This window comes from Myxine glutinosa, chromosome 6 (assembly GCF_964187855.1).
Source record: "Myxine glutinosa chromosome 6, kmMyxGlut1.1, whole genome shotgun sequence".
NCBI lineage: Eukaryota > Metazoa > Chordata > Myxini > Myxiniformes > Myxinidae > Myxine > Myxine glutinosa.
This window is the reverse complement of record NC_136266.1, coordinates 106,502,401-106,574,489: the sequence shown is the minus strand read 5'-3', so window position 1 is coordinate 106,574,489 and position 72,089 is coordinate 106,502,401. Positions and strand designations below refer to the sequence as shown.

The following is a 72,089-nucleotide window of genomic DNA, read 5'->3' as shown; positions in this document are numbered from 1 at the left end:
CATGCTTTGACACAACCCCCTTGGATACAACCCCGACACACACACACACACACACACACACACACACACCACACACACACCTCCCTCCTACCCCCACCCCCACACACACCCCCACACGCACACCCCTCACACACACACACACACACACACACACACCAACCCCCCTCCACACACACACACACACACCCCTACACACACACACACACACACATCCCCCCTACACACACACACACCAACCCCCCCCCCCTCCACACACACACACATCCCCCCCTACACACACACACACACATCCCCCCTACACACACACACAACACACACACACACACAACACCCCCACCCCCAACACACACACACACAAACACCCCCACACCCCTCCCCCCACACGCACACACATATCCACACAAACGCACATCCCCTTCCCCGCCAACCCCCCAAGACACATCCCCACACACACACCCCCGCACACACACAACACACACACCACACACACACACACACATTCCCCCCTACCACCCCCCCCCCCCACATACACACACACACAAACACATGCACACATTCCCCCACCCCCACCCCCACCACACACCACACCCCAACACACACACACTTCCCACCCACCCCTAACACACACCACACACACACACACACACCCACACACCCTCACCCCTCCCCCACATGCACACCCCTCCACACATACACACACACACACACACACACACACACACATACAATCCAACCCTCCCTCCTCCACACGCACACCCCAACCCCCCCCCCCCCCCCCCACATACACACATATGCACCCCCGCCCCACACACACACACCCTCCCTCCCCCACACACACACATATCTACCCGCCCCCCACACCCACACACACATCACATCCTCATATATATACACACACACACACACACACACACACACACACACACACACACACACACACACACACACACACACACACACACACACACATTCCCCCCTCCCCCCACACGCACACTCCTCCACACATACACACACACACACACACACACACACACACACACACACACCCCTCCACACATACACACACACACACACACACAAACCAACCCCCCCTCCTCCAGACGCACACCCCAAACCCCCCCCCCACATACACACATATGCACCCCCCCCCCCACACACACACACACACCCTCCCCCCCCACCACACACACACACACCCACACAAAACACACGCACATACCCCCCCCCCCCCCCACCCCTAACACACACACACACACACCCACACAAACACACGCACATACCCCCCCCCCCCACCCCTAACACACACACACACACACACACACCCTATCCCTAACACACACACACATACGCACACACCACCCCCCCCCCCCCACACACATAAACATCCCCCCCCCCCCCCCCCACACACACACACACACACCACATCCCCCACACCCCACACCCACACACACATCCCCACAATGTTAATCCATGCACTGATTGCAGAAAAAGCGATTTTAAAAAGAAAATTAACCTGAAATTGCAAAGAGACAGAATTATTTATTTTATCTGAGAAGCCAAACGAGGTTTCTTCCTCTTTAGTTTCTCACAACGTTGTGTGAAATGCGATCGAGTTAAAAAAAAAAAGTCAGAATTTGACCAAATCTGTTTCATTCGCTTGTTAATATACCTCAGCTATTGACAAATCTTCAGTTATAATTTTATTTGAGGTTCAAATGACCGCGGGAGATCGTGTGATCGTAATCACGTCTTGGAAGGACAAAGTGCTGCGTTTCTTCTTCTTTCAACAATAAAGACTTATAGCTTCGAGACGGTACATCCAATCATCTTGAAATTTTGCACACTTGTTCGGCTTGATGGGATCTACATTGCATTAAAAATTCAAGTCCATCAATGCAGTGATTCAAGAGTTACAAGCTTTAAAAAAAATTACCTTCCATTATTTTTTGCGGCCAAACCATGTGACTTATCAAAACGTCTCAAGTAAAATTGAAACATCCCCCCATGAGGAACATTTGTGTAAAGTTTCCACTGGATATCTTCACAAATTATGGAGGTGATACCATTTCTAGTTTGAGCTTAAAAACGTCATAACTCTGAAACCATGTGTTGGGTGACATCGTGCTTGGAGGCTTTTTTGTTCGTCATCGGTGTGCGAATATGCATGCCAAGTTTGGGCTTCGTCCGTTCAGCCGTTGCGGAGAAAAAGGAGTTTTTGTGTTTTTTCACGAAAAACAAGATGGCGGCCGAACCATGTGACGTATGACTTCGAAATTTTTTGCATTCTGAGTTTTTTTAACGAAGCATCTGGGAAAAAAATCTCATTTTTGGGGGAGAAAAAATTTTGTTTGACGAATTCTAACCGTCTCAACGTCAACGTTTTTATATACTCAATAAACATGTTTTTTGTTCCCATTGCAGAGTTCTTTAGAATGAGCCATTCCTCAAATTTTTCCATTGAGCGGTTTTGGAGATACAGAGGGGAAAAGTTGAATGTGTTTTACAAGATGGCGCCCATACCACGTGACCTATGACGTCATAATTAGCATTTAAAAATTCTCGGAGCCGAGACCCTTCTTGTGCAGAAACGTGTGTGCTTCATTAGATAGGGTGTATTACACTTGTATACATTAAAATAATACATATTTGACGATAAACCTTTTTCGTGCAAATCCAATCTCGTTTGCCCAAAATAAGCAGTTTTGACATAAAAGTGCACGTTTTTTTGGTGGCAAGTCACCTTTCGAGTGCAGAAACGTGTGTGCTTCATTAGATAGGGTGTATTATACTTGTATACATCAAAATAATACATTTTTGACAGGAAACTGTTTGCGCAAATCCAATCTTTAAGCCAAAAATAAGCAGTTTTGACATAAAAGTGCACGTTGCTTTGGTTGCAAGTCACCCTTCTAGTGCAGAAACGTGTGTGCTTCATTAGAGAGGGTGTATTACACTTGTATACATTAAAAGAATACATATTTGACGATAAACCTTTTTCGTGCAAATCCAATCTTGCACGCCAAAAATAAGCAGTTTTGACATAAAAGTGCACGTTTCTTTGGTTGCAAGTCACCCTTCTAGTGCAGAAACGTGTGTGCTTCATTAGACAGGGTGTATTTTTCTTGTATACATCAACATAATACATATTTGACAGGAAACTGTTTTTGCGCAAATCCAATCTCGTACGCCCAAAATAAGCAGTTTTGACATAAAAGTGCACGTTTCTTTGGTTGCAAGTCACCCTTCTAGTGCAGAAACGTGTGTGCTTCATTAGACAGGGTATATTGTACTTGTATACATCAAAATAATACATGAAGATTTGGTTCTTCAATCCCCGGAGGCGGAGGGGCAGGTGTCCCAAACTCACCTCACCCTGGCAAGGCCCGAGGGTCGTCCTGGCGCAAATTTGTGACGTGGTCATTAAGAACAAGATGTGGCCACGAGCCCTCCCTCGGATCGTCCATGCCGACTGGGTAAGACCCTACGCTGGCGAGCAGGCACCCTCATGGATCGCCTCGGCTTTAGAGGCCGAGGCAGGACCCAGTACCTCCAATGATGGGGGCTCATAGTGCAGAGGACTGGGGGGTGATAGTGTTGGGGAATGGTGTCCGGTGTAGAGGGATGGTAGATCTACCATCCCTCACATTTTTGGGGGCAAATGAGCAATAGATTATGGGGTGGCAGTGTAAACTAGCCGAGGGCGGGCTAGGATATTGTTAGGGATTTAGAGATGACAAAAGGGACGAGATTTAAGTTGTGACTTTTGTACAGGTAGAGGGGACGTAGAGAGATTAGAAGGATGATAATGACGAGGGAGTGCTTAGTGTAAGGGAAGACGGAAAGCACGAGTTTTAGAGGGAAGTAGTTAGTTAGATGATGCTGTGTGTGTGTAGTAGTGTGGAGAAATTGTGGGTGCGTCTCGGGCTTGAGCAAATGAGGAATTGAATGGGAACCACTGTGTGTGCATGGGCTTGAGCAAATGAGGCATTGGTCGGGGATGACCGGAGATGGTGTATGAGTGGTGTATTGAGTACGAATGGATTTGTGTTGTGTGAATTGACTTGCATGGGGTGCAAGTGGAGAACAGGTGTGTAAGCACAAGAAGTGTGCAAGAGGACTTGGTGTGTAGAATAAATGGTGTGGAATGAGTGGAGTGGAATGCATGTTGTGAAGGAGTGAATGGGGGAAGATGGACCCCTTCACGAATACCCGGGGAGGGTAGTTTAAAGTTAGGTAGAGAGTTTAGGTAAATTATTGGATATTGACACCTGTGGTGCAGGTAGTGGCAAGGTATTGCTTTGGAGGGTGCATGAGTCTGTGAAATGGCTGGGCGTGTGGGCTTTGTTGGTGCGTATGGTTATTGGGGCACTCCGCCACTGGTAGTCTGTCGGCCAGGTGAGGCCGCAGGTAGGCCGCAAGTAGGCTCTGGGAGCCAGTTAGATTCAGAGTAGTGTTCAGTGGGGCCCGAGGATCCAAGAGAAGGACCCGGGTAGCCCAATGCCAGAGAGGGCATCAGAGGGGTGAGAGAGCCATGAGGGGCCTTCCCCGATTTAGGGTAGTCGCAAGGAGCAAGGTAAGCTCGGGTGGCGACTTCAGTGGCGGGGGTGCGCAGGTAGTTGGACCTGCTAGTGGAGCCACACGACCCATCCCCGAAATTGTGCAAAGGCACAGTGTGAAAAATTGGGGAGTGAGACCCAAATTGGATGGCATCACAGGGTGGGTCAATGGGAATTGGTTTTTAGAACCACATAGTGTAATGATGGCCAACTGAATTGGCAGGGCAAGACCCCGGGTAGTGTAACTGAGTTAATGTTATTAGAGTATAGTTAGGATGAGGAAGTCTCTTCGCACCATCCACATCCACTCACCAAGGAGACGGAACTCCACACCAGGTTTTGTGAACGATTTGAGTGGGTGAGACACATCTCGACGTGATTTGACATTGTGTGTAATTCCATCTCTTCCTTCTTGGGAGGGATTGGAAGACGAATTTGGCTTGGACGGGGATATGGGAGACAAGACGTAGTGACGGATTTGTAAAGTGTAAATACAGGGAAGGGCAAGGGTAGTGTAGGCTGACATGGGGGGTTACGAACGGTTAGGGACGAGCTTGCTCTGCTCGCTCTCCCGCGTCCCTCATGTTGCATTGCCTCGTATTGATGTGTACCTTTGCGTCCTTTCCTCTGCTAACTGTGCTTTGTCTTTCCTCCCCACCCATGGACCCATTTTGGAGGGGAGTGTGCAGGAACTCTGAACTGTGCAGCTGCACCTGGCTACACTTGTGCGGCACCCCTGCTACCTTTTGCTGCACCAATACACCTTATGGACCACACGTTCTGTGGCCTGGCATCTTTGCTGAGCGGTCATTTGCTGCAAACGGTACCTTGCACCTGCGGACCACTGGTTTTAAGTAGCGTCGATGTCACGCAGTCGGACCACCTAAGATTGGCCCTGCTGGCAAATAAAAACGGACATGGTTTGTACATTGTATTCTGGTGTGTCAGGAAAGAAGACCTTTAAGTTTTTATTATGGCACACCGAAGGCGAAGCAGGAAGCAAGAAGATGCAGCCAAGCAGCAGCCAAGCAGCAAATGTGACATTTAATATGACATTTGAAATGGTGAACTGTGCATTTTTGTGAACTTTTTGTGTATTGGTGTATTGGTGCATTGGTGCATTGCTGTTTCTCCCCTTCAAAATTTCTTTCCACAAAAGAACAGGTCCTGGGTTATAGAGATGTAAATAATTAGTTTAGTGTTGTAAATAACATGCTCCCCACCAGCTTTATGTTTAGTTTGACAATCAATTCCGCAATTTGGTTAGCTGTGGGTGTGAGTCTGTTAGTTACACAACGCAGTAGGTGGGACATATCTAGTGTTGTAAAACTGTCACATACAGGGTGTTAGATTAAATGTAGAGGGAAACCACATCTAAGTGTCACACATAATTTTAAAACTAGTCCCAAACCTTTCTGAAAACCGGTCGTTCTCACCTGTGTGGGTTCGACTCGGGGACGAGTCTGGAAAGGGAGGGGGCAGTGCTATGGTTTTGAGATTTGCACATATTGATCATTAAAGGTTAAAGGGTTGCCCCCCCCCCCCCCATAGTTAATTCCACGAGCAACACGTATGCCCACTTGTAGTATTAGTTATGTCAAAGTATGTGTAAGTATAGGCCATTTCCCCTATTAATATCTGCGTTGTGTAAAGACATGAGATTAGGTCCCGTTCATTTTGTGTCCAATTCTACCTCTATGGGCGTAATTGATCCCGCGCCCCATTTGGCTGCCCGCTCAGTTTGTTACGCTTTGGTTACCCGCTCAGTTTGCTGCCCTTTGCTCGCTCACTAGTCGAGTAACATGAGGTAGGCCTGAAAAGGAGGAGCGTGGGGTCGGGGTGGGGGCGGCGATGAGATAGGAGCGTCAGAGGCGATGACGGTAAGAGCCACCAGCCAATCAGGGCTCGAGCGGCATGGCGTGAGAGGGCGTGGAGAGGCGTGTCTGGTGAATTCGAGAAGGTTCGCGGGGCGTGCCTATATAAGTGATTGCACAAAGCCCTTGAACAGGACTCGCATGCACACGGCAGTGGCGAGAGGACTCGCAGAGGAGAGAAAGGACTTGTTACAGAGAGGACTTGTCGGCAGGAGAACTTGACTTGCATCACTCGTTTGAGGCTTTGAACTGTATCTCGCAGTATAACGTATGCGCCAGAGGGGAGGAAGAAGAGGCGTTGGCGATAGGAGTACACGGCTGCAGCCAGACGCGCCAGTGGCGAATAGCGCCTACTTCAGCCACGCGAGTAGACGCAGATAAACCTGCCAGTGATTAACCGCCAGAGCCCACACCCTACCGTTCGCCCCGTAATAACCCTGTGCGTACAAGACAACACTCGGAGAGCTCCTGCCTTCTCCTCTTACCATCTGCACTGGACGAGCCGGAGACCGGACGGAGCTGCACGGGAGCCATCCCTGGACGCGCGGACCATCATCCTGCAGCGGCAAGCCCCGTGTGAGTGTGTGTGTGTGAGACGGGCCCGTTTGTCCTGGGTATTAAGTAAGACTGTTTAAGGCTGCACTGTGTCCCCTTTTTCTGGAATCATTGTATAGTGTAAATAAACCTGTTATTCCTTTTTCCAATTCGATCGCCTTTGTGATTTCGCCATTGAATAAGCGTGTCACGAATAAGACCGCGAGAATGGGGTTCACCATCTAAATGGAACGGATCGCGTGTACGCACTGCTCGGCGTCTCAACACGTGTGGTTCGTGCGGGGCTTATTTCCTCGTTTCAGGGCAGCGCGAGTAATTAGGTAATAGCGAATTCTAGTCCTAATACCCTATTTCGCGCCGTCCGTGAGGGACGTCATAGGTCCCGGGTCCCGCCAGGCCAGTCAAAGACAAGGGGACTAATCCCCCCCTTGGTAAGGGGAGAAGGCTGGTGGCAGATCCGCAACAGTATTGTTATGTCGGGGGGTAAAGGAATATCTAGAGCCCGGTAGATCTGTATAGGTAACATGCTTCGACTGTTGCGATTGGGAATCTAACCGTGTAATAAGTTCTGTGTTTTTTAGGCGGTTTGTCGGGTAAGTGTATACCTGTGAACATACAAGGATGTTCGTGTGTTAAATAGTTGGAGGGATTAAGATGAGACCCCTGTGTGTCAGACCTGGTAATCATTCCTTTGTCCCTTATGGCAACGCACTCATATAAACACTTAGATAGGCCCTTTGGTGCAACATTAAATAAATTCCCCTTCCCTTACAATGACCTTGGAAGAGGACGGGCAGGAAGCCAGATCAAGGCACCGCCGGATGGCCGCCGCGAGCCGCACAACCAGCTGGCCTGGCAACATCGCGTGAGACGAGCTGTAACCACGCCACAGGGAACGTGTGATTGGTTGGCGTGGAAGGCACGAGCCTGGAGCCAATCAGCGCAGAAGGCGCGAAGACACAACTGAGAAACGGGTGGTTGATTGGAGGCAGGAGCGGCGGTGACGTGGGGAGGTGCTAGAAGGTTCGGTGGACGGCGGGAAGCTACGAGGCTCTGGTTGGTAGCACGACAGAACTGACGTGACATGCAAAGTTACAAAAGGGCATGCTGATGTGCTTCCCTTTTGTCTCTGCTCTTCTTCGTGCTGGAAGCTTCACTCTGGGGGATTGTGTCGTGCTGACGGTTCGCGCTTGGATTGCGTCGTGCGGAAGCTTCGCTCTTGGTATTGAGTCGTGCTGGTCCTTCCCTTGTCATTGTTCGTCCTTGGCTCTTGGCTCTTCATCTTGGGAGGTCCTGGTGGTCGTTGGTTCACCATCTGCGTGGTGCTTGGAGCGGTCCTTCTCGGTGCTTTCGGAGCTTGGAGTGGTGCTGGAGCCTCGTGTGCGATCAACTCGGAGCTTGGAGCTGTGCGGGCCACGCGGGGCCTGGCGAAGCGTGCGAGCGAGGCGGACAGAGGGTTCCTTCGCGCCGGAGCTCGGAGCTGTGTTGGACGGCGGACACTGCACTACTGACAGTTAAGACGCACCACATTTCACACATACATGACGGACAGTTATTTTTGCAATTCATTCCCCTGTCTCGTATTTGGAAGTCGGTGTGTGGAATCCCGATTTAGGACATTTTATTACCGGCGCGTATTTCCCTGTCCCGTGATTCCTTGTAAATAAACCCTTGCATTATTTTCCCTTTCCATTCAAAATCGTGTGTCCGTTTTGAGTTAATTCCCCTGCAGGATCAGAGCTGCGGTTGGATCGCTATCGGTAAGTGCTTCCGCCTCTTCCTCTTCACTTCGCCCTCATTGATAGCAAAATTCGTATTTGGCCGTCGCCTCAGTTAAAGCCGTTCTGGTCATTCGCTAGCCCTGGTATTAACCGGAGGGTATTCGCACGACAACTGGTATTCAGGAGTGGGATAGAACCCTGTTATAAATTTGGTGTCAAGGAGTGTGGAGAATTTGTATGAAAAATTTTCGTAGTCTGAGGCGAAAATGTTGTATCGTCTATTGGGCTTGCACGACGCCAAAGGCGCATCAGTTAAATTGAAATTTTATACCTGTTGTAAAATCCGCGTGGGAAAGCGACCTCTTCTTTACGGATGGAAGAGGTGAGCGTTATGGAAGAAAGGATGGAAGATGCAGGGAGCATTGGGGGTGAGTCGGAGGTAGATGGGGTAGAGAGCAGAAGTGGAGCTACCCCCGCTGTAGAGATGGCCTCCATAGACAACCAGGCCATAATGCAATTGATGAAGCACATTAATGACAGCATTAAGGCTCAGAGTGAGCAGAGTGAGCGATTGAATAATAAAATGGACACGATGAGTGAGCGATTGGAAAATCAAATTGACCGAATGATTAACAAAATGGATGCCTGGACGAATGAAGAATTGGAGGAGGAACGAAGGAATGGTGCTGACGGGGCTCAGGCGCCGGGAATAGCAATTGAAATAGTTGGGGATGTTAGGGAAGGAAATTTGGAAGGGAATGGGGAAGGTAGAAATTTAATTGGAAAATGTTTGTTACATGCTGGCCTGGAGGTTTATCGGGGCCGGGTGGATGTCACGACACCTCAACAGGGAGATTAATTTGAATCCTTGCTGTACAGGTGCAGTGGTTCAAAGCAACAGGGGGTAGAGGTATTGGGGGTCCATGTGGCGGAACAGGCCCAGGTTTGTAATGATGGAGGCCTGTGGGGGCTGCAAATTATTGATGGGGATGATGTAAATGATGTGACACAGCGGCTGGGGACCTGGGACAGTGGGACAGTCCCATGGAGGACAAGGTTGACCAGTTCCAAAGGAGTTTCGGGGAGGAGGTGAGTCGGTCCGAGGAGGTGGTTGAAGTGACCGAAGGGACCCTCACCATGCACTGTGGTTTGGTGGCGGAGGCTCCGAAATTGCAGAACCAGTTGGGGGAGTGTGTTGGCTCTGGGCTGGATTTGGACCTTGGAGAATCGGGAGATAGAGCCTCTGAAGATTTGGTCCCCATAGGGAATTTGGAACAGCTGCAGGGAGGGGCAGAACAACCTGTAGTCGGGGTTGTTACCTGCAGCTGCTGTTTGGGACAGGAGATGAAAATTTTTAAAAGGAAAAAGAAATTTATATGGAAATGGGAATTTGATGTGGAGCAGCCATGGGGATTTTTGGTCCCTGGGCTGCAGAATTCGGACCAGGAGAGGTCATTGGGGATGGCCTTGGGCAAAAGTTGCCCCTTTCAAAATTTTGTTATGCCAGCCAGCTGGGGGGCTGTGCTGGCGAGATTTAAACGTGGGGTCCAGCCATGGGTGTCGTGGCATGACCTGGGCCCCACGGGGGGTCTGGTGGAGTGTGGCATCCCCTGTCCATCGGGGCGCCGCCTGAGCGTGTGGCTCAGTCAGCAGGGTCACCGGACCCTGGTGGGGGTTAAGACCTCTGGGGGGTCCGGGGTGGTTTCTCAAGCTGGGATGGCATTTATTGAGGACCACTAGGGGGAGGTGTTGTGGGTCGTGCTTTGGTGGTGGCACTGTGGACGGCCAACTTGGGCCTGATGTGGTGACCACCCGGGCATGCGGCCTGACACCCTCCTCCTGAGACTCTGGGACAGCCAGCATGTGGTGACCTGCCATGCTGTGTTGGTCTATGGACGCGGGTCGAACCGCATGGACAGGGATGGATTATAACCTACCGGACAACCATTGGAGCATCTGTGGAACGTGATGGTGTGAGAGTGACCTTCCACAGATGTTCTGTTATGATTTATGGACTCTCGGTTTGGGAAAAGAGCCATGGGGATGAGAATGGGAATTGGTAATGTGCCGAGCATATGGGCCATGCTCGGCTGGCATGTGTATGGCAAAGCATCTTTCTTTGGTGAGGTTAGTGAAATGTGAAAAATGTTTGGCATGGTTAATCTCAGGGTTATATGCAAATTTAAGGGTGGATTTTGAAATGTCATGGTGGATACTGACAGCAGTGTCACCATTATTGATCCAGGTGTGTTTAGACCAAAGTGTTGGAGGCTGGGATAAAATTGACAGGTTAGCAGGACACAACCTTCAACTGGTTGCGGGGGTGATTGCGCCAATATTTGGGATGCAGGGTTGTGGGGATGCAGTTGGGTAGTCTGGGGTTCAACGTGGTGCTCTGGGTGTCCGCAGGTGTGTGGACCATGTCCTCTGGGTTTGTCTCCTGGTGGAGCATGGCTGTTGACTGGACCTTGGTGTGGTCAAGTGTGGGTGGGCACTGGGGGCTGCAGTTCTGTGGACTGGGGGACGAGGGCAGCGTAGGTGACGTGAGGGGAATGCCACGCACTGCGACCGTCTCCCCCAGGGCCGAGGTTGTGGGTATGGTAGTGTTTTGGCAGCAGGTGCTCACCACATTGGCCAGCTGGGGCTGGTGCAGCCGTGTTCCTCGCAGGGGGGCCAAAGGATGGATGGTGGGTCGCACCCTTGTGGACACTCATGGGCCATGTTGGCGTTTTGACTGCTCACCTTGTCCCGATGACCCTTGCACTGTGGAGGTGCGGAGCTGTCGTAGCCACAGGTAGTTGTTTAGAACAGTTCACCGTTGGATGCGGATCCACATACCTGCCAGTATTGTGGGGACAAAAGTGAAATTTGGAAGAATTTGATTGGTCCAATGATAAATTTTGGGATTTTGAGGGAGGATGGCACTTTGGATCTGACCAACCGGAAATTACCTGCAAATCAAGGTAAAGGTAAGGCCTTGATGTTTACTGTCCCAGGCTTCAGGACTTGCTTATGTAAATTGAGGACAGGTAATTTGGAGTTGGGGGGCGGGTGAGAGTGATGACATGGCCGGTGAGGGGGATGGAATGTGTGCCACAGAGTCTTGTGGGTGGCGTTTGTTTATGTGTAGAGGTGATGTGTTTTTATGTGGTCGTGAGGTTGGAGATAATGTATGAGTGATTATTGTGTTTTGGAAATATGTGGTTAAATGTGAACTGGGGATTTCACATGAAGCAGGCCATGGCAACTCTTTTGAAACATCTTTTGTACCATCTATGGAAATGTGTTGAGAATTGAATGGCAGCGCGGGAGGAAACGTGTTTTGGGGATTTTGTGTGTGGGGAAGGTGTGTGTGTGTCCGCAGGTACAGATCAAGCTCTGAGGAGCGATGCCTACGCCTCCCTTCCCTCCCAACCCCCCCCCCCTCTCTGTGGCAATTACCCCTGGCAGCCAGTGGTGTCTGGAAATTGGAGCTCGTCGGTGGAGGGTCTGGTTGGGTGCCGTGGGGTAAGGCAGACTCCCGGGAACCCGTGTAGCTGCGCTGGAGCAGGAGGCAACGGAGCCTGGGGTGTGGAGACCCTCACCGGCGGGGTAACGGCGAAAAAGGCTGTTTGGCTGTCACGGGGCCAAGAGGTAAAGGGGGAGGGGGGGCAATGAACTTGTGAGTCAAGTGACTTGTTTTTGGGACTGCGGGCATCACAGCCTGAAGCGCCCCCACCATCTTACTTGTGCGGTACCTCCCCGCTGCCTAGTTGAGAGGAATGCACGCACTGTGATATGACATCCATGCCATGGTCCTGCAGGGGGGCGAAGTATGTGCTTGGTAATGATTTAAAGTGTTGTGATGACTTATGGAATGTGTATGAGTGGTTAAGGGTTGTGTTGAATGAATGAGGGCGAAATCCACCGAGCCATGGGACTCACCTGTAACACCAGGACAGGGCCCGTGGAAATTTAGGGGGGGTGCATTGGGATGGCCCCACAGGTAAGGTTGCATCTTGTGGCATCCACCGGGGGACACGGTCTGTAGACTGGGGTATGTACAAATGGTTATTAGAATTTTGAATTTTTGAAGTTTTGGTTAAGGTTAAGTTTTGTGGTTAAGGTAGATTTTGAGTGTTTGTTTGTTTGTTTCCTCCCACCACAAGAGCGACGAAATGAAATCATTGTGCATATTTGCATGATTGTTAAGGGGATTAGCATGTTAAGGAGAATAGGTAGGAAGTCCGGATCACTTCCCACAGCCCTCCTGATTTATTTCGTAGGTTAATTAAGTGTGAGACAATAAGTGTTAAGACTGGAATGGTAGCGCCTGCAGTGAACATAGCAGGAGCTATGGTTCCGGGGGGGGGTGGGGGGGGACTGTGTTATGTCGGGGGGTAAAGGAATATATTGTTACTGATCACGGTTTAGATGTTACTTTGCCGAGCGAAGGCTCCGCGACCGAACAGTTGTTCCCCGACTCACCCGATTCACCCAGAACTTTGGCCGTATCGCACCGCAGCTGCCCAATCTGGAAAACTCTAAAACGACGAAATGCAAAGAGGAAAAGGAATAAAACGAGAAGACGGACAGAAGAGTAATTGGATTTATTGTACACCCAAGCAAAAAGAAAGCAGTCATGTTTATTTACAACACATAAGACGCAGGTGACACAGTGCAAATACTAGCTTATACAGACTTAATTAACCCAGGGACAGAACAAACAAAACGAACTCACGTACACAAGAAGGGTGGAAAGGCAGGAGGTGGATGGCTGGAGGGAGAGGAAGGTCCAAGGGGGTCCTGCTGCACGATCGGCGCGTTTAGCAGCCGCCGTTCCTTCACGGCCTTGCTCAAAACCGCCGTACAGGCCCCAAGTGGCTGTTGGGTGTTGTTGCTGCTGTGGCCTCCGCTGCTTTCCCAGGACTTGTCTGACTCATCTGGTCCAAACCCTCAACTCTTTCTTGGTCCACTCACTCCTCACCACCGACTCCTCACCGCAACCAACGCAACCTCTGACCACCACCACCGACTCCTCACCACAACCAACGCAACCAACTGACCACCAACTGACCACCAACTGACCACCAACTGACCACCCAACGCTTCTTGCGCGCGCGCCTTTTTAGCGCCTCCAGCGATCAAGCCGCCGGCCTTCAGGACACGCCCATCGGTGTGCTCACCTCGGCCCTGGTTGGTCATGCGACCCTCTGGCTCCCCCCTTGATGACGACGGGCGGGCACGCCCCTCTTCCCCGACCCGAGCACTTGTTCAATGGTGGTTTTGGAGGGGAGGTAATTGGCAATCGAGGCTCGGCAATGACGAAAGGGGATGTGAAAGGAAATGGAGATTTTGGGGATGGGAATGAAAGGGGATCTATTCTCTTTCACTGGTGCAATGGAGTACTTCAATTAATGGGAGACACAGCCTTACTCTAAAACACAGAATAAGATATAACTATCAAACAGGGGTATTCTATTATTGGCTGACGTGTATGCTTGTGGACTAATTATGGGATGCCCTTTCACCTTTACACAGCTCCGGAGGCAGGGGGCGCAGAATAAACAATAATAATAATTTACACAATCAAAAAAAGATATACAGTCCTCATAGCCGCAACACTGCACCCTCCTCCTCTTAGGCACGTCCCGGGCCTACAACTTTTTTTATTTAGTGTGACACGTAGGTGTAGTTCCCTCTACTTTTAACCTGACCCTGAGTGCGACAGTTTTAAAACATAAATAAATGTGTCCCGCTGCTCCATTGCACCCTGCCTAACAGACTTACGCCCACAGTTAACCGAATTGCGGAATGGTCTTCAAACTACACACTGACGGTGGGGAGCATTATTTACAATGACGCTATTTTTATTTACAAGACTAACCCAGGACCTGTGATTGTTCTTTCTGGGGGGGGGGGGGAGACAGTCTGCTCTGCATCAATGCACCATGAACGCACCCAAAAACGCACCAATACACACCCAAGCACCAATCGGTGCAGTCACCATAGTTCATCAGTGTTCAATGCATGTTCAATAAAAATAAAATCAACAACCCCTAACCCTGCAGGTGATCTCTTGCTCTTCGGCTCCCTCTGCTGGTTATTATTATTTGTTCTTCCAGATGTTGTCATTCTTTCATTTTCTTACTGGCGGCCTATTTGAACTGAAAAATGCACCCAATGTGTCCTTTTTTTTTTGATTTTATTTATGGCCCACAGGGCCGACTAGTGTGGTTCACCTGTGGGGCATCGGTGCCCTGTGGCCAAGGTCCGCCAGCAAGATTTCGGGCCCTCATGGCCGGTTCCAGCAGAGGGGCCATGCCCCAACCCATGGGGTCCATAAGTGGTGCTCGGCCACAGACATGTGGTCCATAATGTGGTGCATCGATGCAGACAGCTGGTTCTGGGAATTCCGGGCGCACAATGGAGGACTCACGCACGCTCCCCTCGGCACCCAATGGCGCACAGGTCATGTGGGAGACAAAAGAGACAATTGAGCGAGGGGTAAGGTCACAAGGGTACACATCAATAAGGCAATGCAAGGCGAAATGCGTACGGAGGGCGAAGTGAGAAAGCTCGTCCCTACCGTACGTCACCCCCCTGTCACCTACACTACCCTTGCCCTTTTTTTTTTTTTTTTTTTTGTATACAAGATCGAGGCTCGTGAAAGAGCAAACATTAATCACACAGAAAGACAAACCGACACATAAAACATATAACATCGGGAGCGGTAGACAAGATGGGGGAAGGAGGGGGAAGGGGGAAGGACACAAACACAACATTTGAGAGCAGGGACCGAGAGACATGGAGACATCGAGAGATCTGAGAGAGGGCGAGGGCTTTGGGGGGGGGGGCATGGGAAGGGGGCGGTGGGAGAGGTATAAAACATATGGACACTGCCAGGACTTCCAGGAAAGAAGTTGGAATTTCAAACAAGGTGGATCTGGGGTGAATTAGCGGGGGTAGAAAAGATCAAGGTTTTGGATGGGGGTAGATAAGAGATGGTGGTGAACAGCTGTTTTAAAGACCTGGAGGGAGGAGTGGGATTGAAGGGAGTGAGGGAGTTTGTTCCAGAGGCGGGAGAAAAGAGGAATGAAAGAGTGAAGGTGAGCAGAGAGCCGAGATTTCGGCAGTTTAACCATCAGAGGGTTGCTGGCAGATCTTGTGCGACCTGTAGGAATATTTGGGGGACAGAGCACAGAGAGAGCTGGGGGTGCAAGGCCGGAGAGGAGTCGGTAGAAGACAGAAAGACCACCTACCTGCCTGCGGTGAGTGAGTGAAAGGCCCTCAGAGATAGCTTCATCGCGGGAGATTTCAATAATTCTGAAAGCTTTGGTTTCAACAGCGTGAAGCCGAGCTAGGTGTGAGGCAGGAGCACCGGCCCATAGGGGAGAACAGTATTCCATTGAGCTGCGGATGAAAGCCTTGAATGTGGTGAGGAGCTCAGGTGTGCCGAGGAAGGACTTCGCACGACGGAGGATGCCCAGTCGGCGACTGGCTTTGGAGGCCAGCTTGGAAATGTGGTTTTCCCAAGAAAGATCATGGCAGATAGTGAGACCCAAAATCTTGAGCGACAGAACTTCTTGGAGAGGATTGTTGAGAAAGTAGATGGGAGGGTTGTCCAGTCGATCTTTTCGGAGAGACATAGTAAGAGAGTGAGATTTGTCAGGATTGAAAGACATGTTCCACTTGTTTGACCAGTCTGTGATTTTGTCCAGGTCTTCAGAGAGTGAGGAGGCAGCAGACTGCCGATCTGAGGGAAGAGGAATGGAGCGGCAGAGAGTGGAGTCATCAGCAAAGAGATAGAGAGGATTTTCGAGAGAGTCAGAGAGATCATTGATGAAGACCAGAAAAAGCATGGGGCCCAGAACACTGCCTTGGGGAACTCCAGCCTGAACAGGAAGAGGAGATGAGAGAAACCCATTCAGGGCCACACGTTGACGACGACTAGAGAGGAAGTCCGCCAGCCATGCGTGGAGATTTCCATGGATACCAAAGGAGGAGAGTTTGGTGAGCAGAGCGGGGTGCCAGACCGTGTCGAAGGCACGTGATATGTCGAGGGAGACAGCTCTAATTTCCTGTTTGGCATTGAGGACCTCCATCCATTGTTGAGACAGCAGAAGCAGCATGTCCAGAGTAGAGTGACCTGGTCTGAAACCAAATTGATGATCAGAGATCAAGCCATTGGAGAAGAGGAAAGATTTCATATCCGAAGCAATGATGGATTCCATGACTTTGCTGATAATTGGGAGAAGGCTGATTGGTCTGTAGTTGCTAGGATCTGTTTTGCACCTTTTTTGTGCAAAGCGGTGATGTTGGCTGATTTCCAAGCAGATGGCAGTTGACCTTGAGCAAAAGAGAGGGTGAAGAGAACAGAGAGAGGGTGAGATAGAGCAGCAGAGCAGGATTTTAGGACCCGTGGGCTGATGCCGTCGGGTCCAGTTGCAGAATCAGAGTCGAGGGTTGACAGAAACTTTTCCACCTTGTCAGGAGGAAAGGACACGGAGTCCAGGAGCAGCAGGGTACGACTGGGTATGGTGGGTACAGAGAGGGATGGGTTTGGGACACAAGATTTAGAGGCAAACACAGAGTTGAGGCATTCAGCTTTTTCACGTGCGGAGTCAGCTGTGTAGCCGTTTGAGGTAAGGGAGGGGATGGAGGGGGAACAAACACCAGAAACGGATTTGACCAGACGCCACCAGGATTTGGAAGAGGGAGACAGATAAGAGAGTTCGGTCTTGAGAACGGAGAGATATTGTTTCCTGGCTCTCCTGAGGGTGGACACACACTTGTTTCGGGCTTTGTGAAAGGAAATGAGATTTCCTTCCGTTGGATTTGCTTTCCAGGAGACGAAGGCAAGTTGTTTCTGGGCAACAGCCTCACCACAAGATTCCGTGTACCATGGACGGGAGGAAGGGTATGACAACTGAAGACGAGATGGGATAAATCTGTGCATGAGAGAGAGCAATTTACTTTGGAAGAATTCCCAGGATGAGTTGATGTCAGAGGTGGTAGAGATGGGAGACCAGTCCAGATGATTGATGGCTGCTTGAAGACCGTGCCAGTTGGCCTGAGTGAAATGCCAGACTCGTCGACGCTGAGCAGGCTCCCTGAGGATGGTCAGAGAGATGTCCACTTTAACAAGGACATGATCAGATGATCCGATCGGAGCAGAAGAAGAGCAGCAGACATTTTCAGGGAAGTTAGTCATAACCAAGTCCAGAAGAGAAGATGTTCCGTTGACTGAGATCCGGGTCGGGAAATTGACAGATTGTGTCAGTCCCAGTGAGTCGCAGAAGTCCTTTGCTGAGGAGCCATGGCTGGTGAGAGAGGTACCCACACCCAGCCAACTGGCATGATGACAGTTGAAATCACCACATATGAGGAAGAGAGAGTTGGGATGAGTAGATAGAAGTTGGTCCATATCATCAGACAGCAAGATGTAGATGGAGTCATCACTGTTTGGTGGACGGTACAACACACATATGAACAAGAGGTGGGAGCGAAGGGGAAGCCGTAGCCAGAGGTATTCCTGGGGGTGAGGTGGAGAGAGTGCAGTGCAGGGCGAGTGAGGAAGAGAGTTTTTGATAAAGATAGCAACCCCGCCTCCAGGACGAGGCTCAGGTCTATCATACCGGAGGAGGGAGTAGCCCGGGAGAGATACTATGGAATCAGAGACATCATAAAGGAGGAAAGTTTCTGTTAAGCAGATCATGTCTGGTTTGACAGAAGCAACCTGTATGGAGAGATCAGTTAAGTTTGAACGAAGGCCCCGGATGTTTGAGGTCCATACCGTTAATGAAGAGGAAGGGGGAGCATCAGATACAGAACAGGGGGAGGAGGGGTAGGGTAAGATGTGGAAGAGGTGGAAGAGATAGGGAGAGCTGTTGAAGGTGTGTCAGAGATTTCAGAATAGCTCGGAGAAAGGGAAGGATGGGGCGGACAAAAGGTTTGATGGTGATTGGGTGAGCCACAATGAGGTGTTATTTGAGGAGGGGGAAGAGCGAGGCAGAAGGTTGGGGGAGATGGAGGTGAGAGTTTGAAGGGGGAAGAAGCGGGGAGGACGCTTTGAGGAGGGGGAGTGAGAGGGGGGAAATTGAGAAGCAATGAGGGTGGGGAGATTTGAAGGGGAGGGGTGAGGGGGGAGTTTGGGAGGGAAGGGACAAGGGGAGGGATTTGAAAGGGATGGGATATGGGGGAGTTTTGGAGGGGAGGGGTGAGGCAGGAGTCTAGGAGGGGAGGGGCGAGGGGGCATCTTGGCGGGGAGGGGTGAGGGGGTAGTTTAGGAGGGAGGGGGCAAGGGGGGAGATTTGAAAGGGATGGGTGATGGGGAAGATTTGGAGGGGAGGGGTGATGGGGAAGATTTGGAGGGGAGGAGTTATGGGGAAGATTTGGAGGGGAGGGGTGAGATTGGATTTTTGAAAGTGTACGATTTATGGGAAACGAACATTTATTGCAAAATGAGTTTCTTGTGACCTTCGAGTTAAAAATACGTTTAAGGACGCTGGATGGAGGATGGAGTGCAGGAGAGTTTAGGGAATGTAGAAAAAAGGCACTATAGGAGATGGATATTTTTTTTGGGATGAATTGATTTGGTGAGCAAGTCGAAAGCAGCCTTTTAAAGAAGAAGAAGAAAAAGGTGTTATAAAATATGACGGAATACATAACTTGAGGGGAAAGTGTAAACATTGAAGGTTAATGAGTGAAAACTATCTGGGGAAATGGGGGAGAAACACGTGGTCGAAGAACGAACGAACGAATAAGAATGAATAAACGAATGAGAACAGAGAAGGAAATGTTGTTGTTTGTTTGTTTGTTTTTTTGTTTTTTTTTTGTTTTTTTTGAGTTGAGATTTACACAAGGAAGTAGGCTATGGGTGAAAAGCCTGGGAATACAGAGAACGAAAGTTATTGGATCACAAACGACGGACCGCTGAGAGAAAAACAAAGCCTCAAGGTTGTACAGTGCACACTGTACAAGGCCTCAAGACACGACACGGCAAACAGACGATCAATTTATGAAAGATAAACACCGAGAAACAACCAAAGTTGCACACAATAATTTCACACACCGAAAGATAAATACAGTTTCGACAAAATACAATTGTGAACAGACTTAACTTCGAAAAACGTGGAGACCGTGTGGAGCTTCGAAAATCCCTCCCACCGTCTCCGAGATCTCGCGAGACCTCTCACGAGACCGCCCTTACCCCATATTTACAAAATCTACCCATTTACAAATTCGTCACTACTGTCACGTCTTCCCCATATTTCCTCTATAACAAATTCGTCACCACAATCCCTCTATCCAAAATTTGCCATCACCCAATTCGTCATCAATCCTCATAAGGAGGAAGAGATGGAACATCAAGCACAATGTCACACCCACGTCATGATGCGTCTCACAATCCAAAACATTTGCATAGTAAAAATAATTAAACATGGCATGGTGTGGAGTACCTGTCACCTCAGGTGAGTGGATGCAGATGGTGCGAGGAGACTTCATCCTAACTACTTTCTAAATGACATTAACACACTTTACACTACCCGGGGTCTTTCCCCGCCAATCCATTGGCCAACTTACACTATGGGTTCTAAAAACCAATTCCCATTGACCAAACTGTGGTGCTTCTCAATTTGGGGTCTCACTCCCCCGAAATCATCTCCCGGTGCCCTCGCACAATTTCTGGGCTGCGACGTGTAGCTCTCCCAGCAGGTCTACCCACCTGCACACCTCCACCACTGTAGTTGCCACCCGAGCTTACCTAGCTCCTCACCCTAACCTAACTAACTGGGGAAGACCCCTCCTGGTTCTGTCACCCCTTGGTGCCCTCTGGCACTGGGCTACCCGGGTCCGTCCTCCGGATCCTCGGGCCCCATCCACAACAACTACCGGCTCCCAGAGCCCACCTGCGGCCTCACCTGGCAGACATCCTCACAGTGGTGGAGTGCCCAAACCAACTACACACACTAACAGGCTACACGCCCAGCCATTTCCACAACACTAATGCACCCATCCAAACATCATTCTTCCACTCGCACCAAAGATGCCAATATCCAACCACAATTTACCTATACCATCTACCTAACACTTACACTACCCGCCCTGGGTATCCGTGATGGGGGTCCACTCTTCCCCCATTCACACCTTCGCACCATCCACTCCACTCCACAATTTCCACCATACTCACTCCACGACCATCCATTCCAATACTCCATACCATTTATTCCATACACCTGTCCTCCATTCACCTGTCGTTGCACACCTGTGCAATCATACCTGGTGCCACCTGCACCCTCCTTTCTTCCTGGACCATTTGGTCAACACAACACGCAATCACCACTACTCCCTCATACACTGCTCCACACACCTGTTCAGTTGCACACCTGTGCAATCACACCTGTTCAATCCTCAAACACACGGCATCATCTCAGCTAACTACTCCCCTCTGAAACTTGCGCTTCCCAGTCGTCCCTTTAAACTATTGCGCTCCCACGTCATTATCATCCACACTAAACTACCTGCGTCCCCACTACAGGTATCAGTCACTAACTAACCTTAACGTTACCTAATGTCAATCTCTTCTAGATCCCTACACACGATATCCTAACCCACCCGGGCTAGTTTTCACTGCCATCAACCCCATAAACCTAGTGCTCCTTTGCCCCCCCGTCTGTGAGGGATGGTGGATTTGCCATCCCACCACATCGGGGAGGTCCTACTATCAATTTCGCTCGTCCAAATCCAACAAATCAAAAATTCTGCCAATCATCTGCCAATCACCGTACCAATCATCAAATTTTGCCTTTTTCTAATTTTGGGTCCAAAACACTATCCTCATCACCCGTCTACTTATTAGATCCTCTCGGTGCGCCAATTCACGTCCACAACCCGGCTTCGTACAGCCGAGCAATGAACGCGGGTTGTTTTGTGCCAGCGGCTGGATACGTCCCGCATTCGGGGCAGGGACGGGGGCTTACCCGGGCCGAGATCCCACGCACCACCTTGGCGTGGAGCCATCCAATGTCCCGATCTCGACCTGCCGGCACGTCTCAACAAAAAGTGGTCGCCATGACGACCCTTCCTATCGAGCTGCCCGCTCCGCCTAGTGGAGCACGGACGCGGCCGTTCCAAGCGAGGCCCAGCGTGGATCGCGTACGGCGGTCCTTTCGAACCCGCCGTGGCTCGGATCCCCGCTGGTTCTCGCGGCACGCGAAGCCCGGCACGCACCGAGGGCCCGATTCGGCTTTAAGTCGCTCTAACCGCTAACCCGGTTACCGTCGATGCCTCACCTGGATGCTTACACGCATACGCTACCCCTTTCTTGCTACTACCTCCAGCTGTTCCCATGCTCCTCATACCTTTCCTTACACACCTCGGTACACTCATTCCGCTCACCGACTTGGTCACACACCTGACCACCGAACACCTTGGCACACATTCGTCGCTCGCACACCTCACCAACACACCTCTTCGCGCCCCCTCCTCGGTCACCTCCTCTGTGACCATCACAGGTGTGCTTTCACTCGCACACCCACCCACGTGCCTCACGACCAACTCAAGTGTGCATTCCCACACACGCTCTACCATTCCAGGTGTACATCCTCGCTCACCTGTCACAACCAACTCACGCTCTGTGTCACTCTCACTACTCTCACCTCCATTCTTGACAGCACACTCACCCTTACTCTCGACAGCACACTCTTTCCTCATGCACCCGTCCGTTACACACCTTTCTCGCGCACACTCTCCCGTGACATCCTCTGTAACACTCACCACAGGCGTACACTTTCTCGTTACATCCTCTGTAACACTCACCACAGGCGTGCATTCCCCCTTACTCTTGACAGCGCACTCTTTCCCCATGCACCTGTCCGTTACACACCTTTCTCGCGCATCCTCTTGCGCACACTCTTTCGTTACTTCCTCCGTAACACTTACCACACCGCGCTTCCATGTGCTCCCTCGCACACGCGCTATGACCGATTCACTCTCGACAGCACACTCACTGGTCGGCGCGCACTTTTTCCTCACACACCCCATGGTCGGACATTCTCACACACCTCTTTTTTCGCACACCAGACCTGTCGCACACTTCACCAACGGCCTTTCACGAACACCCGGATCCAAACCAATCCCCAAGCCGACTGAAGCTTTCCTCACATCATATACATTGCCGAATATTTCGCCACTTACCTTGGCACCTCGTCTCCGCACCTCTTTTGCCACCTGCAAACTTTTTATTTGGTTAGTGAGCATCACATCATGAGTTGAGCACAGACCTTGTACATATTCCATTACTTCCTCCTTTATCTCCCTCTTAGTTTCTGTCCGTCCCTTCTTAATTTCACTCACCTCTTCTTCCACCTCCTCTAATTTTTGCTTCACCTCTTTTATTTCCCGGTGCGTCTCCTCAAGTTCGTCCTCTAAGGCTACCGTGACCGTCTCTATGTGCATCCTCACCTGCCGGTCCTTTGTCTCCATTATCTCTGTCACCTCGTCCCTGCTCATTGTCAGTCCCTCACGTACCATCTGACATTGCCTCTGTGTCGCTATTAAGTCTTCCTTGATGTCTCTTTGTGTCGCTTTTAACCCTCCTAGTACCGCAGTGTTCCTTTGAACCTGCTCCACTAACTCCGTTTGTCCCTCTGTCAGCTGTTCCACCTCCTCCGTCAGACCCTCTATGCCCCCCTGTAACCTAGCCGTATTATTCCTCACCTCTTTCTCCATACGCTTCTCACCTCGCTTTACCTCCTCGTGTAGCCCCGAAAGCCTCGTCGTATCTCCTCCATCTCCTTTGTAGATGCCACCCTCATCTGTCCCAATTCATCCCTCTGAGCATCCAGTTTACTTTCTAACCCGATTTGCACCTCCTCTATCTGGTTCCCCATTCGTTTGATTTCCCTGGCAGATTGTTCCCCTATTTCCCGCAAATTGTCCTCCATCCTATTTTCTAACCCCATTAACCCATTTTTCACCTCTTTTATCCCGTTGTCTAACCCCTCAAAATTATTGTCTAACTTCCAAAATTTCTTGTCTAACTCCTCAAAATTATTGTCTAACTTCCCAAATTTCTTGTCTAACCCCTCACCGGTACCCCTCGCTTCGTCCCTCATTACCCCCAATTGCTCACTCTGCAGTTTGAGGGACGCCTGCATTTGCGCCATAAATTGCTCCATGAGGGCCTGCATTTGGGCCATCCCTCCCACTTGTGCAGCGGGTGCGGCCGCCGTAGCCATGTGCGAGGCGCCATTTTTCGCGCCCGCAACCTCGTGCGCGAGGACGCCATTTTGTGCACCTGATACCCCATCAACCACATTGCCAATGTTCTCCTCCTCTCCTTCCTCCACATACATTTCCCCGAGGTCCTGGGTCGATTCTACCCCGTCTATCTCTCCCACCGGCATCCCGTCGCCTTGACCAGCCATGGCGCGATTTCAAAATTCGGGTTTTGTAAAACAAAAGCAATTTCGGTATTTTGTAATTTTGAGCGCGTTAAGCGCGCTTCGGGTCCAATCCCACTTCCCGACACCAATTGTTACTGTAATAACACAATTGGTGTTCCAAAATTTGGGCCTAACAAATTTAGTCCCAGGTCCGAATCCCAACTCCTGACAACCAATTGTTACTGATCGCGGTTTAGATGTTACTTTGCCGAGCGAAGGCTCCGCGACCGAACAGTTGTTCCCCGACTCACCCGATTCACCCAGAACTTTGGCCGTATCGCACCGCAGCTGCCCAATCTGGAAAACTCTAAAACGACGAAATGCAAAGAGGAAAAGGAATAAAACGAGAAGACGGACAGAAGAGTAATTGGATTTATTGTACACCCAAGCAAAAAGAAAGCAGTCACGTTTATTTACAACACATAAGACGCAGGTGACACAGTGCAAATACTAGCTTATACAGACTTAATTAACCCAGGGACAGAACAAACAAAACAAACTCACGTACACAAGAAGGGTGGAAAGGCAGGAGGTGGATGGCTGGAGGGAGAGGAAGGTCCAAGGGGGTCCTGCTGCACGATCGGCGCGTTTAGCAGCCGCCGTTCCTTCACGGCCTTGCTCAAAACCGCCGTACAGGCCCCAAGTGGCTGTTGGGTGTTGTTGCTGCTGTGGCCTCCGCTGCTTTCCCAGGGCTTGTCTGACTCGTCTGGTCCAAACCCTCAACTCTTTCTTGGTCCACTCACTCCTCACCACTGACTCCTCACCGCAACCAACGCAACCACTGACCACCACCACCGACTCCTCACCGCAACCAACGCAACCAACTGACCACCAACTGACCACCAACTGACCACCAACTGACCACCCAACGCTTCTTGCGCGCGCGCCTTTTTAGCGCCTCCAGCGATCAAGCCGCCGGCCTTCAGGACACGCCCATCGGTGTGCTCACCTCGGCCCTGGTTGGTCATGCGACCCTCTGGCTCCCCCCTTGATGACGACGGGCGGGCACGCCCCTCTTCCCCGACCCGAGCACTTGTTCAATGGTGGTTTTGGAGGGGAGGTAATTGGCAATCGAGGCTCGGCAATGACGAAAGGGGATGTGAAAGGAAATGGAGATTTTGGGGATGGGAATGAAAGGGGATCTATTCTCTTTCACTGGTGCAATGGAGTACTTCAATTAATGGGAGACACAGCCTTACTTTAAAACACAGAATAAGATATAATTATCAAACAGGGGTATTCTATTATTGGCTGACGTGTATGCTTGTGGACTAATTATGGGATGCCCTTTCACCTTTACACAGCTCCGGAGGCAGGGGGCGCAGAATAAACAATAATAATAATTTACACAATCAAAAAAAGATATACAGTCCTCATAGCCGCAACAATATAAAGCCAGGTAGATCTGTATAGGTAACATGCTTCGACTGTCACAATAGGGAATCTAACCTTGTAATAAGTTCTGTGTTTTTTAGGCGGTTTGTCGGGTAAGTGTATACCTGTGAACATACAAGGATGTTCGTGTGTTAAATAGTTATAGGGATTAGGATGAGACCCCTGTGTGTCAGACCTGGTAATCATTCCTTTGTCCCTTATGACAACGCACTCATATAAACACTTAGATAGGCCCTTTAGTGCAACATTAAATAAATTCCCCTTCCCTTACAATGACCTTGGAAGAGGATGGGAAGGAAGCCAGATCAAGGCACCGCCGGATGGCCGCCGCGAGCTGCACCACCAGCTGGCTTGGCAACATCACGTGAGACGAGCTGTAACCACACCACAGGGAACGTGTGATTGGTTGGCGCGGAAGGCGTGAGCCTGGAGCCAATCAGCGCGGAAGGTGCGAAGACACAACTGAGAAGTGGGTGGTTGATTGGAGGGAGGCACGGCGGTGACGTGGGGAGGCGATAGAAGGTTCGGTGGACGGCGGGGAGCTACGAGGCTCTGGTTGGTAGCGCGCCAGAACTGACGTGACATGCAAAGTTACAAAAGGGCACGCTGACGTGCTTCGCTCATGACTCTGCTCTTCTTCGTGCTGGAAGCTTCGCTCTGGAGGATGTGTCATGCTGATGGTTCGCGCTTAGATTGCATCTTGCGGAAGCTTCGCTCTTGGTATTGAGTCGTGCTGGTCCTTTGCTTGTCGTTGTTCGTCCTTGGCTCTTGGCTCTTCGTCTTGAGAGGTCCTGGTGACCGTTGGTTCGCCATCTGCATGGTGCTTGGAACGGTCCTTCTCGGTGCTTTCAGAGCTTGGAGTGGTGCTGGGGCCTCGTGTGCGATCGACTCGGAGCTTGGAGTGGTGCGGGCCGCGCGGGGCCTGGCGAAGCGTGCGAGCGAGGCGGACAGAGGGTTCCTTCGTGCCCGAGCTCGGAGCTGTGTTGGGCGGCGGACACTGCACTACTGACAGTTAAGATGCACCACATTTCACACGTACGCGACGGACAGTTATTTTTGCAATTCATTCCCCTGTCTCGTATTTGGAAGTCGGTGTGCGGGTTCCCGATTTAGGACATTTTATTACCGGCACGTATTTCCCTGTCCCGCGATTCCTTGTGAGTATACTCTTGCATTATTTTCCCGTTCCATTCAAAATCGTGTGTCCGTTTTGAGTTGATTCCCCTGCAGGATCGGAGCTGCGGTTGGATCGCTATCGGTAAGCGCTTCCGCCTCTTCCTCTTCACTTCCTCCTCCCGCGGTTGATAGCAAAATCCGTATTTGGTCGTCGCCTCAGTTAAAGCCGTTCTGGTCATTCGCGAGCCCTGTTTTTAACCGGAGGGTATTCGCACGACAGTATAATATATGTGACAGTGAATGGTGTCGTGATCATTCACTGTTGTGGCTAGTAGACCATTGCAGGCACATTACCACCCCACCTCAGTAGGCCTGCCAAGTTGGTAATAGCCATTGGCAAACACTGGTAGCTGTGGGTTGGTGCAGCTTGTACCATGCCATGGCATTCTCCGCATCACAGCAGTGCAAGGCAAGCCATATTTTCGGTATGTTACCCCCTTGCCACATTACCCGCTTGTATTAGTCTTTTTTTCCTTCGCTGTGGACACCACCCACAACTTTTACTCCACAAACATAGACTCGATGACACCTGCCACTGCCTGGTCGCTCCACACACAATAAAACATATCATAGAAGACCGCAGTCCTGGCTTCACGTAGGCAAGAGCACAACATCGTGGATGTGTGGAATCTCTGGATTGCTCCTGTGAGATCGATCGCCTCTCTCTGTGCCGCTGGTCGTTTCAAGCAGAACTGACTGGGGCAACACATCAACAGTCTTTTTTTTACAACAGCAGCAGATGACATGCAGTATTCTGATGGTGTTTCTGGCTGGTCGGTCTGTATGTGCAGACATCTTCCGTCCACCATGTGTCATCCCCACTCTTCTGCCTTCATATTGATATGTGTCCCTTTCCACTCCATCATCTGATAGTATACACGGAGGCTATGATACCTTGCACCTGCTGTGGTTGGTGGTAGAGTTTGGAGTTGCACTTGTGATGTGTGTGCTCTTATAAATCTTCTCACAAAACCACCTGGACTATAAGGTATCCAGTGCTTTTTGACTGCTTGGCTGAACACCTTAGCCTGCTGGCATAACAGCACATCACTCTTGATCTTCTTTACTGACAAACCCTTTTCCAATCAAAACAGGCGAGAGGTTGTATCACAGCCAAGAATTGCATGGCTAAAGAGCACATGGTCACATACATCAGGAACAAGAAGCTTCTTAGATTGTTTTATGCACCATATATTGTTCTTTTTTAAGGATTGCTTGGGATCTGGTGCCAGGAACAACTCATGTGTGTCCATTTCATCATGATGCAGTAGAAGGACCACCAGGTCTGTCAACCCCAATCATAAGTGTCTTTATGTCCGGCAGACGCCACAGCTGTTTGGACAATGAGGACATCAGCCTCATGCTTTGCATGATCTATGCTGCACCCAGCCCTCTCTAGTTTGTCACCGAGATAATGTATGAAGCACTGCTTGGTTGTCTTATTGGTGACACATTTCACCCGTGAAGTGCACTGTCAGGTGTGTGGCATCTTTCGTTGTCGGATCATCTTGGTAGCCATTGAAAACAATTGTTGTAGCAACACCATATTGCTGTGTCACATATCTAGCACGGCCGACTCACACTGTCATATGTGGTACCCCTTGGCCATGGTTAGCGATGGAGTAGATAACCATCATCATTTATATAATGGACATTTCCACTGTGTTGTCTTTGCTCCCCTGTCATGGTCGTCCAGAGAGAATCAGCAAGGGACGCCTTATTGGCCTGCAGGGGAAGGGAGATTCACTCAAACAATGCAGGGGATGACTAAAGATTTCATATTTCTAGAGTGTTGGTAGATCTTGGTGAAGATCCCGATTCGGATACTAGAATTTTTTAGTGCGATTCTTCACCTTTGAGAGATAGGGCTAAAACTGATTTATCGCGCGATATATCAAAAAGTTGTGGTTGGATTCAGACACAACTTGGTGGATGAGTTGGGTAAGTGACAAGAATAAGCCGATTGGATTTTAGTTCAGGTCCAAATCCAGATCCGGCCTATCAGTGGGATACAAAACATAAAGTGTTCAGCCAGGCGGAGGTGTGCGCTCTACCGAGTGCCGGTCTAGTTACCTCCGCCACCAAAGGTGGATGGAGGTTATGTTTTCACCCCTTTCTGTCTGTCCGTTTATGAACAAAATATCTCAAAAAGTTGTGGACGGATTCGGACGAAATCTGGCAGAGATGTAGCGTATGTGACGAGGACGAAATGATTAGATTTTGGTGAAGATCCGGATTCGGATCCGGCTACTAGAATTTTTAAGCGATTCTTCACCATTGGGAGATCGGGCCTAAACGATACATAGCAGGATATCTCAAAAAGTTGTCGACGGATTTGGACGAAACTTGGTGGACAGGTTGTGTGTGTGACAAGGAAGAATCGATTCGATTTTGGTGAAGATCTGAATATGGATTCGGATATGGTGATTATTTAATTTTTTAAGTGATTCTTCACTATTGGGAGATTGGGCCAAAAACGATACATAGCAGGATATCTCAAAAAGTTGTGGACGGATTTGGACGAAACTTGGTGGACAAGTTGTGTGTGTGACGAGGAAGAATCGATTCGATTTTTGTGAAGATCCGGATCCAGCTAGTGGAATGTTTAAAGTGATTCTTCACCATTGAGTGATTATGGCCAACCGGGCGGAGGTTTGCTCTCTACTGAGTGCCGTTCTAGTTCTAACTGCAATCCTCATAAAGTTCCATGTAAACTAGGTAACAAACCTAAGATGACAATGGTCATGATGCTATCATGATAAATTTTGAAATAAAGCCAGAACATGTTCAAACACTCTAAGATACCATGGTGGTGCTAAGCTCTTGAGCAAAGCACGGTAGACTCCTCGTACGTTAATAAAATGCAAACACCCAAAGGAAGCTTTAGGTGACTTGCATTTTATAGACATAGAATTAAGAGCTTTGACAGAGAGAGACTGTGTGATGCATTAGGGCAAGAGGAGCAGGTTGGGAGGGTGGGGTGTGTATTATAACTGGTGTGCTATTAAATAAATGAGTGTGCAGCTTGTCTTGCAAGTGACCACAAAATTGTATTTTGTTACGAGCGGCAAACCCATGGCGATGATCAAGATGTTCTGTCCGACATTAACAAGACCTTCCCAGTGCCCACAGGATGATGAATGGCGGGTTGGCGCCTGCCTGCTTTTCCGGTCACTCCGCAGACGCTCTATCCCATAAAGCTCATGCGCAGGCAGGTCAGAGCACGAAGTTTATACCTCTCATGTTGCTCCGAAGGTCACAATGAAAATGTTTCATGCACTTTCAAAATCTTAGGCCTACACCAAATTGTCCATAACATGCGTGGTTCAAGCAGTTGTCAGTTCAACATACATTTAAATGCATCGTATCCTTGGCAGAAAACTTTTTGGATCCCATAATTTTTCATTGTTTATTCCTTCTGTTAGATCTGAAATTTGATTTCTGCCTGTTACCCTCAGCTGGTGTTGGCTTAGTGGTTAGGGTGCCGGCTTGGGATCCTAGGATCCTGGGTTCGAATCCCGGTCGATCGCTGAATTAACGCCAGAGGGGTTGACGCAGCCTGTCATGTTTCCGAGGTCGGCAAATTGAGTACCAGCTTGCTGGGATGAATGATCACGGTGTGTACCCCGATTTAGAATAGGTACACCGTATCCCTGCGCATCGTAAGAGGCGACCAAGGGTTGGCGTCAGGAAGGGCATCCGGCCATAAAAACATTGCCTCAAACAGGGAACAATGATTGTCATGGGGCCCGCAAGGCTAGCCCCTGCTCTAGCGGGGAAAATGGCTTTAAAACAATCATTCATTCATTCATTCATTTTTTTTGTTACCGTCACCTGAGGAGAGGGTATTGCATTTGAGTCCGTTTGTCTGTTTGTTTGTTTGTCCGCACAGAATAAATATGATTTTCTCTGCAACCGTTGGTCCGATTGACAGGAATTTTTCACCATAGGCGCAACTCCACCTGTAAATTTTTTAAATTGTAATTATGACGTCATAGATCACGTGGTATGGCCGCCATCTTGGAAAATCCTAAAAGCTTTGCACCTCGAAATCTCCGAAAGCGCTGCAAAGACAAAATTGAGACATGGCTCATTGTAAAGAACTTTCCATTTGGAATAACATATGTCAATGATGATGTCATAATTCGACAAGCACAAAACTTCATCCGATCAAGATGAAATTTCTTGAGTGTCATCTCGGGATAAATTGGTGGAGAAAAAAATTATGATAACGTCATCGGTCACGTGGTTCGGCCGCCATCTTGGAAAAACCGAAAAAAATTGCACCTCTATATCTCTGAAAGCGCTGCATAGAAAAAATTGAGACATTGCTCATTGCAAAGAACTCCATGTAGAATAATTAAAAAAAATTATGATGATGTCATCGGTCATGTGGTTCGGCCGCCATATTTGTTTTAACACAAAAGCCTTAAAAACCACTGAAAACACATCCTGGTGAAGGTCTGCAATCTCTGATTGCTCTTCCTAGTTTATTATTGTCACATGTACGATGCAACGCAAGATGGCCGCTCATCACTATCTCATGGAGTTTTGCCTCTGGACCTCCTGCGCTATGATCTGATCCTGCACAGACTTTCTCAGCACCCTCTGGTATCCACAGCAGCCCTTCTCCTTTACAGTTCTGTATTTGCTTTCCAAACTTTTACATTTCCAACTTTTCAAAAGAAAGACAATACCAGAGAGTAGGTTTACCATCCAGGAATCTCCATTCATTGGCTACCCTAACATCACTCAACTCTTACTGGTGTAAGACCCACCCAAGATGGTGCCCAGACTTACAACACCACTGTATAGTCCATCCCACCCGGGAAAGTCAGTCCAAGAGATGACGTCAAACTCCTGGGATATTATTGTGAGGTTACATAAGAGGCCATCTTGAACTTCTAATAACATTGAGCATCTACCAGAACCTTTTTCACCTTAATGGAGAAACTTCACGAAACGATCCGACTCCAAATTCCATCGACACGGAGTGATCTCATCGAATGCTAAGTTAAGTGAATCAACTTATTTTAATTACTAGTACATCCATTCCCTAGGGGAGCGACTAGAAGGCTCATTCTATTTTTGTGGTCAAAGGTCAACTCGAGGTCAAACTTCAAAAACCATCAATTTTCAAGTCAAAAATTTCAATCCAATTGACCTGAGCTTTGATTAAGATTGTCAATTTTAATCTTAATGAAATGAACAATTTGATGTATCCATGGCAACTTTTTGGGGTGGGAGGGGGGGGGGTTTGCAAGTATCGTGCTCTGCATGATGTCTTCTGGTTATCCTCTTTGGGGTATATAGATTACAGTAGATCTCGGCTCTGGTCCGTTCGTCTGTGATCTATGTGATAAGCATATAATGCCTCAAGTACGTCAGAATTCCTCCAGGTTCCTTTCAATTTCATGTTAAACAGCAGTAGCAACTGTTAAAGAAGGTAATCATACGTGTTTGTGGTTTATAATATTTATTACTTAAGGTATAAGCTTTCCCCATGAAACAACTCCAAGCATCACCTCTTCCCTCCATCAGCTCTCTCCTCCATCAGCTCTCTCCTCCATCAGCTCTCTCCTCCATCAGCTCTCTCCTTCATCACAACTTCTCTCCAATAACCCCTCCATTCACGCTAACACTGCGTTTGTCCATGGAGAAAAAAAACCCCTTAGAGGGGATGTTATTAATATTACATTATTATCACGAGCAACGGTACCTGCCCTATGGGTGGGGCTTCAATTGGGAAGCCCAAATGAAAAGGCAAAATATCAGAAATTGAAGGCTTTTTTTACTTCAAACGATTCATATAAACATCCGTTGAATCATATCACACGCAAATTATCAAAATCTAAACAGTACATGGCGGTCATTTTGAAAGAAGATTGAATTCTGGAAAACGGAAGCGGCCGCTACATGTCTTTCTGTCGCAGGTTTATGTGTGAAGAGTGCGCACCGAATCTGTAACATGGAAGCGGCCGCTACACCTGTTACTTCGGAGCCGCACGTTTATAGAGGAAGAGTTCGTCAGGAGTCGATCTACTCTCTCCTGGTACGTAGAATCTATATAATAATAGCATAAGCACTCGACTTTGTTATCCCTTTTACGCCGCACCCAGTGACCCGATGCCCACGGCACTAATGGATTTACGATCTACGAACCGCGCTCTTTGTTTATCACGTACAGCCATACTCGAAAAATCGGAATTAGCCGACGTTGGGGCCCAAAAGCATCCGATTAACTGCCGATACGACGCCATCTTACGACTCCATCGTATTGGCGTCTGCTGGGCGAAGGCGAAGCAAGCCGTCTGCTGATTGGACAGGCGAAGGCGAAAGCAAGCCGTCCACTGAGTGGACAATCCAGAGCATGCATTTGTGCCGGTGTCGGCGATCGTTGTTCATATACGCACTCTTCATTCTCATCTTTCTTCCTAACTCTTACTCGGACAAGCAAATCCCCTATGCCATCCATAATGGTACACTCTATCCATACACCACATCCTCCCTTCCGTGGATGTTCCACGGGTTTCAGCTAGTAAACAGTATTTGTCGAATTTCAACAAAAGCCACATCACTGTTCATATCGGTAAATATTATTCCATCGTGTTTGGAAAAACTGGAAAATTGGAAAAACAATATAGCCTATTTTACTCCCAGGGGTCCCAAGAATACCTACCCAAAATATCGTTGCGATCAGTTGAGCCGTTTTTGCGGTACCTTCGAACGGACGGACGGACATTTGGTGAATTATAGTAAGATTAATGTTATTATTACTTTTATTATTAAAAGTGGCCTTTGAAAAACGCCACGATTAGCTATCTCAGCACGTATTTCGCTCAAGATCGAAACCCTCTTGGGGAGGAGGGCAAATGAAGTCGCTATGACGACGGAATGTATGGCGGTCGGACAGACAGATATCAAATTGCATATTTTAGTTTGTGATCGCAATTTCAATTCAACTTCCAAAAAGTATAAACCTTGAGCAATGTCAGACTGCTGGAGGATGAAGTCCTGCCTGAGGCCTCAAGTCAAGTTGTGGGGTGCTTGTCTTGTGTCGGTTTGGCAAGAGTGAACATTTGTGGGAATGGAACTCTCACTATATTCAGTGGAGAAGAAAACGCGTCTTAAATCACTCAAACAAACAGCCATGTCAAAAAAGTGTAACAATGCAAATAAGTGATGACAGGGAGAGACCGTTGTGTTTGTATCAACACATCCCATTGATTACACTTCCCATGCCCGTCTGTACAGATTACTGTGACGTCACAATAACATTTACCCATATTCCCAAGGTTGCTGCCACCCCGTCACACCCATAACCTATTGTGATGCTTGCAGGGCAGGAGGTGGAGATGTTGCCAGGATTCCACTATTCAAATGCCTAGTCCTTCCAAAAAGGTACCTTGGAATCAATATTGGCACTCGCGAGTACTAGCAGACAGAACAACCGGCTTAATGTTCCCTAGCTCGTCTTGTGCAATGCGACACCCTAACCGCCAAGCACTTCCATAGTGCTGAGCAGCGGAGAAAGGGACGATACGAGCCGGACACGTAGACCGACGGACATGTTCCATCACCACGTGGGTGCACCGTGCATGGCACAGCCATTTAGGTTCTTTCCAAAAGGCAGAGTGCTGCTTTGGTGTTGTGCCAGCAGGGGGTATTGCATTGCAGACTCTGCCGGGATTGGTACCTGGATTGGGAAACCCATCAAATGGTCGACAGCACGTCCGAGCCATCTGTGATGGAATCTAGGATGCAGCACCCCCTGCTGGCACAACATCAAGCCAGCGGTTTCATTCTGAAATCTGAACCGACGTGTTTCGACGTCACGATCATTGAAGTTTACAAAATTCTGATTCGTCCTGTTTAGCCATTAAAAAGGAAGGTGTGTTAGGGTTAGCATCACCCGGTTCATCATCCGGCTCATCACCTACCACACAGCAGCTGCGGCTCATTCCCGGCCTCGCGGGCAAGACGCCCCGGGGGCTGCAGCGTTTTATCACTCCCTGATCGATATCAGAGTCAAATATTTCCAAAGCGGCGCGGACGCGGGTCGACGCGATAACAGCGCATTGTCCTTCCCGCCCGCCGCGGCGGCTAGTTGGCGCCAGTCCCGGAGGAGCCCAATTGAGAGGCGCCCAGCGCACCCTCCATCACACATCCCCTCCAATAACCCACCCCTCAAATACCCCTCCCCTCCAATACCGCTCCCCTCCATCACCCATCCCCTCCAATAACCCACCCCTCCAATACCCCTCCCCTCCAATACCCCTCTTCTCCAATAACCCCTCCCCTCCATCACCTCTTCTCTCCATCACCACTTCTCTCCATAACCTCTTCTCTCCATCACCTCTCCGCTCCATCACCTCTTCTCTCCATCACCTCTCCCCTCCATCACCTCTCCCCTCCATCACCTCTTCTCTCCATCACCTGTCTGCTCAATCTCCTCTTCTCTCCATCTCCTCTTCTCTCCATCTCCTCTTCTCTCCATCACCTCTCCGCTCCATCACCTCCCCGCTCCATCACCTCTTCCCTCCAATAAGCCCTCCCCTCCATCACCCCTCCCCTCCATCACCCCTTCCCTCCCCTCCATCACCCCTTTCCTCCCCTCCATCACCCCTCGCCTCCATCACCCCTTCCATCACCCCTCCCCTCCATCACTTCTCTCCTCCCACCTCTCGCTCCTGAGCTCCTCCCGCGACGCTCTTTAGGAGAGCTGAACCTTCGGAACGTTCACTCTGCACCGCATCGTGACTTAATCCACAGCGCTCGAACTGCTCTTCATCCAGCATTAACTGCTCACCGTCTACCTCTCACCTCTCACCCATTCACTGCTCACCTACTCACACATTCACTGCTCACGTACTCCTCATCCATTCACTGCTCACCTAATCACACATTCACTGCTCACCTAATCACACATTCACTGCTCACCTACTCCTCACACATTCACTGCTCGCAGCCTATTTCTCACCCATTCATTGGACACCGCGTCGCCCCCACGCCTGCGTGAACATGCGCATTCGGAGTCCCACGCGTCTTCTCTCCTGCTGCTATTAAGACCCTTCGTCCATCCTCGTCCGCCCTCGTCCCACATTCCCACCTTGGCTCACACGATGGAGCGAAAAAGGACGGGATCCTTGCTCGGTCTACTGCTGCACCTCGAGATGTGTACGCTTTTCGTGGCCTTATCTAAAGGTAAGGAAGGGGTTAAATTCGGCTCGTTTGTGTAGCACATTCCACGTTCGAACACTCTGTCCGCACCTCCAAACATCTACCAAGTTTGTTTGACTTTTGTCCTGCGAGCTGCGATCGTAACGTTCATAACAGGTGCGGATGATTCATATATCGCGTTTTCGAGGAGTGTTCAAAAAGTTCCACGAACCTGGAGCAGTCGTCCGAGTTGTTCCCAAAAGTATACCGAGTCGTGTTTGTGTGTGTATGTATATGTAATATCTAATATGTATATACGACGGAAACGTGCACGTACATGGAAAAGTTCATGAACAGTTGGCATATTTTTGGAACACTCCATGTGCAATGTCTAAGTATCAAACAAATCCCCCTCCCGCAGCAAACATGAAACAATAAGTGTTTGATTGTGTTATGGAAGTTGATGGATCCCAGGACGAGGCACAAACAAACCGATCGACATTCGGATTTGTTCGCTGCTCGAGAGGTCAGGCCGGACCTGCGACCATCGATCCACCAACCGGTCCGGTGCCGGTGGTTCGATACGTCTGGCTCCGCCGGGATGCAGCGTCGCTCCGCTTCTCCACCAAGTCCTCCAATGTATAACAAGCATCAGCTGAGCCGGACACACGAACTCGTCTAACACGTGAATCATCAGCATCCACGGAGCAGTTTCAAACGGCGTCCACGAATGCGACGGTTATGTTTTGTGGTTGAGTTATGCTTTGTGGTTGGGTTATGCTTTGTGGTTGGGTTATGCTTTGTGGTTGGGTTATGCTGAGTGGTTGGGTTATGCTTTGTGGTTGGGTTATCCTTTGTGGTTGGGTTATGCTTTGTGGTTGGGTTATGCTTTGTGGTTGAGTTAGGCTTTGTGGTTGGGTTATGCTTTGTGGTTGGGTTATGCTTTGTGGTTGGGTTATGCTTTGTGGTTGGGTTATGCTTTGTGGTTGGGTCATGCTTCGTTGTTGGGTTATGCTTTGTGGTTGGGTTATGCTTTGTGGTTAAGTTATGCTTTGTGGTTGGGTTATGCTTTGTGGTTGGGTTATGCTTTGTGGTTGGGTTATGCTTTGTGGTTAAGTTATGCTTTGTGGTTGGGTTATGCTTTGTGGTTGGGTTATACTTTGTGGTTGAGTTATGCTGAGTGGTTGAGTTATGCTTTGTGGTTGGGTTATGCTTTGTGGTTGGGTTATGCTTTGTGGTTGGGTTATGCTTTGTGGTTGGGTTATGCTTTGTGGTTGAGTTATGCTTTGTGTTTGGGTTATGCTTTGTGGTTGGGTTATGCTTTGTGGTTGGGTTATGCTTTGTGGTTGGGTTATGCTTTGTGGTTAGGTTATGCTTTGTGGTTGAGTTATGCTGAATGGTTGGGTTATGCTTTGTGGTTGGGTTATGCTTTGTGGTTGGGTTATGCTTTGTGGTTGTGTTATGCTTTGTGGTTGAGTTATGCTGAGTGGTTGGGTTATGCTGAGTGGTTGGGTTATGCTGAGTGGTTGGGTTATTCTGAGCGGTTGGGTTATGCTTTGTGGTTGGGTCATGCTTTGTGGTTGGGTCATGCTTTTTGGTTGGGTTATGCTTTGTGGTTGGGTTATGCTTTGTGGTTGGGTCATGCTTCGTGGTTGAGTCATGCTTCGTGGTTGGGTCATGCTTCGTGGTTGGGTTATGCTTTGTAGTTGGGTCATGCTTTGTGGTTGGGTCATGCTTTGTGGTTGGGTCATGCTTCGTGGTTGGGTCATGCTTTGTGGTTGGGTCATGCTTTGTGGTTGGGTCATGCTTCGTGGTTGGGTTATGCTTCGTGGTTGGGTTATGCTTTGTGGTTGGGTCATGCTTTGTGGTTGGGTCATGCTTTGTGGTTGGGTCATGCTTCGTGGTTGGGTCATGCTTCGTGGTTGGGTCATACTTCGTGGTTGGGTCATGCTTCGTGGTTGGGTCATGCTTCGTGGTTGGGTCATGCTTTGTGGTTGGGTCATGCTTTGTGGTTGGGTCATGCTTTGTGGTTGGGTCATGCTTTGTGGTTGGGTCATGCTTTGTGGTTGGGTCATGCTTCGTGGTTGGGTTATGCTTTGTGGTTGGGTCATGCTTTGTGGTTGGGTTATGCTTCGTGGTTGGGTCATGCTTCGTGGTTGGGTCATGCTTCGTGGTTGGGTCATGCTTTGTGGTTGGGTCATGCTTTGTGGTTGGGTCATGCTTTGTGGTTGGGTCATGCTTCGTGGTTGGGTTATGCTTCGTGGTTGGGTTATGCTTTGTGGTTGGGTCATGCTTTGTGGTTGGGTCATGCTTTGTGGTTGGGTCATGCTTCGTGGTTGGGTCATGCTTCGTGGTTGGGTCATGCTTCGTGGTTGGGTCATGCTTCGTGGTTGGGTCATGCTTCGTGGTTGGGTCATGCTTCGTGGTTGGGTCATGCTTCGTGGTTGGGTCATGCTTCGTGGTTGGGTCATGCTTTGTGGTTGGGTTATGCTGAGCGATTTGATTGTACTCGTGGTTTGTCTGATAATTAATCAGGAGGTTGTAATTTGTTCAAGGTGCTCTTCACCAAGGACACCGTGGGATCTTTGACGTCCACCAACTAATGCGACACTTAACGTCCATTGGAGGGACATTGCTTCCACATCCTGTATGAGAAGCACCAGGATGAGAGCTTACAGCTGGATCGGGATTCAAACCCAGGCTATACAGCTCAGAGCAGAGTGCACACACCTCTAGGTTGTCCCAACAGCCCATCATTGATGTAGTAACTGCTTATTAGTCGCCCACCGGTGTTTGTTCTCCGTCTGTCAGTCCGTCCGTCCCACTTGTGGTTTTTGAAACTTTATCCCCATTCCCTTTAACATGTTCAACTTAAATTTGGTGCATGGCTTTATTATGATAAGTTGCAGAAGAAGTTTCAGTTTCAGAACGTTTCGTCAATTTTTCACCGAGTTATGCCCTTTTTGGACTTGGTATCACATCTGTAGGGGACAAGTATATTGAAAAGCAATTCTCCATATTGTTATACCTAAGATGAAAACCTTTCTCGATTAATCATTCCTCGCACTCATTTTGCAGTAGAGTTGACTCCTTACCCACATTGTTTTACCCTTAAGAGTTTAAGGGGAAGGGAGGATCATCACCCCGGCCCTCTTGCGCGGTCCTGCTCCGTTATCTGGGCTGCTTCCACCACATTGGATTAACTTGTTGAGACGACCCTTGAACTGTGACTGACGTCTTGAACTAAAAGCTAGGATTTTGTAGAAACTCCAGTTACTAAATGGACTCATTCCTTGGTATGTTTAGCGCTCCCATTTGAACCCCTGGCTCATGATGTTGGCAAACCTTGGTTCAAATCTCTCATCCATTGACTACCAATGTCCTTGTCATTCATGTAGACCTACATTGATGTCTTTGTCGTGCTCGTGATCTATGTTGACATTGTCCTGGATACAAGTACAGTATAAACCTTATTTATTTTAATTCAATCGCGATTGCTAACTTATTAAACCCTTGTGTGTTTAACCTGTTTAACGTCCTTTTATCCAATGATCGCTGTGTTTGATGGTGCTAACGCTGATTTTAAACGAGTTCACTGAACCCTTTAACATAATAACATACATGTCGGCTCCATACTAACCCAAGGGTGCTCCATTCACTTTTCACTTCACTCATCTTTCCTGGTATTTCATGAAATGATGAGGTGATTATTTTGTCAACATTCATTTGAGGACAATCGAGCTAGAGGCCTTGCCTTCGAACATTTGTTGTGAGAGAATGGTCAAAGAGGGATGTGGATGCCATTCAGTGTTCCCAAGTGTACCCTGCGGAGTATCACACTGCCTGGAAGAAACACCTTTAGAGGCCATTTTTCCCCGCAGAGCAGGGGTTGGCCTTTTATGGGCACCGTGGTCCCCTTTTATGGGCACCGTGGTCCCCTTTTTTGGGCACTGTGGTCCCATTTTATGGGCACCGTGGTCCCCTTTTTGGGCACCGTGGTCCCCTTTTTTGAAGCGATGTTTTATGGCCGGATGCCCTTCCTGCCGCCAACCCTGTTAGTCACCTCTTGCGACACACAGGGAATTACCAGTGAACTGGTACTCAATATGCCGACCTCGGAAAGATGACAGGCTGAGTCAACCCCCCTGGCGTTAATTCAGCGATCGACCGGGATTTGAACCCAGGATCCCAGGCTCCCAAGCCGGCACCCTAACCGCTAGGCCAAATCACAGTGCCTGGGATAAGTGCAAAGCTTCTCCTCGCTGAGAGTTTACCCTGGACGGATCATTAATGCACGCCAGGGTGCCAAGGCAGCCCTCAATCATGGGTAGGAATTATGCATTTCGTCTTTGTACCGGCGCACATTGGCCTACGTTTTTCAAAAGGTGACTTCGATGTCCCACAAGTGACTGCGAGTGAGCAGTTGAGTTTGTAGCTTGACCATATTCCCCAAACCTAGAATTGGGAGACGTAAAGGCGGATACGCCACTTCTTACCTATTCTGCCAGCATGGTATATGTACTAGGAGGAGTGAAATCGTTTGTCCTGCAAAAGGTGTTCAGTGCCAAAGACACAGGACTTCCAGGTATCAGGAAGTCACACCCCGCTCAGAAGATGTGGCACTGGCTGGAAACCGCACAGGGAAGTACGAACACCTGCACCGAGTTTCGCTAGTGCAGGACCATTCATTCCATCATGGTTGGGGGGGAGGGGGAATGTTTTTGACATCGCTTTCTACCCTGACCAACTCACTTTGGTTCCGGGGATCTGCATCACCTTGGCTCAGTGGATCTACGAGGAGTCAGTTCGTTATTAATGCAAGATTAGTTTACTTAAGGCGCACTCAAGGTGGTTTGAGCCATTCAGTACAACAATACCGGGCCACCTGCCGAGGATTAGCACGGCTTGTGGGAGAACACCTAATGAAGAAAAAATTGGCGCGTCAACTTGAAATTGGCAAAGATGGCCTTCACAATCCCCCTTCTGTACAAGGTTTGTTTACTTTGGCAGGTGGTTTGAAAATTGAACTGAAACCTATGGATGTATGCAATCACCTCTTGTGCGCTGTGAATTGAGATTGTGTCGTATTGCACAATGCTGATGTTGTGCTTGAGATTATGATTGTATATCACAAAGGTTATTGCATAATGCAGGTTTTCCCAAACTCAAGACCACGTACGTCCAAAATGATGGAATTTCTGTATTTAGCTGTGAATATCTCCTCATTATCGGTTTGTTCAATAATTGAGGGTCAACAGGATGTCTCACAGGTAGTCTACTTGCCCTTGAACTGTCTAGTCTGGGTTTGATCCCAAATCGAACTGCATCATGCAGGTGGGACAAGGAGCCGGTGGTCCCGTCTGCCAGCTTTCGCTGCTGGTGGACTTTGAAGATCCAACGTTCTTTTTGCACAAAGAGTAGTTGCCATTGTGCTTGGGACCAAATTCCTGTCCCAACTGCTGCTGGGAAAGACAACGGGAACCCAACCTGTGTAATCCTTGCCGTAAGACTGTTTCACAGCACCAATGCCCTACAAAGGGTGTGGCCCGTTATCATAATGGCACGAGGAACCACATGAGGGCTCTACCCAAGTAAGTTTCACAAACTTGGCAGGTTACGAGTAAAGTACAAAAGACTATTCTCCAACCGTTTTGTAGATATTTTGTAACAATTAAAGTCTTAAAAAAAACTTTGATTAGACAGACATTGAATGTTGGTCATCACCATTTTTTTATTTAGATGGCACATGCCCATGTTACATTGATGAGGAACCCCATTCACATGTAATGGTCCAAATAGGTCAAAGTGGTCTCTTGGTCTGCTTGGTGCTCCCATCTGACCATGTATAGTAAGCAGCTCATGATGTTAGGATCTCAGGTTCAAATTCCTTATATCCGTTGATTTGTCCATTGCTTCCGAACAAGCTTGCAAATCAACTTGAGGTACACTGAGGTCTTTGTCTTGCATGTGATGGAGGTGCAAGCTCCGCCACGAGCCCGAGATCATTGTTTTTACAAGAAAAGTATTTGGCACATGAAGAGAACATAATATTTTGCTGATAATCACCAGTTTATTTAGAATACAACTTCTACTACTCCATGTAGCGCCCTTTTAAAAATCGTTGGTTTAGTGTTTCCCCGAAATACCTTTTGCTACCTGGAATCCTTCGCCCACTACTCGTTTTATAACTCGATTTCGTAAAGAATCGCCAAAAACAACAAATGCATTCACTCGACTGATAGTCCATGAACAGCAATTTTTAATCCATGAGAGCACGGAGAATGGCAATGTCTCCAAACAGCATTTATAATTCGGCTCTAATTGAGGCTCTGTTCTCAGAGTAAGCAGTCTGTTGGTTGCATCATTTCTAGGGGAAGCAGCTGTTTCACTGATGCGGTTCTGCTGTAGATTTGGAAAGGAATTTACAACTTGCGATGATTCGCCAACTCTTCGGATAAAGACACCACCTTGGGGTCTTTAACGCCCACCAACTGATGCTAGCAGAGGGGATGCCCGGCTTAACGTTCAGCCGATGGATGGCACGCTCTGTGGTGCAACCTGTGAAACACCAGGGTGACAGTTTTTGTCGGATCGTGAATCAAACCCAGGTCAAACAGCACAGCCACCAACTAGACCATCAAAGTACCCACTACTGTGCATGTCTCCTGGAAAACCTTGAGGATGGCATACGTTTTAGGCTTGCTGGGTATATTGCTGGTGCACAAGGAACATCGTTTTCCATGCAGTAAACTCACAATTGTGATGATGTACCAGCTATGCTCTATGGATGTCCTTGGGAATATGTTTTGTGTTGGAACATTATACCTGACAAGCCCTGGAAGTGCAATTCCAATTTTGTTTTGATTTATTATTGCGAATGTTAAATCTGCCTAGATTCCTGTTGGACATTTGTGCAGCTTTTAAGCTGGCTGTCCTGCATGCAATAACTTCAGCATGTCCTCATTTGTCCTGCTGAAAGAACCCTGTTTATCAATTCCACTCACTTCGATAACACGTAATCAGACTTGTGAACAGGTATGTAGAAAATTGGGATTTGCAGCATTTGCCTTTATATATTTATATTATATATTTATATTATATAATTATATATTTATTATATATTTATTATATTTATTATATTTATCATATATATTATTATATTTAATATATATATTATTATATTTATTATATATATTATATTTATATATAATATAAATATAATATATATATAAATATAAATAATATATTTATTATATATTATTATTATTATATATTTATTATATATTATTATTATTATATATTTATTTATATTATACATTTATATATTTATATTATTATTATTATTATATATTTATTATATTTATTATATTATATATATTATTATATTTATCATATATATTATTTTATTTATTATATATATTATTATATTTATCATATATATTATTATATTTAATATATATATTATTATATTTAATATATATATTATTATATTTATTATATATATTATATTTATTATATTTATTATATATATTATATTTATTATATATATTATATTATATTTATTATATATATTCTATTATATTTATTATATATATTATATTTATTATATATATTATATTTATTATATATATTATATTTATTATATATTTATTATATATTATTATTATATACTGTATTTATTTATATTATATATTTATATTATTATTATTATATATTTATTATATATCTATGTTCTATCTATCTATCTATATATGTCATATATATTATATTATAAGTTTTTTTAATAAAAGTTTTTGTTTGTTTGTTTGTTTGTCTGCACGAGCTAATCTCCTGAACGGTGAAAGATAGGAGGAAACCTCGAACAAAAAATGTCTGGATGGGCCCCGGGAACGTTATAGGCTAGGTGGTGAGGCCGCCTCGGCCGGGCTGGGCCCATTTCGCAATTAAAAGCTGAGCTGAATTATAGTAGTCAATCTTTTATGGCCGCGAGTAAAAGCTGAATTATAGTAGTAAATTCATTCAAAAAGAACCCGGGCAACGCCGGGTGCTTTCGGCTAGTTTATTATATATTTTTTTATATTTATTATATTGTATATATTATTATATATTTCTTATATATTATTATTATTATTATTATTATATATTTATTTATATTATATATTTATATATCTTATTATTTCTTATATATTATAATTATTATTATTATATATTTATTTATATTATATATTTATATATTTGCCTTTATATTTGCCATTTTTGCATTTGTCTAGGCTGGGTTAAATCCCTGGGCAGGTGACAAAGATGTCCTTTGCTGATGTTTCACAGGCAGACTGTTGCATCAGTGAGTCCAGTAGTCTTTGGGAGGAGACTTTTAAACTGGTCATCGTGTCTGTTAGAGTTGGTTTGTGGAAGTTAAAAATCTTTCAGTATCTTGTGAAAATAGTAGGCCATTGTGTACAAGTTCCCTGAGCAAATTCTACATTCCTGCCCTGATTGCTGATTGGGTGCTGATTTATAAGCACCTTTTGATGGAATATCAACCTGTCCAGGTATAGGTCGCACCGATGACGTGCTAGTTGTGTCCTCGTCCTCTCCTATGCATCCCAGATAAGTATGACTAATTAATCATCGCCGCAGTTATACTGTACATACAATCATTTAGGCCTATAAAAGGGTCATCTTGGGTAGGTTGATATGATTTTAACTGAGAAAAGACCTAATAGATGAGTTGTATGCTTTTCAGGACATGCTGATATGAATATGAAAACATTTTAAGACGTCAAAAGTCACTGGATATAGAGTTAAATGAAGAAGAAACAGTTTTACCTTGAAGGTGCAAAAAGTAAATAGAATCTGACGTTTTAAGTCACTTTGGACATTTGTACATTGGCAAACTCGCCCGAATCAATCTTCGGTCCGATTGAACCGGCAAGGCAGAGCCAACTGGACCGGAGTGGAATACCTGGAACGTTTGAACCTTCGGTGAAGACACAGGAGTCTGTTCACGAACTTACTTTTGCGCTAAAGTTTTTATCGTCAGCGTTACGAGTCAGAAAAAGCATGAAAGATGTGTTTTGGCTCATGTTTTCACTTGGAATCTCAACGGAATGAACTTAAAATAAACATCTTCGCAGCTTGATTCCTCGGTGCAACCATTCAGAACCAAATGCAGAAGTTTTCTCCCTGTGGCAGCACGGAAGGTGTTTCTTCGTCCTCTTCTTCCTTGGATGGCATTCCTGATGATACCGATCAGATTGCCTTCAGTCAAGTGTCCTCGCTCTACGATCCCCCCCCTCTTTGTGATCCGAGTAAAGGTTGCTTCCTCGGTGGCATCAGGGGGTTGTGGGTGAACTTTTGACTCGTTTAATGTTTTTTGTTTCCTTACTCTGATAATTTAGGATTAACTCTGGGTCCTTTGCCTTATGGTGAGTTATTTATTGGCAAAGGTCAATCTCAGCAATTAAGTGGATGGATCCCTACGTATCCATCTCCAATATAAGGGGCACCACACTTTGTATGGCCACTGAGTTATATTTGAGTTGGCAGATACACATAGGCCTCTCAGCATGTCTTTGCCACAATTAGGCTGAAGGGCTTGTTGAGGAAGAGTTTGATTTTTGTTCGGAGAGTCGTCGTAATGAGGAGAAGAGCTTTGACCCCGTTCCTGAAAGCTCGCATTGTGTGTTGGTAATAGCTTGGCTCTTCTATATTGGGCATCGTGACGATACGATGAACCGAGTTGCAAAAAGCCATTCAAACTCCAGGTGGAATTCCATGTCAGACTTGGCGCTGATAGTGCAAAGCAGTGGATGGAAACCCTCCGACTGGCAAACTTTGTCTCTCCTCGGCCCTCTGCTTGTTTACCTAATATCATTCATTAATAATGATGCTCCCCTTTCATATAACGGCATCGCGAAACACGTTTGCCAAATGGAAAGACAGTCCCATCAGTTATACCCAATTACCAATTCATGAATTCCATCGTGACGGAATCACCATGTGCACTCTAATTTTGAACATATAAGGTAATTATCTTGAATGCTAAGAAGAGCAGAGAGAATTCAATTATATGTATTGAACCAGAACTGTCACATGGCTACAGACGAGTACTACTCTCAGTGAGGCAGACCAGGTAATGTGACGGAATCACACGTGGGTGACGATTTTCATGGAATTCATCAATTGCTCCCATGTGGAGTCTGCTATACTTTTAGAGGTTACATCAAGCCGACTGACCCGTCTGTTATCGCTTGACTACTGGATGGTATAGACTCTGTGTTACCTTCAAAATGAGTAGATTCATGTGTGCCAGTACCCAGAGCCAATTTCCCGTCCTGCGGCTGGAGAGGTAATGGCAACCCCTGCATTCCCTGCCAAGAAAGCGCTTCGGCACCGCCGATATTTCTTGTCCTGGAGTATGTTATTTGGATGGACGGGATCCCAATTAAGTGCAACAATGCTGTGTTTTATTAGATAACATGTGACATAGTAATATGCAACATACCATAATGAATCCACAGTTCTTCGACATAAAACGTTTTTCAAACACAAAGTATTTATTGTCCAGGACTTTGCTAATGTCACGGTCAAAGTACTGCTCCAAAAGCAAAAACGTATTAAGGGATGTGTAATGTCCAAAGGATTCCTTTCTGTTCCATGCAAGACAAGGCGAGCGGTTTAGTATTGAATTAGTTTGATTTTGAATTGTCTGACTTTACATTGGTTAACAACGATAGCCTGGTGTTGGCTTAGCGGTTAGGGTGCTGGCTTAGCGGTTAGGGTCCTGGCTTAGCGGTTAGGGTGCTGGTGTAGCGGTTAGGGTGCTGGCTTTGCGGTTAGGGTGTTGGCTTAGCGGTTATGGTGCTGGCTTAGCGGTTAGGGTGTTGGCTTAGCAGTTAGGGTGTTGGCTTAGCGGTTATGGTGCTGGCTTAGCGGTTAGGGTGTTGGCTTAGTGGTTAGGGTGTTGGCTTAGCGGTTATGGTGCTGGCTTAGCAGTTATGGTGCTGGCTTAGCAGTTATGGTGCTGGCTTAGCGGTTAGGGTGTTGGCTTAGCGGTTAGGGTGTTGGCTTAGCGGTTAGGGTGTTGGCTTAGCGGTTATGGTGCTGGCTTAGCAGTTATGGTGCTGGCTTAGCGGTTAGGGTGTTGGCTTAGCGGTTAGGGTGTTGGCTTAGCGGTTATGGTGCTGGCTGCGGTTAGGGTGTTGGCTTAGTGGTTATGGTGCTGGCTGCGGTTAGGGTGCTGGCTTAGCGGTTAGGGTGCTGGCTTAGCGGTTATGGTGCTGGCTTAGCGGTTAGGGTGCTGGCTTAGCGGTTAGGGTGCTGGCTTAGCGGTTAGGGTGCTGGCATAGCGGTTAGGGTGCTGGCTTAGCGGTTAGGGTGCTGGCTTAGCGGTTAGGGTGCTGGCTTAGCGGTTAGGGTGCTGGCTTAGCAGTTAGGGTGTTGGGTTAGCGGTTAGGGTGCTGGCTTAGCGGTTAGGGTGCTGGCTTAGCGGTTAGGGTGCTGCCTTAGCGGTTAGGGTGCTGGCTTAGCGGTTAGGGTGCTGGCTTAGCGGTTAGGGTGTTGGCTTAGCAGTTATGGTGGTGGCTTAGCGGTTATGGTGTTGGCTTAGCGGTTAGGGTGTTGGCTTAGCGGTTAGGGTGCTGGCTTAGCGGTTAGGGTGTTGGCTTAGTGGTTATGGTGCTGGCTTAGCGGTTATGGTGCTGGCTTAGCGGTTAGGGTGTTGGCTTAGCGGTTATGGTGCCGGCTTAGCGGTTATGGTGCCGGCTTAGCGGTTATGGTGCCGGCTTAGCGGTTATGGTGCCGGCTTAGCGGTTATGGTGCCGGCTTAGCGGTTATGGTGTTGGCTTAACGGTTAGGGTGTTGGCTTAGCGGTTAGGGTGCTGGCTTAGCGGTTAGGGTGCTGGCTTAGCGGTTAGGGTGCTGGCTTAGCGGTTAGGGTGTTGGCTTAGTGGTTATGGTGCTGGCTTAGCGGTTATGGTGCTGGCTTAGCGGTTAGGGTGCTGGCTTAGCGGTTAGGGTGTTGGCTTAGTGGTTATGGTGCTGGCTTAGCGGTTATGGTGCCGGCTTAGCGGTTAGGGTGCCGGATTAGCGGTTAGGGTTCCGGATTAGCAGTCAGGGTGCTGGCTTAGCGGTTAGGGTGCCGGCTTAGCGGTTAGGGTTCCGGATTAGCGGTTAGGGTGCCGGATTAGCGGTCAGGGTGCTGGCTTAGCGGTTAGGGCGCCGGCTTAGCGGTTAGGGCGCCGGCTTAGCGGTTAGGGTTCCAGATTAGCGGTTAGGGTGCCGGATTAGCGGTCAGGGTGCTGGCTTAGTGGTTAGGGTTCCGGATTAGCGGTTAGGGTGCCGGCTTAGCGGTTAGGGTTCCGGATTAGCGGTTAGGGCGCCGGATTAGCGGTTAGGGTTCCGGATTAGCAGTCAGGGTGCTGGCTTAGCGGTTAGGGTGCCGGCTTAGCGGTTAGGGTTCCAGATTAGCGGTTAGGGTTCCGGATTAGCGGTTAGGGTGCCGGATTAGCGGTCAGGGTGCCGGCTTAGCGGTTAGGGTGCTGGCTTAGCGGTTAGGTTGCCGGCTTAGCGGTTAGGGTGCCGGCTTAGCGGTTAGGGCGCCGGCTTAGCGGTTAGGGCGCCGGCTTAGCGGTTAGGGTTCCAGATTAGCGGTTAGGGTGCCGGATTAGCGGTTAGGGTTCCGGATTAGCGGTCAGGGTGCTGGCTTAGTGGTTAGGGTTCCGGATTAGCGGTTAGGGTGCCGGCTTAGCGGTTAGGGTTCCGGATTAGCGGTTAGGGCGCTGGATTAGCGGTTAGGGTTCCGGATTAGCAGTCAGAGTGCTGGCTTAGCGGTTAGGGTGCCGGCTTAGCGGTTAGGGTTCCGGATTAGCGGTTAGGGTTCCGGATTAGCGGTTAGGGTGCCGGATTAGCGGTCAGGGCGCCGGCTTAGCGGTTAGGGTGCTGCTAAATAACAGGTTAGGGCTAAATAACAGGTGCCGGCTTAGGATCCGAGGATCCTGGGTTCGAATCCCGGTCGATCGCTGAATTAACACCAGGGGGGTTGATTCAGCCTGTCATCCTTCTGAGGTCGGCAAATTGAGTACCAGTTCACTGGTAATTCCCTGTGTGTAGCAAGAGGCGACTAACAGGGTTGGCGGCAGGAAGGGCATCCGGCCATAAAACATTGCTTCAAAAAGGGGACGAAGGTGCCCGAAAAAGGCCAACCCCTGCTCTGCGGGAAAAATGGCCTCTAACAGTGGTTTTTGGTACATTGTTTAACGACAAAAAGATAGGTCGGATTACTCAACTCTGGGGTGTACGAGAATGGACTTGAGTTTTACTCCTGGAAGAATCCGATTTGATTGAAGCTGTTTGTGGAGGAGTTGGATAGTGTAGACGATAAAGATCCCACTAAAAATAGGATGTTGAGCTGTTAACTGGCACAACCTTGTATTCCTGAAATGGTCAAGTGTTTAAGCCTTAAGGGTTAATAACATTGCCTCTTTAAAAACCCTTCCTGGTCTGTGACACTTCATGATCATTGGGTTTCCATCCAGAGATCGGATCGCATGTTCTTCTTCCTGTTTGAAGCGCACATCATATTTATCATAACAAAGATGTATTCCTGATATATCCTCTAGGTTGGCTGTGGTTCCTCTTTTTCTTGCTTTTGGTGAGGTATAATACATGGTCTACGGTACGGGACATAATCATATTTTCCTTAATTCAAAAGCAAAAACAACTTTGTGTTGGATTATAGATTGCCTTTGTGTACAAAAAGCATAAAGTATTTGCAAATACTATTTCAAGCACAAACTCTTTGGAGGTCTGTATGCATAAACTTATAAAATGTCCCTGGCTGTTTGTTTCCAGGTGACATCCGTTGTTACTGCGATGCGCCACGTTGTGTGGTCACCGGGTACATGTGCAAGTCCCCTGCAGCCGGCTGCTTCTCCCGGCCACTGCGACCCGCCGTCGCGAACTCTCCGCGCACCCACGGCTGCCTCGAAAGCCTGGGGCCTTCGCATGCATCCTGCCAATTCGATACCTCGGAAAACCGCACGGAAGCACGGGTGCTGCTGCATTGTTGCCAGGAAGACATGTGTAACTACCAGGACGCACACCAACAGCTTCATCTGGATGATGGACGGGAGGAACTTTGGGGTGAGTTGACGGAATGGAACATTGTTCTTGGAAATGAATGGAGGGGAAGAGACCAAAACGGAGTCTGAGCATCAAATGTTGACGGTTTAAACAAGAGCACAGCATGGATTTTTCAAATAATTCAAAGCAGAATATAAATATTTCTAACAGTTTATTTGTTTTTTCACCAGCATTTTTAACATACTGGTTACATTGTGGTGAAGGAAGTCTTGGTTTTTGACGAGTTGAACATGAATCGACGAGTTGGCCAAACAAATAGGAGTAAATATTTGAGGTTTTTTCTTATTCTAATAATAAATAGTGAATATACATGTGAGATATCCATCTTTGGTAACACGTTTATTAATTTTGATGTTTACAGATTCTGGGAGGTGGGTGGCAGAAACGAGAGCAGAACCTCCTGCTAGAGGTGCCACCATGGAAGAGGAAGATGCCAGGGAGCAAGACCTCTGGCTCCGCGCCGCCGTTATCGCCGTGCCCGTCGCGGGCGCTCTGGTCTTGGTGCTCCTCATAGGCCTCGCCTTGCGCCTGCTACGAAGCGAGGCCCGGCGGCAACGCCTGGCCTTGCACCGCCTCGGCTGTAGCTTGCGCGACTCCCGTCCCCCTCCCGTCCGTGGCGTCGTCGAGTGCTGCCCCGCTTGCGACGGACTCGTCTGTGACGGTGGCTCACGCAAAACGTCCTCCTGGCCGCAGGGACGATGGTCGGAGACCGACGGCGGAGGGTCCGATCGGACGCATAGACCGTCGGCTTGGCCGCTGGGCCGCTGGGACGCGGGTGCTGTGAGCGAGAAGGTCGCGTTTGTGTGAGCAGGAGAAGAAGAAAGAACTCGCAACGTGGCTTGATTACTTGAAACCAGTCGAGGTTAATACATTGATAAAACTCTGGATTCTCCTCATAGAAAAACAACCACATTGTGCTGAAGTGAAGGCCGTCAGACTAAGCTCCTTTTGTGGTGACAACAAAGAGTTTGTAGAATTGTTTTGAGAAAGAAGACTTATTTCTAACGTAAGAATATTTGAAAGAAAGATGGTGACATTTCACTAATGTTCAGGGACCATGTTATTGAAAGATAATCTCTTAGATATTTCTCTGTCTCCTTCACCCAGACATTTTGTTTTGTTGAAGTTCCTCTTGTGTGTGTGAACTCGGTTTGTTCACTTTGTGGCAAATGCGTTACATATTCAAGTAGAATGATTCTTTGTCATTGTAAATTAGTTCTCAGGAGCCTGGGTTTTGCGAAGGACCTTTTATGGCCACAAACCCAGACAGACATGTCTTATCTCTACACTCCACGAGGCCTTGTATTTATTTTCAGTTATTTGTTGTTTTTGGATTCCACTCCTGTTTCTCTGATTCTCCTTCTGTTTGCCCCATTACCATTGACTCTTCATCGGAGGAAGAAAGGTTAAAAAGCACTTTATTGTGGGTAGGAAGGCCGCACGTTATCTCAAAATGGCCAGCGCAATTGAAGTGTAGGTCGCGTGTGCCCTTTGACCTCCGTGCGGCCGTGTGGTGTCGCAGACATTTCCACCCCCTCGATGAACCCAAACTAGTTTTCTTTGCAAGTCAACAGTCAGCTACTTCCAAGATGGAGATGCATAAAGGCTTGTGTGTCACATATTTGCGCGAATGCCTGATTCTGTTCTCGGTAATAAAAAATAATATATATATTTCCCTTCTTTGGAAAATGACAAGTCGCTTCCCTCTCTTTTTTATTGTATAGGTAAATGTAATATTATTTACTCTCTTTCCCTCGGTAGTGCATTGTTATTCCTGATGAATATCGCTAAATACAGGTGTGTGTAGGTATTCCACTTGTCACTGAACAATCTGATGCTGTTGTGTGTAACTTGTTTTGAGACCTCGAATTGTAAGTTTTGCGATTGTTATCCAGAGATCGACTTTAATCGCTTCACATTCTTCCAGGTTTGTGTACGTTTTTCCAAAGATAATCACAGTAGCAAAATAGTTGTGCCTAGTACAGGCCGCCATCTTGGCATCTCTTTTGGAAGGTTGGTGGGGCTAGGCTATAAACCACATGGACAGTAATGCTGTCAGAATGTCATCATTAGACACCAGTGCAATCTTAACCCAAAACAGGCTCCTCAAAGCCTAGTCTCCATTTTCATGGCCTGCCAGCACACTCGGGCCTACCCGCATTGCTGTGGTGGGAATTCGACGCAGCACGTCTGATTTATGGAAAATGGAATTAAAACTGCAGGTCGTAACTTCATGTAGAAACCAATATGTAGGTTGATTGATAAATCGTTTAAGGCCTAATTATTAAAGAGTGAAATGTTCAAAATCGCTGTTGACGACATGTCATAGGTCGACATTACCAAGCAAAATGTTCCTCGAGCTTACTACAGTGAAGTTCTCACAAAAGCACGAGTTTATACCATATTTAATCTTATTATGGTACTTTTCATATGAGCATGAAGTCTGAGTGTAAATATAATGTAGTAATTTTTTGTACCGTACGGGATATGCAAAAAAAATACGTTTTTGGCCCTCGGTGGTTAAATAAACCCACATACGTGGTAACTATTATAATGTAGCATGTTTTTTGTGGACGTCCTGATAAATGAACTTTTTATTTTTAAATAATTTTAACTCTGCACAATAAGTATGTGAGTGTTCAAAACACCTCATGAAAAAAACACGGAAAATATTATATGTATATATATACATACATACACATACAGTATATACACTACTGGTCAAAAGTTTTAGAACACCTCAATTTTTCCAGTTTTTATTGAAATTTAAGCAATTCAAGTCCAGTGAATAACCTGAAATGGTACAAAGGTAAGCAGTAAACTGCACGAGGTTAAAGAAAAAGTTTAGGTTAGCAAAAACGGGAAAATAATGTAAATTGCACAGTTATATTGAAAAAAGGGCCTTCTTCAGGGAACAGTTAATGGGTTAACAACTTACAGCTGTTCTGCAGCAATGTAAGTAAATGAAGCCTTGAAGGTTGATGCAAACAATTCCTACAGGTGTCCCAAGCTCTGCTGATTACTTGATTACAAACCCCCTGTCTGTATAAAAGCAGTATTGGAACAGACTGTTATTACACCCTCTGAAGCATTATTTGGACAATATTGCACTGCAGGAAGTAGTATATTGGAAAATGGAGGAAACTCTGACAGGAAGAGGTCTGGCAGAGCCAAAGCTACAACAGAATCAGAAGAAAAGTTTCTGTGAGTCAACAGCTTACGTGATAGGCGGCTCACAGGACAACAGCTTCAAGCACAGCTTAACACTGGTCGAAGTAAGCAAGTCTCAGTTTCAACTGTGAAGAGAAGACTTTGAGCTGCAGGTTTGACAGGTCGAGTGGCAGTAAGAAAGCCATTGCTAAGATGGCAAAATAAGAAAAAGAGGCTTGCCTGGGCCATGAAACACCGCCAGTGGTCTACTAAAGACTGGAAGAAGGTCTTATGGACCGATGAATCAAAATTTGAAATCTTTGGTTCATCACGCAGGGTTTTTGTACGCCGTCGAGTAGGCGAAAGGATGGTTCCTCAGTGTGTGACACCAACTGCCAAACATGGAGGAGGAAGTGTGATGGTCTAGGGCTCTTTTGCTGGATCCAGAGTCAGCGACTTGCACAGAGTGACTGGCACCCTGAACCAAAAGGGCTACCACAGCATTTTGCAGCGCCATCCAATACCATCTGGTATACGCCTAGTTGGTCAGAGGTTCATCCTACAGCAAGATAATGACCATAAACACACCTCCAGGCTATGTCAAAACTACCTTCGAGGAAAAGAACAAGACGGTAGGCTTCAAATCATGGAATGGCCAGCACAGTCTCCAGACTTAAACCCCATTGAGCTGGTTTGGGATGAACTGGACAGAAGGGTGAAAGCAAAGCAACCTACAAGTGCGACACATTTGTGGGAACTTCTGCAAGTGTTGGGAAGAACTTCCCGAACAATATTTGATTTCCATTGTAGAAGGAATTCCACGAGTGTGTTCGGCGGTTATATCTGCAAAAGGTGGCTACTTTGCTGAGTCAAAAATTTAAATTAAATTTTGTTAAACAAAATGATTCTATTATTTCTTTTTTTAAATCTCCAATTGTTTATTTGTTCTATGCTTAATTTCAGAGTACGTTGAGACATTAAACTGTGTAAATTTCAATAAAACTGGAAAAATTGAGGTGTTCTAAAACTTTTGACCGGTGGTGTACACACACATACTATATATATGTATATATATGTCAGGATAGCCTAGAGGCCCTAGACTTAGAGGTACGCACATTCGCCTCTAGGCGGTCTAGCCTGGGGTCGAATCTGGACCCAGCTTTCAACTGACAGGCAATGGTCCCATATGCTGGCATTCGTTGGAGAACGTTAAAGATCCCATAGTGTCCTTAGCGAAGAGTAGGTGAGCGATCACCAGCACCCTGAACAAATTGCAAATTCCTGCCTCAACTAGTACTGGGGAGGCAATTGCAAACCACCCAGTATAACCCTTGCCAACAAACTGATTCGGTAGCACTGATGTTCTGTAACAGTGTATGCTATGTCAGAATCAGAATATATATTAAACTAGTATGGGTACCCGGCGTTGCTGTTGGCATTTTGAAGAAACAAAATTTTTTTTTTTGGTCTTTTTTCTGGGGGCCTAAACCTCTTCCCTACACCCACTAAAGAATGGGGTCAGGAGTCATTCAATATTACCTTTCACAGAGCTACAAAGACTTAGGTACTGTAGAGCGATAAAATAAATCCAACTGTTTTGTTTTTCAAAATATTTCAAAAAATAGTTTGTTTTTAACCTAGAGCACTCCTCGGCACTCAGTGGTAAACCTCTGAAAGTTTGATGAAGATCCGTTTTGTCCTCTCTAAGAAAAATGGCGACACACAGACAGACATTTCTTACACTAGCAATGGTACCCGCCCTATGGGCGTGGCTTGAATTGAGAGGCCCAAACGAAAAGGCAAAATATCAGAAATTGAAGGCTTTTTTTATTTTTAACGATTTATATAAACATCCGTTAAATCATATCACACGCAATTCATCAAAATCTAAACAGTATTTGTAGAATTTCAATAAAAGCCACATCACTGTTCATATCGGTAAATATTATTCCATCGTGTTTGGAAAAACTGGAAAATTGGAAAAATTGGAAATTGGAAAAATTGGGGAAAAAATTGGAAAAACAATATAGCCTATTTTACTCCAGGGGGTCCCAGGCTTACCCACCCAAAATTTCGTTGCGCTCGGTTCAGCCGTTTTTGCGATACCTGGGAACAGATGGACAGACGGACAGACATTTGGTGAATTATAGTAAGATTATAGATGGAGCTATCAAAGAGAGAACAAGATGCACTGAGCAAATATGCAAATCCAGACTGAAATGGTTTGGACATATTGAAAGAATGGAGGGAGAAAGACGATACACTGAAGCAGGATGATTAGTAGAAGGTCGGGGGGGGGGGGGGGGGGGGGACAGACAATAACGGGATGGAAGCAAACATTGGAGAACGATATAGTGGAAATTGAGATTACTATGGAAGAAGCCCATGGTCAGAAAGGTTGGAGAGCTGTGTTTCTGGCCTTATATGGTGCAAATAAGAAAGATAAAGATACAGGATGGCTGGTGGGACACCTTAGATAATATGTATACTCACCTCTTCTTATCTACCACCCTAAGGTTACATATACCAGGGAGGCATCAATATGAAGAGGTGAGGGGTCATTGCACAGATTGTGATTATGATTTGGTGGAATGGGAGGGTTTTGAGCTCCCCCTTGCCCACCATCAAAGCATTAATTTTGCACCATTGTCCTCCCCAATTTTACCTGTGCATGTACAGTACTTGGTGTACTGAAACAGGTGAGTGTAATGCATTGAGAACTTGTTCCTTTTCCATTGCAATGAAGTCCATTTCATTTCAAAATAACCTGAAAAACATGCTGCGTCCAAAACAGAATAGGGGGAGGCATTTGGTCCGAAAGATTATTACAAGAACACCGGCCCTTACTAAACGTCTCAACGAATGTAATGGGATTTTCATTAGGTTTCTATGGGATCCTATAAGGTATCAAAGGAATAAAAGCTGGACCAAGACTATACATGAAGTTAAAACCAAAGTCTGTTGAAAAAATGAAGGATTTTGACGGTATATCTGGTCTTCATCAAGGCACGGATTGCATCGCAGTCACTCCCACATGGTATGTCTCATGTGCTAGCGCAATATATTGGGAAACTTACTTTCGGCGCCGTGGCCACCATCGATAGTTACGAGAAGATAACTACAACAATTGCATTCCAAGAACCTGTAATAATACCTGGAATTGATTTTCGCTACAAAGCAAACACCATTGTACAATAATGATCTATAATTTCTAGCAAATTATATAACATACTATATGTATATGTATGTCCTCCATGAGCCTCGACACTGTATATCCAAAAGAAGAAGAAGACTTATTTCTCCTTTATCTCGCACACAGTGGCCCATGGCACGCAGGTAAGGGCTGGCAGGATCAGGCAGGTGGTTGAGCATGGTGTGCAGGTGATCGTATGGCAGGTGGGCATGCAGGTGGGAGATGCAGGCAGGGGCCGGCATGCAGGTCAGACAGCCAGCTTCACTTTAAACTATTCTATCCAATATATTCTCTCCTCCTGGTCTACCTATTCTCCCACCTGATCTTGGTCCCTCTAAGACATATCTAATGCTAATCCTCCCTTTCCCGAAAGGAAGCACAGACACATACAGGGACTCAAAAGGTTGGGGGTCGGGTAGGGGGGTGGAGGAGGGGCATGCCTTCGCTTAGAGCCAAGACTAATAATTTGGGATTTTGGGAGATATTTAGGAGAGGAGAGTAGGAGGGAGGTATTTTACTCTAAAAGTCATCCAATTCAACGATCTGCAATTTAAGCTTTTATAAAGGTTCCAGTTCCAATTCTCTTTCCACACAATTTAACAAGGTCGATTTGAAATGTCTTTACATCCTTTATATTCTCTATCATCTCTGTCAACCTGCTCTGCCCGGGCTCTATGCTAATTTCCCCTCTGGGCATCCTTGGGACCCTTATGGAGACCCTGCAGCTTCAGCCACTCACACAGAACACTTCCAGCACTCATGCCCTGCCGTACTTTCTGCAGAGACGACACAGAACCCTCGGGACCCACACAGAACCCTCAGGGCCTGCACGGAATCCTCAGGGCTCACACGGCACCCTCAGGCCTCACACAGAACTATTCGAGACTGTCATGGAACGCTTGGGGCTCACACGGAACCCTTGGGGCCCACACGGAACCCTTGGGGCTCACACAAAACTCTGCGGGGCTCTCACAGAACCCTTGGGGCCCACACGGAACCCTTGGGGTCCACACGGAACCCTTGGAGCCCACACGGAACCCTTGGAGCCCACACGGAACCTTTGGGGCCCACACGGAACCCTTGGGACCCACACGGAACCCTTGGGGCCCACACGGAACCCTTGGGGCTCACACAGAACTCTGCGGAGCTCTCACAGAACCCTTGGGGCCCACACGGAAGTCTTGGGGCCCACACAGAACCCTTGCAGCCCACACAGAACCCTTCCCTAACGGTTCTGGTGCCCCTTTCTCCAATACTCGTGCGCAGCACCGCTGTAATTTGCCTGATGGTTTGGAGTGTTGGTGTGTTTAGGAGCATTGGGTTAGTTTATGGGGAATCATGGCTACTAGGCAGTAAGGATGACTCCACCACACCCTCGAGAAGTCCTTCCTCCTCAATGTCTGTTTGTGTTGCAGTGGCATCAAGCCTCCTCATCCTGCCCACATTGACCTGACATCGTGGTGGGATCCTAAGAAAATTTTGCGCTTAATGCATGCTCTGCAGTTTTCCTTTGACACACGATCAGATCACTCGTACCTCAGGTTCAATCCCAAACTCCTGATCACCAATGCAACAAAAAGCCTGGTGTTGGCTTAACAGTTAAGGTGGCTGGCTGGAGATCTTTGGGTCCTCATTTTGAACCCCTGTTATTCTGTTGAATCCTAACACCAGGTGGGTTGACTCAACCTGTCATCCTGAGGTCAGCAAAATGAGTACCAGTTTGCTGGTAATGGGGGGAATTGCATCAGTGACACAACCGCGCCCCTAGAAAATGAAGCAGCCAAGCAGCCATAGGCTGCATACAAAATACCACCAACACCAATGTAACGGTCCACATGTCCGACCTGCTTGCCCAGGTTAGAATCCAGTGAGTCGCTGAGTCGCTGAGCGAGTCCCCCACAGCAGAGATTTCCTTCTGGATCCCATGTGTTACGTGCTCCTCCCCAAACCCCAGTCACGGTGTACCTCCGAGTCCCGAAAGGAGTCACGGCAGAAAGACGTGCTATTATGTGTGCCAATGACCAATGGTGAAACCACACCAATCAATTGTTACAAAACCAAAGTATTGTATTAATATCACACAATAATAACAACTTGCACAAGTACAATAAAACCTCAATTGCACAACAAACACCATATATTTCCTATGATGGTACCACCAGTTTCTTAACTCAATAACTCACGGTACTCCACATGAGTGAAATGTAACACCCCCAAAATCACTGTCACGACACCAGGCCAAAGTCGATCCACGCTCCGGTGATCACAAGAAAAGGTCGTACTGAGACCTGAACCCAGGACGGCCGACAGTCGACGCTGCCGAAGAGCCGCTTGGTGAGGTCGGGCCGACGTCGGTCAGGCAAAAGTTCACCCAAAAGGCAACTGGGAATTCACACCTTCGGTTCACCAGACAATGACGCTGACATGAACGATCAGCGGCTCCCAAGCGGAGAACCGCGAATTCCTAAGCGAAATCCACAACACACACGAGAACCAGGCTAACGGCTGGTGCGAGGTGAAATGGCGGACGGGCCCGTAATGGAGGCGTACCTGCTCTCCAGCAATGATTCACTTTCGGAACCAACAGCAAAACCCGTCACGCAGGTTTATCTGCCACAATAATAACGACACTGTCACGGGAATCCCTTTCCCGGGAAATCCAATATTCGCTCATGCCCAACGTCCACCAGCGTCCGCTCGACACCTCGAAGCAGATTGGCCTTCCTTTCCCGATCTCACTTGATCTGCTCCAGCCTCTTCTTCCTCCTCTTCCGGTTTCTCCCGATCCATTTCGTTTTGCTTTTAAAACACGAATTTTACCTTTGAAGACAGTTATCTCCATTTCACACCAAAACTGTAACAATAATAGTCCATGAAACTAAAAATGCTTCAAGTCGATGACAACCACAAAGACGGAAGTGACGAATCCGTAACACTCCCAACCCTCAAGAAAGAAAGTTTGAACATAGTGAAAACTTTCTTTTCATGCAAAAACCCGCTTTAACAAACAAAGTAAAACTCACACCCAAACACCACCAATCAACCTATGGCTGATCAACTCACGTGAGCAACAATAATTAATATTCCCCAGAAGAAAGCAACAAAACTTCCAAACAACCTACAGGAATTTTCAAAGTTAGTTCACTCTGGATAAAGCATCGGCAACGACATTGTCCCTGCCCTTTACATGCTCAATTTTCAAGTTGAACTCCTGCAAAGACAAACTCAATCTCATCAACCTCTGATTTTTATTTTTCATTTTTTGAATGAAGGTTAAGGGGTTGTGATCAGTGAAGACTTTTAACTCTGGATTCTCTTGCACCCCGACTATAGGCATTTTGGTTTCGGCTTCCTCTCATAATATTTTTTCAGTCGGTTGACCTGACACAGCTGCCGCTTTTTCCGTCGGTCGGGAGTTGTCACGACATAATCTGTTTCATTAACCCTCCTTTCGATTGCATAGGGACCAAAATACCTTGCCTGTAGTGGCTGACCTGGAACAAGAAGCAACACTAACACCCGGTCCTCAGGACTGAAATTTCTTTTCTGAGATTTCTTGTCATGTCTCACTTTCATTTTATCCTGTGTCACTTTCAAGTTTCCTCTCGCAACTTCACAAGCCTTTGCCAATCTGTGCCTAACCGTTGACACATACTCTACCACTGTTGACTGCGACTCCTCCTGTAGCCACTGTTCTTTCACCAATTTCAATGGTCCTCGAACTGCGTGTCCAAACACAAGTTCCAAAGGACTGAATCCCAATGACGCCTGAACAGATTCCCTCGTAGCAAACAACAATAAGGGTATTCCCTCATCCCAATCCTTGTCACATTCAAAACAGTACGTTCTGATCATATTCTTCAATGTCTGGTGAAACCTTTCCAAGGCCCCTTGGCTCTCGGGATGGTAAGTACTTGATCTTACTTGCTCCACTCCCAACAGATGTACCACTTGCTGAAAAAGCATTGACATGAAATTGGAACCCTGATCAGACTGGATGACCTTAGGTAGGCCAACCAAAGTGAAAAATTTAATCAAGGCCTTCGCAATAACTGCCGCAGTAATTTTTCTAAGAGGCACTGCTTCTGGGAACCTCGTGGAAGCGCACATGATGGTCAGCAAATACTGATGTCCAGCCTTAGTTTTAGGTAAAGGGCCTACACAGTCAATAATCACTCGGCTGAATGGCTCTTCAAAAGCTGGAATTGGTTTTAAAGGTGCAGAGGGGACTTTCTGATTAGGTTTTCCCACCAGCTGGCAAGAATGGCAAGATTTACAGAACTCCCCCACATCACGTCGCAATCCTGGCCAGAAAAAATGTACCAAAATTCTGTCACATGTCTTGTTCACTCCAAGGTGCCCGGCCAAAGGTGTCTCATGTGCCAAACTCAATATCTCCTTCCGGTACGGCGGTGGCACCACAATTTGGTGATGAACTTTCCACTCGTCATTTGCTGGCACCTCTGGTGGTCTCCATTTTCTCATGAGTATTTCCCCTTTCATGCATTAACCAACAGGTATCTTCATAGCCTCTTCCTCTGTAATGGCTTTACCAATCAAACTCCGGAGCTACGAATCTCTGTGTTGTTCTTCAACAAGTCTCTTTCGGACAGGCACCGTTCGTTCAGCCTCGTTCCCAGATGTCTCCAACGGACACTCCATTTTCTCTTTTGGTCCAGATGCCACCTTTTCCTTGGGTTCCTTGATGTCACTCCCTTTCCTATTACCTCTTCCAGACTTTTCCTCCAATATCTCTATGGAACCCAAATCCACATCACCTTCCTTCTCCTTCTCTTCAGAGCACTTCCTACCCATAGCACAGGGCACTGCACAGGATGGAAAGATACCCGGAATCTCCTGCTCTAACTGTGCTGTGTTATTTTCCATACTGGGCTTTTCAACCAACATCGGATTACCAGAAACTCGACCCCCGGCCAAATCATTCCCGATAATAAAAGAGATTCCCTCTACAGGAAGAGTGGCTTGTAACCCCACAGTAACCGGTCCTGACACCAACTCAGACATTAAATGGATGACATGAAGAGGAGCTTTAACATAGCCACCAACCCCCTGCAAGAGAACACTAACCCCAGTTGCCGTCTTCTCTGACAATGGCAAAATGCCCTCAAGCATCAAAGATTGATGTGCTCCTGTGTCCCTCAATACCCTAACAGGTCTCTGGTTCGTTAAGTCCCCATCCAGTGACACATACCCCTCAGAAATAAAAGGTTTGTAACCCTCTTGGACAAGGTCGTTCTGTGATGCCGTAACTTTGGCACAGGAACCTTCACAAGGCACTGTCCTCCAAGGACGATTTCTCGCATTGGCCAACGCATTCGGAGTTGCACTAGCCTGACTCCGATCGTGATTTTTCCTTTTCGGGGCATAACATTGGGACATCAAATGCCCAGGTTTCTTGCAAAAAGTGCAAGTAGACCCGGAGGAAAAACCCGTGGTCTGCCTCGGGCCCCCTGGAAGATAGGTATGCCTTGGAACTGCAGTCTTCTGATCCCTAAAAGTCGCGGTATCAGATTTGTCCCCATAGTCCTCTCTAGGCCACCTCCATGAAAATTTGTTCTCCGATCCTGTTTACCGTAACTCCCCTGGCTAACTCTAGGTGGGAAGTTAGGTTTGTGGAACCCCATCCGGTGTGTCAAGGCATAGTCATCTGCCACTGTTGCTGCCTCATACAACTCCGGTACCTTTTTTCATGCAGATGCACTTTAATGTCCACGTGGACACACTGTTTGAATTCCTCCACCAAGATCAATTGTCGTAAACAGTTGAAGTCTTTCCCAATCTCCTTCGAGTCACACCACCTATCAAACATAGTTTCCTTCATTCTGGCAAACTCCACATGGGTCTCACTCTCCCTCTTACTGGCATTCCTAAATTTTTGTCGGTAAGCTTCAGGGACCAATTCATAGGCTTTGAGAATGGCTTTCTTCACTATCTCATAATCTGCACATTGGCCAATCGGTAAAGCTGAATAGATCTCTTGAGCTTTACCCACCAGAACACCTTGTACTAACATAGTCCAGGACCCCACAGGCCATTTTAACATTTGAGCCACCTTCTCAAAGTGTAAAAAGAACTTGGCTACCTCCTTTTCATTGAAGGGTGGAACCAGCCTCACATGCCTACCAACATCCCAAGAGTTCTGACTGGTTGTCGAACTAGCCGGCATGGATACTATTTCTCTCCGTTCCCCCAGTAATTCAAGCTCCTTGAATTTAAGTTCCCTCTGATACTCCATATCCCGTTCCTTTAACTCCATTTTGGCTCTCCTTTCCTCTGCTCTTTCCTTTGCTCTTCTCTCCTCGAGTTCCTTTCCTGCTTTCCTTTCCTCTGCTCTTTCCTTGGCTCTTCTCTCCTCGAGTTCGAGTTCCTGTTCTGCTCTTTCCTTTTCGGCTCTCCTTTCCTCTGCTCTTTCCTCTGCTCTTTCCTTTTCTGCTTTCCATTCCAACTCTTTTAACCTTTCCTGGCTCTGCAGTTCCATCTCCATTTTCCAGAGCTCCACATTTCCTTTTTCCTCTGGTAACCAATCCAAGGCTACCTCTTCCCATGTTCCTTGGCCCACTAGAGATTCTACCACCAATGTCTGAATCTCTGCTTTCTTCATACTAACTCGGACCTCCAAGTTGCAATATTTGGCCAATATCATGAGTTCCGATCTTTTTAACGCCTGGAACTGTGCCTCGTTAGGGGACGTCGCAAACTTTTCTACGTCAAACACCATGGTGACTATTAGTTAGCACCTGTTAACCTTCACACAAAAAATTCCAAATTTTCAGAAATACAAATTTGGGAATGTTCGAAAATTCCAAATTTGGGAATTTTGGGAATGTTAGGGAATTCTATCCTGGAAGAGCCCCCAATTTCTGTTACGTGCTCCTCCCCAAACCCTGGTCACGGTGTACCTCCGAGCCCCGAAAGGAGTCACGGCAGAAAGATGTGCTATTATGTGTGCCAATGACCAATGGTGAAACCACACCAATCAATTGTTACAAAACCAAAGTATTGTATTAATATCACACAATAATAACAACTTGCACAAGTACAATAAAACCTCAATTGCACAACAAAACACCATATATTTCCTGTGATGGTACCACCAGTTTCTTAACTCAATAACTCACGGTACTCCACGTGAGCGAAATGTAACACCCCCAAAGTCACTGTCACGACACCAGGCCAAAGTCGATCCATGCTCCGGTGATCACAAGAAAAGGTCGTACTGAGACCTGAACCCAGGACGGCCGACAGTCGATGCTGCCAAAGAGCCGCTTGGTGAGGTCGGGCCGACGTCGGTCAGGCAAAAGTTCACCCAAAAGGCGACTGGGAATTCACACCTTCGGTTCACCAGACAATGACGCTGACATGAACGATCAGCGGCTCCCAAGCGGAGAACCGCGAATTCCCAAGCGAAATCCACGACACACACGAGAACCAGGCTAATGGCTGGTGCGAGGTGAAATGGCTGGTGCGAGGTGAAATGGCTGGTGCGCGGTGAAATGGCGGACGGGCCCGTAATGGAGGCGTACCTGCTCTCCAGCAATGATTCACTTTCGGAACCAACAGCACAACCCGTCACGCAGGTTTATCTGCCACAATAATAACGACACTGTCACAGGAAACCTTTTCCCGGGGGAACCAATATTCGCTCATGCCCAACGTCCACCAGCGTCTGCTCGACACCTCGAAGCAGATCGGCCTTCCTTTCCCGATCTCACTTGATCCGCTCCAGCCTCTTCTTCCTCCTCTTCCGGTTTCTCCCGATCCATTTCGTTTTTCTTTTAAAACACTAATTTTACCTTTGAAGACAGTTATCTCCATTTCACACCGAAACTGCAACAATAATAGTACATGAAACTAAAAATGCTTCAAGTGGATGACAACCACAAAGACAGAAGTGACGAATCCGTGACACATGTCCAATGTCGTGTTACCATGCAGATTGAAATCTCTGTGCTCGGTGAGTAGCGTGCCAATGGCAATCACGAGACAGATCTTACATTTGGCCGAGCAACCAAATCCCACATGACCAAGACAAAACAAGAGGCAGATAGTGAGATGCAGCCGCCCACAACCAAACTCAGGACAAGAGGGAGAGAGAATGCGATTGTCTCCAACGAGCGCCAGGACAAAGAGAGACCAAGGTGACTAGACCGCATATTTTCCTCCAGCTCTCGAATCTTTGACCGCTGATGTCACACTCTGTCGAATCATCGAGCGCTACTCAATCATCCCATCGCGCCTCCACCAATCACGAAGGCCGGGGCGCGGCCTCCTCGTTACGAGTCGTCGGGGGGGGGGGAATGGGGGGGGGGGCGCAGAGTCTCGTCGTCCTTCGGTAATGTTCAGATGATGTCGTTTCCTTGCCGATCGGCATATGCTGTTTCTTTCGGCCCTGTGAGCGAATGAGTCCATTTGTTATAGTTGTTGTACTGGCTTTTTAATTGTAATAAAGACGGAGGGAAGATCACAGGAGGCAAACACATACAGGGGAATTTAACGTTACAGACCCTTTAATTAATTAGCACAAAACCACCCTCCTTATGGCGACATGCAAACGCTCTTACCTGACAGACGGCCTACTTATGTACATGGAGATGGGTTCTTCGCGGCATACAGAGCATGCTAATCTATACATTCTGAACTTTCTTAAGGTATTTCATCATCTACCCTCACATATATGCATTGTTGTGGGAATGGCTTTTAGGGGGTAACTTTGCATATATGATATAGGATAGTTATCTCCCATATTGCATGTATAGGATAGTTATCTCACATATTGCACATGTTAGCATAAGCATGGTGCAATTTAATTGTGATATAAGATATGAGTCGTTTTATGTGTCGAAAGCTACTATCTCCACTTTCCTTATGAGTGTGTCTAAAACTTCCATCCCTTAATCACCTTTTTATCATTCTTAGGGTGGCCTGCAAATATATTCACCCCCCTTATTTGTTTGAAAGGTAACAAAGTAAGTGTGATAGGTTTCACCTGTATGTAGTCAGTGGTTAAACTTAAAAATTAATCTCCCCCATTTATTTAAGGAGTTTTAAGGTGCAACTCACTTGGTCAACCAACAAGGCAAACATGAAGACCAATGAGCTTTCCGAAGAAGTCAGACATAAAGTGGGAGGGGGGTAGGAGGCGGAAGCACTGTTCAGGAGAGGGTTATAAGGATCAGTCACTCATTATCCCTTTGAGTATTGTGAAATCCATAATTACGAAGTAGAGGACGTATCATACCGCCCATCCAAACTCAACAGCGGGGTAGCAGGAAAATGGTTCAGGACGTTACTGTAAATCCAACAATGACTTTGAAAGATCTGCAAGGCTCTATGTGGGATATGAGGGTCAATGTTCATCAATCAACAATATCCTGTTCCCTTCACAAATCTGGCCTTTATGGACAGGTGGCAAAAAAGAAGCCATTAATGAAAAAGACGCATATAAAAGCTCATATTGAGTTTGCGAAAAAGCATCTTAATGAGACTGCAGGCATGTGGAGAAAACTTTTTCGTCAGACAAGACAAAAATGTAACTCTTTGGTCCAAATTCAAAGCATTACATCTGGCCAAGCCTTGCACTGCACATTACCCAGTAAACAGTAAGCAGCATTGTGGTGGCAGCATCATGTTATGGTGCTGCTTTTCATCAGCAGAGATTGGCAAGCTTGTCAGGATAGAAGGGATAATGGATGATGCAAAGTACCGGAGAATCCTTGATGAAAACCAGCTTGAGTCAGCCATCAATCTCAAACTGGGTGAGAGATTCACATTTCAGCAGGCCAATGACAACAACAAGGGAAACAACAACAAAGCAATAGGGAAAAGGAATTAAGACCATGAAATGAAATACGACATTGTAATGAAATGCTGGAAGATGAAGAACCTTTAATAAAAGCTCAAGCCACACTGGAGTGGCTGAATAAGAAGAAAATAAATATTCTTGAGTGGCTCAGTCAAAGACCTGACTTGAACCCAATTGAATATTTATGGCGAGACTTGAAGATTTCAATCCATCGACGATCCCTATCAAACTTGGCAGAACTAGAGCAATTTTTACGTGAAAAATGGGCAAATATTTCACCATCTCACTGTGAAAAGCTGGTAGAGACCGACCCAAAAAGACCTTCATATATCAGTCATTGCTGTAAAAGGTACTTCCACCAAGTACTGGCCTAAGGGGCTGAATACTTTTGCAACCAGTGAATTTTGATTTGAACATGTTTTTTGCAGGTATTCCTGACAGGTAATCTCCTTAAACTATAACAGTTTCATTTCATCTCTTTAGTTATGAATAAAAAAGTTAATTTGGAAAATTGTGTCTACATCATTCGTAATTAATGTAAATGTGGCATTATTGGTGGGGCTAAATTCTTTGGTATGCCACTGTTTATATATATATATATATATATATATATATTTTTTTTTTTTTTTTTATATCCGTGATATATCTTTACAGACTTGGCATTTAATATGGAATATTATTTTTTTGCTTGACTTGGGTTTACTTTCTTAACTCAGTATATCAATCTGGTGAGTTTCTTTTACACTTTGGTGATTTATTTGTTAAAAGAACCATGTCACTGATTGTCTGTCGCATCAAGAAGTCAACAACAGGATTATATCACAGGTGGTGTGGCAAAATGTACGGACAGGTGCATTTGATGATTGGCTTCACAGTCGGGTATACAAGGGTTGTTTCGTTCTGTATTAGTGGAAAACAACTGCTGCACGTCTCCAAAAGTTATTGCCGCTTCCTCTGGAGATGGTCCGTCAACTCGACAATGCTGTTTGTCATGGAGTGGTGGCTTTACGAAATTACGGCATGAAACAGCGTGCTATTGCTCGGCGGTATGGCATCACTCAAGGTCAGATGTCAAAGATCCTGAAACGAAATGCTCAGAGGGGTGTCCCTACTCCAATACCGAGGCCAGGACGTCCCCGCAGAACCACAAGGAGGGATGATCGCCAGCTGCACCGGTTAGTCCGCAATGGCCGTACCAAGTCAGCTAATCGGCTTAGGGCTGAGTGGCAGCAACTGACAAATGTGCCTGTATCCAGAAGGCTAGTCAACCAATGACTGGTTCAAGCAGGCTATCGTGCCAGGCGTCCCCTGAGAAAGCCATGCCTGACCAGACAACACCGCCAGCGCCAATTGCAGTGGGCCAGAGAGCATCGTCAATGGCAGCCAGGACACTGGAATCACGTGATCTTCAGTGACGAGTCTAGATTTCTGGTCTATCGTCAAGATGGCCGCGTCCGAGTGTGCAGACAAGTGCATGAAGCCTACAACAAAGATTGTATAGTGCCAAGAGTCCAAGCTGGAGGTGGTGGGGTGACCGTTTGGGCTGCTTTTCATGCAGGAGGCAAAACTGACCTGGTTGTTCTGAATGGAAACCTGAACCAGTTCAAGTACAGGGAAATTCTGGAAGAAACATTGCTTCCATTTGCTCGTGCAGCCTTTCGAGGAAACGTTGTCTTCCAAGATGACAATGCACGGCCTAATCGTGCTCGCATGATCCAACACTTTCTTGCTGACCATGGTGTAGAGCATATGGAGTGGCCTGCCATGTCCCCCGATATGAATCCGATAGAGAACTTGTGGGCAGAATTAACGCGTCAAATCGACCACTTGGACCAGCAGCCGACCTCTGTGCGTGAATTGCAGCAGGCTATTGTCACTGCATGGCAAGCGATTCCTGTCCAAACCTTGGCAAATCTCGTGAACAGCATGCCTCAACGTGTACGTGCTCTCCCGAATGCTCGTGGGGGTTACACGAAATACTGAACTGTAATTTTACTGTCCATAATCCCAGTCGTAATTTAACTTTTGTTTTTGTTAAAAAAAAGATTTGGCTGATGTGTAAAATAAAGAGATACTTCTGGAAAACGTACAGAAGTTTAACACAGTGCCGTCCATGAATTGAGTTCGATATCAGTTTGCATCACTTTCAAGGATCAATTTATTTGTTTCGAAATGTCAAATGTGGTTTTTGTTTCTTTTAAAGGTCACATTAACAAAATCTAGAATAATTTCAACATAATTCCAATGAACTTTTGGTTCTAAGACATCTTGAAAAGTAAGTTCACCCCCACAAAAAAAATATTCCATATTAAATGCCAAGTCTGTATATTGGCCTATTTGTAAGTATCTCGCTTGAGAACTTTTTGAACACCCTTCGTGTGCTCTTTCCAATTAAATTCCGAGTCGGCATCTTGAGAACCCCAGCAAGACATTTCCTATGCTCTGAACATAAATAACATATGGGAATGCGACAGTTGTTATTTCTAGTTTCAATATACAGCTGTGTATTGTTTGCACAATCTGCCAACTTTACAATCACGACTCCACTATATGGGACGCTTTGTAATGGCGACTGGCATTTTGTACCCTCATATATCACGAGTACTCTCATTTATTTCTGGTTGTTCCCACAGCATTCTGTTCAAACCCCAACTTCCCCAAAACGCTCGTAAACATCCATCGTTCGAGCCTTTCATCGCTCCGAGCTAGAAGCCAACAAGTATTCAGTCGTCAGTTGGACCAGACCGGTAGCTCATTTTGGGGTCCATCTCTGAAGATCGTTAGGTTGCGAAGCATGTTCAAATTGGCGCAGCTTCACGACTTCACAAGTGTAAACGTAGCATCAAATTATCATTGCTCGCAATCGCTCTCAAGACTCGAGTTTGAGTTCGATAAGTCCCTGGTCCTTGTAACGAGTTTATCAGTGGGCCCCATGTGCCGCTCTGATCTCTTTCTCTCCATTAAGTCTGCACAATGTCCAGGATGGGACATCTCTCTGGCAGGTTCAAAAGATCACGGTGAGTTTGCGGCTGCAAGAAGCCCCATCGTCCAGTAATGTTCTGCGGATATGTGCAGGGCGTGAGGCTGATGGCTTATGGCAGGTCAAAGCTCCTGCTAACGGGAAACAGGCAACGGGAATGAATGAAAGTGCAGGCCATTACACCAGATAAAGGCCACTGTGAGCCTGGAAAGTTTCCATGGTCTGAAACAAGCTAGTGAGCTCAAAAAGGTCCCTCCATTACACCTAATACTCTTCTATCTTGTACAAAGGAGCCTGTTATCCACATTCTTAGCCACCTTTATGTGTACTTTTACTATACCAGGAAGGTACTTGCTAATGTGTCCGACTGGACCTAGAACCATGGCTCTTCTTATCCACAGTATTGTCCGCTGACCTGATTGTCGGGTAATCCTCAAACGACCAGTCTTATCGTGAGAGTTTGCTGTAAGCTGATCAAGTATTGTATTGTTATGATGTTGGAAAAAACCCGATGACGTTTAAAACGAGTAGCTAAAAAAGTTGGGAGGAATTTCGAGGCATTGAGTGTGTCGTTTGATTCTTTAATCAGAGCATATTCATTAATCAGTGGAAGCAGGGAGTTCTCAGGATGACAACGTCCATTTACTCATTATAGGGGCTACCTATAATGATTGGAGAGAGAGGGGCTCAATTGAGGAAGTTTGAAGGAAGTAAAGGAGGTGGGATAGGACAGAGGCCGGGGGAGGGCTAGGGGGGTGGGGAGGGGGTGGGAGGGGAAGGGAGGTAAGTTGGTTTTGGGAAAATAGGAGTAAAAGGGAGAGGAAGGGGCAGGCGGGGACTGGGGAAGAGGAAAGGTGCATAATAAGTTTGCAGCTCCAAGTTTACAAAGCCAACATCTTGAGAGTATTTTGTTGAAATACTTGAATGAAAGTTCATTTTGATGTTGAGTTTTGAGCTTATTTACAGGAAGTGACGTGTTAACAATTGGCACTTATCACATAACGACGCTTCAAACTAAACAACAACAGAGCAATAGGGAAAAGGGAAAAGACGTTGAAATGAAATACGATATTGTAATGAAATGCTGGAAGATGTAGAACATTGAATGAGTTACAATACTTCGAGGAATATTGTTCATTTAATTAGAACATCTTTACAGTCATCTGGAGAGTTATGTTGGAGCTTGTACATAAATTATGATACACACAGGACAAGGAAATTAGGAAACATCAGGTTATATTTACAGGAATTACAAGGATATTGGGAGACAAGGCCAAGCTAGGACTCCAGGAGGCAAGAAACAGGCAACTTACTTACTAATGCCCCCGAAGGGCATTAGTGAGTCAGCTGGGCTTTTCACCAAGAATCCCTTGCTAATGTATTGGTTCATGAGCTTATGAAACTTGGGTTCTCGAGCTTGGATTCTAAAAGGTAGTTGGACAGACTATGAAGGACATTAGTGAGCCAGCTGGGTTTTGTTTACTGAGAATCCCTTGGATTTGGGTGTATTTGGTTGAAGGTTGAAGCTTTGGTTGTATAAGCTTCGAATGTAATCAGTGAATACCACTGCCTTTAGCAGGGTTTGTTGGCACAACCTTTGGGATGCCACTGCAGTGTTGTCTTCACCACTAGGCCACCACCCGAACCAAAATGCAGACTCGGCTGGAATTGCCCTCGGGTGGAATTTCCATGTTCGTATTCAAAGACGCTGCAATCACAAGAGAACACACAGGGGATGGAATGAATGTTAAAATTATGGAGTAGAAAAGCATAGGTATAGGCGAGGAATAAATGTTAAAATTACCCAAACACGTACAGGGAGTTCACAAGAGTTGTAGAAATCTTTTAAAAGTTAAAAAAAAACTTTAAATTTGAACTTTTAAACGTTTTTATAGTTCCGTTATCTTTTCCTTCTTTCTTTATTTTTACCGCTCCTAATAACTCGTGATGGTTTGCCGCATTTTCTTGCAAAAGTCAGGCATTGCTTTTGAAGTTTATTCTGCATTTAAACATAAACATGTAGGATCTCCTTTGAACATTGACATTGTGCCCATGAAGCCAAAGGGGAATGTTCTTGCGGGAAGTCATTATTTTCGCTTTGTGGTCGCTTTGAAAAGCCAGAAAAAGTCCCAGAAACAGGGTTTTCTATGACGTAATACGTGAGTAATATACTTTTTTTTATCAAATAGTTTCCACTTTGCTGGCATGGGCCTATACGTGGGACCAACCATTAAGCTCATTTAACGGGATCAATATGTAGAGACGACCATGAGAGTCCACATGTGGTCAGTTTGCAGATAAAAAGGTACCATGCCTCTCTGCCTGGAAGTTGTACAGGTTTTATCTCTTCTTAGTGCCTATGAGTCACAGATGAGTTTGTACTTATCATACATGAAAGACAAGGCGGTATATTAGGAGATGAGGAACGAATGAAGACAGTACGGCCCTACACGAGATTTGAACCTATGGCCGCAGAATAATGAGGCAAGTGTAGACCAAAAGACCAAACAGATCAAAGATCAGGGTGTATACACAACGACGACGATAACTTCGAGGTGAACTGTGTTTGGATGAAAGAGACTATATATATATATTGTTACGGGGTCCCCCCCCCCCCCCCTTACCTCTGGTCTCGATAGACCCGAACCCCGAGAGGGTCCCCGGCAGAAAGATGTGTTATCCTTGGTTGAAATCAAGCAAATAATGAAACCCTCAATGGAAACAGCAAATGAAACAGTCAAATCAATAATGCAACCACACCAGGTCATGAACAAACAATAATATACAGACTTGGCATTTAATATGGAATATTTTTTTTGTGGGGATGAACTTACTTTTCAAGATGACTTAGAACCAAAAGTTCATTGGAATTATGTTGAAATTATTCTAGATTTTGTTAATGTGACCTTTAAAAGAAACAAAAACCACATATGACAT

General features: G+C 46.9%; 1 protein-coding gene across 1 annotated transcript; it reads left to right on the top strand.

Moving 5' to 3' along the window:
- Window positions 1–35,397: 35,397 nt before the first annotated feature.
- On the top strand, window positions 35,398–51,701 carry LOC137430154 (BMP and activin membrane-bound inhibitor homolog). Its single transcript, XM_068120781.2, has 3 exons — window positions 35,398–35,909; window positions 49,716–50,006; window positions 50,368–51,701. The coding sequence occupies exons 1-3, from the start codon at window positions 35,828–35,830 to the stop codon at window positions 50,811–50,813; spliced, it is 819 nt and encodes a 272-aa protein (XP_067976882.2). The 5' UTR covers window positions 35,398–35,827; the 3' UTR covers window positions 50,814–51,701.
- Window positions 51,702–72,089: the final 20,388 nt, after the last annotated feature.

Excerpts from the sequence above, each read along its gene's own strand:
- LOC137430154 (XM_068120781.2), top strand. The coding sequence starts at position 35,828 with ATGGAGCGAAAAAGGACGGGATCCTTGCTCGGTCTACTGCTGCACCTC. Across the intron at positions 35,910-49,715 it reads TTTCGTGGCCTTATCTAAAG|GTGACATCCGTTGTTACTGC; the intron begins GTAAGGAAGGGG and ends GTTTGTTTCCAG. Across the intron at positions 50,007-50,367 it reads TGGACGGGAGGAACTTTGGG|ATTCTGGGAGGTGGGTGGCA; the intron begins GTGAGTTGACGG and ends TGATGTTTACAG.